Raw genomic sequence first — 72089 nt, forward strand, 5'->3', positions numbered from 1 at the left:
CTATTATCTATCTCTCTATCTATTATCTATATCTATCTATCTATTTATCTATCTATTATTTCTATTTATCTATCTATCTGTCTGTTGTGTCATCTAGCTATCTGTCTACAATATGCCATTAATATATGTCTACCTCTGTTTATACTTCTGTTGCTTAATATCTATCTATCTATCTATCTATCTATCTATCTATCTATCTATCTATCTATCTATCTATCTATCTCTCATATCTGTCTATCTATTTCTCTATGTCTATCTCATATCTATCTATCTATCTATCTATCTATCTATCTATCTATCTATCTATCTATCTATCTATCTATCATCTATCTATCTATTTATCTATTATCTCTATCTTTTACGTCTATCTATCTATCTATCGATCTATCTATCTATCTGTCTATCTATCGTGTCATCTGTCTACAGTATGCCATTAATATATGTCTACCTCTGTTTATACTTCTGTTGCTCAATATCTATCTATCTATCTATCTATCTATCTATCTATCTATCTCTCATAGGTGAGTATTGTATTTCTTTTAGTCAGTGACTTCGTTGTAGTGGCCTGTATATTGTTTGGAGGGCTAAGGGGAGTGCAGTATACTTTATGGAGGACTTTGAGTAGTGTATTATACTGTATGGAGGACTTTGCGGAGTGCATTAAGCTATATGGAGATCTATGGGGTGAATTATACTTTATGGAGGACTATGGGGAGCACTATACTATATGGAGAACTATGACGAGTGCATTATACTATATGAAGGACTATGGGGTGCATTATACAATATGGAAGGCTATGTGGAGACTACTATATTATTTTGGGGCTAAAGGGGAGCCTTTATACTGTATGCAAGAAATCAAGGTTTGTGTGAAGGCTTGTGTGTCTGGTTCATCATACTGTGTGGAGGGCTAGTGGTAATGGGGACACATCAGCTCAGCATTGGGGCATCAGCTGGATAAGGAGTTTGTGCAGGTTTGAGATAGATGGGGATGGTGCAGGAAATGTGAGAAGTGAAATTTGTGTTTGTTGTAATCTCTGCAGATGAGTCGCGGCTGGAAAAAGTTGTCATGTTGATCTTGGCCAGATGGAAAAGACGGTAAAAGTGAACAACTCCATCAGAAAGAACATCAGCTCTAAGTAACCATCTATAACTGTACTGTAATCTTTTACATGTTCTGCAGGATTGGTAGCTACTATTGTATAGTCACCATATGGGGGTAATATCAGTGTTGGTCTTTGTATAGAAATATATTTTAGTAACAGTTCGGTCATCTGTTCAGTTTGCTCTATACCCACTATTAGGGTGGGACACCGTCATAGTAATTAGGGTTACCTCTGACTCTTACCAAAAAGATTGAATGCTGTCATAAATTCAAAGGGTACCTCAACTAAGTATTAGTTTAATGGTGTTTATGCAACCACATTATTTTAGTTCTTAATTTTTTTTTTCATTCAAAATTATTTCAGTCACTTTGTGTGTGTTAGATAGATAGATAGATATGAGACAGTGCGAAACTATCTATCTATCTATCTATCTATCTATCTATCTATCTATATATTATCTATTATCTATCAATCTAGCTATCTATCTATTATCTATCTATAAAATCTATTATCAGTCTGGCAGCTGTAGCGGCTAACATTTTAGTTGAATAACGTAATTCTTCATTCCATTCACTCCACTTTGTTTTAAATCCTGTGAAGCAGTTAACATGTTTTGAGGGGTGCTGTTTTTAAATTGGTGTCACTTTGAGGACTTTCCAAAACATAGACCCCTTAACCCCCGAAGCTTTTTTCAGCTTTGCGTTTTTGTTTTTCACTCCCCTTTTTCCCAGAGCTATGTTTTTATTTTTCCATTAATATAGCCAGGTAAGGGCTTGTTTTTTGCAGGACGAGTTGTACTTTTGAACAACACCATTGTTTTTACCATGTCGAGTACAAGAAAATGATAAACAAATTCCAAGTGCGATCAACTTGCAATAAAAGTGCAATCCCACAGTTGTTTTTTGTTTGGCTTTTTTACTAGGTTCACTAAATGCTAAAACTGACCTGCCATTATGATTCTCCAGGTCATTACAAGTTCATAGACACCAAACATGTCTAGGTTATTTTTTATCTAAGTGGTGAAAAAAAATTCCAAACTTTTGTTTAAAAAAAATTGTGCTATTTTCCGATACCCGTAGCGTCTTCATTTTCGTGATCTCGGGTTGGGTGAGGGCTTATTTTTTGCGTGCCGTGCTGACGTTTTTAATGATACTATTTTGGTCCAGATACGATCTTTTGATCGCCCATTATTGCACTTTAATGCAATGTCGCGGCGACCAAAAAAACATAATTCCGGCGTTTTGACTTTTTTTCTCGCTACGCCATTTAGCGATCGGGTTACTCCTTTTTTTAATTGATAGATCGGGCGATTCTGAATGCAGCGATATCAAATATGTGTATGTTTGATTTTATTATTGTTTTATTTTGAATGGGGCAAAAGGGGGGTGATTTGAACTTTTATATATATTTTTTTTAATATTTAAAAAAAAAATTTTTTTTAACTTTTGGCATGCTTCAATAGTCTTCATAGGAGACTAGATGCTGTCACAACCCGATCAGCTCTGCTACATAGAGGTGATGATCAGATCGCCTCTATATAACAGATTTACTCACTTGCTATGAGCTGTCATGTTCTCAATGGCAAGAGAACATAGCATCAGCATATATAGGAACTAGCTCTTGGAAGATGGGAACTGAGCTGACCATGAACTAATCCTATCACACAACTAGCAGTGGCCGGGTAGCATGCCTACGTTGATTCTAGATGCCCAGCACCAGCCGGAGGACTAAATAATGCTAGCAGAGGAAAATATTAGTCCTAGCTCACCTCTAGAGAAATACCCCGAAAGGAGACAGAGGCCCCCCACATGTATTGGCGGTGAATTAAGATGAAATAACAAACGTAGTATGAAAATAGGTTTAGCAAATTTGAGGTCCACTTACTACATAGCAGAAGACAGAAAGGACACTTTCATGGTCAGCTGAAAACCCTATCAAAACACCATCCAGAAATTACTTTAAAACTCTGGCATTAACTCATAACACCAGAGTGGCAATTCCTGTTCACAAGAGCTTTCCAGACACAGTAACGAAACTTCAGCTGTGAACTGGAACAAAAATGCAAAAACAAACATGGACAAGAGTCCAACTTATCTAGTAGTTGTCTAGGAGCAGGAACAAGCACAGAGAGGCTTTTGATAACATTGTTGACCGGCAAGCAACTAACAGAGCAGCAAGGTTATATAGCGACTCCCACATCTTGATGGGAACAGGTGAACAGAGAAGATGAAGACACCAGTTCAATTCCACCAGTAGCCACCGGGGGAGCCCAGAATCCAAATTCACAACAGTACCCCCCCCTCAAGGAGGGGGCACCGAACCCTCACCAGAACCACCAGGGCGATCAGGATGGGCCCTATGAAAGGCACGAACCAAATCAGAGGCATGAACATCAGATGCATTCACCCAAGAATTATCCTCCTGGCCGTATCCCTTCCACTTGACCAGATACTGGAGTCTCCGTCTGGAAACACGAGAGTCTAAGATCTTCTCCACAACGTACTCCAACTCACCCTCAACCAACACCGGAGCAGGAGGCTCAACGGAAGGCACAACCGGTACCTCATACCTGCGCAATAATGACCGATGAAAAACGTTATGAATAGAAAAGGATGCAGGGAGGTCCAAACGGAAGGAAACAGGGTTAAGAATCTCCAATATCTTATACGGGCCGATGAACCGAGGCTTAAACTTAGGAGAAGAGACCCTCATAGGGACAAAACGAGAAGACAACCACACCAAATCCCCAACACAAAGCCGGGGACCAACACGACGGTGGCGGTTGGCAAAAAGCTGAGTCTTCTCCTGGGACAACCTCAAATTGTCCACCACCTGCCCCCAGATCAGATGCAATCTCTCCACCACAGCATCCACTCCAGGACAATCCGAAGATTCCACCTGACCAGAGGAAAATCGAGGATGAAACCCCGAATTACAGAAAAACGGGGACACCAAAGTGGCAGAGCTGGCCCGATTATTGAGAGCGAACTCTGCCAATGGCAAAAAAGCAACCCAATCATCCTGGTCAGCAGACACAAAACACCTCAGATATGTCTCCAGGGTCTGATTAGTCCGCTCGGTCTGGCCATTCGTCTGAGGATGGAAAGCGGACGAAAAAGATAAATCTATGCCCATCCTAGCACAGAATGCCCGCCAAAATCTAGACACGAATTGGGTCCCTCTGTCAGAAATGATATTCTCAGGAATACCATGCAAACGAACAACATTTTGAAAAAACAGAGGAACCAACTCGGAAGAAGAAGGCAACTTGGGCAGAGGAACCAAATGGACCATCTTAGAGAAACGGTCACACACCACCCAGATGACAGACATCTTCTGAGAAACAGGCAGATCTGAAATAAAATCCATCGAGATGTGCGTCCAAGGCCTCTTAGGAATAGGCAAGGGCAACAACAATCCACTAGCCCGAGAACAACAAGGCTTGGCCCGAGCACAAACGTCACAAGACTGCACAAAACCTCGCACATCTCGTGACAGGGAAGGCCACCAGAAGGACCTTGCCACCAAATCCCTGGTACCAAAAATGCCAGGATGACCTGCCAATGCAGAAGAATGAACCTCAGAGATGACTCTACTGGTCCAATCATCAGGAACAAACAGTTTATCAGGTGGGCAACGATCCGGTCTATCCGCCTGAAACTCCTGCAAGGCCCGCCGCAGGTCTGGAGAAACGGCTGACAATACCACTCCATCCTTAAGGATACCTGTGGGCCCAGAGATACCAGGCGAGTCAGGCTCAAAACTCCTAGAAAGGGCATCCGCCTTAACATTCTTAGAACCCGGTAGGTATGACACCACAAAATTAAACCGAGAGAAAAATAATGACCAGCGCGCCTGTCTAGGATTCAGGCGCCTGGCGGTCTCAAGATAAATCAAGTTTTTGTGGTCAGTCAATACCACCACCTGATGTCTGGCCCCCTCAAGCCAATGGCGCCACTCCTCAAAAGCCCACTTCATGGCCAAAAGCTCCCGATTCCCAACATCATAATTCCGCTCAGCGGGCGAAAATTTACGGGAAAAGAAGGCACAAGGCCTCATCACGGAGCAGTCAGAACTTTTCTGCGACAACACTGCCCCAGCTCCGATCTCAGAAGCGTCGACCTCAACCTGAAAAGGTAGAGCAACATCAGGCTGACGCAACACAGGGGCAGAGGAAAAACGGCGCTTAAGCTCCCGAAAGGCCTCCACAGCGTCAGGGGACCAATCAGCAACATCAGCACCCTTCTTAGTCAAATCGGTCAATGGCTTAGCAATATCCGAAAAACCAGCAATAAATCGACGATAAAAGTTAGCAAAGCCCAAAAATTTCTGAAGACTCTTAAGAGAAGAGGGCTGCGTCCAATCACAAATAGCTTGAACCTTGACAGGATCCATTTCAATGGAAGAGGGAGAAAAAATATATCCCAAAAAGGAAATCCTCTGTACCCCAAAAACACACTTAGAACCCTTCACACACAAAGAATTAGACCGCAAAACCTGGAAAACCCTCCTGACTTGCTGGACATGAGAGTCCCAGTCATCCGAAAAAATCAGAATATCATCCAGATACACAATCATAAATTTATCCAAATAATCGCGAAAAATATCATGCATAAAGGACTGGAAAACTGACGGAGCATTTGAAAGACCAAAAGGCATCACTAAATACTCAAAGTGGCCCTCGGGCGTATTAAATGCGGTCTTCCACTCATCCCCCTGCCTGATTCGCACCAAATTATACGCCCCACGAAGGTCAATCTTAGAAAACCACTTGGCCCCCTTTATGCGAGCAAACAAATCAGTCAGCAACGGCAATGGGTATTGATATTTAACAGTGATTTTGTTCAAAAGCCGATAATCGATACATGGTCTCAAAGAGCCGTCTTTTTTTGACACAAAGAAAAAACCGGCTCCTAAGGGAGATGACGATGGACGAATATGTCCCTTTTCCAAGGACTCCTTTATATATTCTCGCATAGCAGCATGTTCAGGCACAGACAGATTAAACAAACGACCCTTTGGGTATTTACTACCCGGGATTAAATCTATGGCACAATCGCACTCTCGGTGCGGAGGTAACGAACCAAGCTTGGATTCTTCAAAGACGTCACGATAGTCAGACAGGAACTCAGGAATTTCAGAGGGAATAGATGATGAAATGGAAACCACAGGTACATCCCCATGAGCCCCCTTACATCCCCAGCTCAACACAGACATAGCTCTCCAGTCGAGGACTGGGTTGTGAGATTGCAGCCAAGGCAATCCTAGCACCAAATCATCATGTAGATTATACAGCACCAGAAAGCGAATAATCTCCTGGTGATCCGGATTAATACGCATAGTTACTTGTGTCCAGTATTGTGGTTTATTATTAGCCAATGGGGTGGAGTCAATCCCCTTCAGAGGAATAGGAGTCTCCAAAGGCTCTAAATCATACCCACAGCGTTTGGCAAAGGACCAATCCATAAGACTCAAAGCGGCGCCAGAGTCGACATAGGCGTCCGTGGTAATAGATGACAAAGAGCAAATCAGGGTCACAGATAGAATAAACTTAGACGGTAAGGTGCAAATGGAAACAGATTTATCAAGCTTTTTAGTGCGCTTAGAGCATGCTGATATAACATGAGTAGAATCACCACAATAGAAACACAACCCATTTTTCCGTCTAAAATTCTGCCGCTCGCTTCGGGACAGAATTCTATCACACTGCATACTCTCTGGCGACTTCTCAGTGGACACCGCCAGATGGTGCACTGGTTTGCGCTCCCGCAAACGCCTATCGATCTGAATAGCCATTGTCATTGACTCATTCAGACCCGCAGGCACAGGGAACCCCACCATAACATCCTTAATGGCATCAGAGAGACCCTCTCTGAAAGTCGCCGCCAGGGCGCACTCATTCCACTGAGTAAGCACAGACCATTTACGGAATCTTTGGCAGTAAATTTCCGCTTCATCTTGCCCCTGAGATAGGGACATCAAAGTTTTTTCTGCCTGAAGCTCCAAATGAGGTTCGTCATAAAGCAACCCCAAGGCCAGAAAAAACGCATCCACATTGAGCAACGCAGGATCCCCTGGTGTCAATGAGAAAGCCCAGTCTTGAGGGTCGCCCCGGAGCAAGGAAATCACAATCCTGACCTGCTGTGCAGGATCTCCGGCAGAGCGAAATTTCAGGGACAAAAATAATTTGCAATTATTTCGAAAATTCTGAAACCCAGATCTATTCCCCGAGAAAAATTCCGGCAAAGGAATTCTCGGCTCAGATACAGGTGCATGACAAACAAAGTCTTGCAAATTTTGTACCTTCGTGGCGAGATTATTCAAACCTGCAGTTACACTCTGAAGATCCATTACAAACAGGTGGACACAGAGCCATTCAAAGATTAGAAGGAGAAAAAAAAAAAAAAAAAAATCTCAGCAGACTTCTTATTTCTCTCCTTTCTCAGCCAAGGATTTTAACCCTTTAGTGGGCCGGTCAAACTGTCATGTTCTCAATGGCAAGAGAACATAGCATCAGCATATATAGGAACTAGCTCTTGGAAGATGGGAACTGAGCTGACCATGAACTAATCCTATCACACAACTAGCAGTGGCCGGGTAGCATGCCTACGTTGATTCTAGATGCCCAGCACCAGCCGGAGGACTAAATAATGCTAGCAGAGGAAAATATTAGTCCTAGCTCACCTCTAGAGAAATACCCCGAAAGGAGACAGAGGCCCCCCACATGTATTGGCGGTGAATTAAGATGAAATAACAAACGTAGTATGAAAATAGGTTTAGCAAATTTGAGGTCCACTTACTACATAGCAGAAGACAGAAAGGACACTTTCATGGTCAGCTGAAAACCCTATCAAAACACCATCCAGAAATTACTTTAAAACTCTGGCATTAACTCATAACACCAGAGTGGCAATTCCTGTTCACAAGAGCTTTCCAGACACAGTAACGAAACTTCAGCTGTGAACTGGAACAAAAATGCAAAAACAAACATGGACAAGAGTCCAACTTATCTAGTAGTTGTCTAGGAGCAGGAACAAGCACAGAGAGGCTTCTGATAACATTGTTGACCGGCAAGCAACTAACAGAGCAGCAAGGTTATATAGCGACTCCCACATCTTGATGGGAACAGGTGAACAGAGAAGATGAAGACACCAGTTCAATTCCACCAGTAGCCACCGGGGGAGCCCAGAATCCAAATTCACAACAATGAGCGCCGACCACTGGGCGGCGCTCACAGCAAGCAAGCCGGCACTGGCAACCATTGAGGTCTCCAGGAGACCTCAGGTTGTCATGCCAACACACCGGTGACCCGCAATCAAGTTATGGAGGTCACCGGTGTGTGTATTTCTGGCGCGATTGCAGGAAGCGCTTGTTAAATGCCACTGTCAGAGTTTGACAGAGGCATTTAACTGGTTAATAGGTGCGGGTGGATCGCGATTCCACCCGCAGCTATTGTGGGCACATGTCAGCAGTTCAAAACAGCTGACATATCCCCAGAAAGATGTGGGCTCACCGCCGGAGCCCACATCAAAGGGAGGGACCCCGACATCAGCGTAAATGTACACCCGATGTTAGAAAGGGGTTAAAGTCAATTCACAACTATATGTAAGTTTTTTTAAGCAAAAAAATATGAAAACTTGTTAAAGTTTTAACCCTTGTAATAATCTTACAAAATAAAGGGACATTTGAAAAATAATGGTGAGGTTAAGTTGACATAGGGTAAATGTTACTTAATGACTTTTTTGTAATATGACTATTGACTATCTATTTTAAAGGTTTAAATGCTCAAACTTTAAAAATTGCAAATTTTTGGAAAATATAACATTTCTTATATTTTCACAAATAAAAGCAAACCATAATGACCTAAATTTTTAACTAAAATAATGAACAATGTGCCTCAAAAAATAAAATTTCAGAATCACTGGGATATGTTGAAACAGTTCAGAGTTATTACCACATAAATCAACAAGTCAGGTTTGAAAAACTGGGCTGGCCTTGTACACTTTTCTCCTGTTTATTAGGCCGTGCTGGGTTGCCCCTGTTACAAAGACAACATTTTTGTATGGCATAACCAGTCTAGTGCATGGGTAACATCTGTATAGTAATAAAAATATTACTTAATAATTCATAATTACACTAAATTATTATAGTGAGCTCTAATGCAGATCCGGCTGTCAGTCAGTGCCAGGGGTTACAGTCACCGCTCACCATGCACTGAGCGGTGACTGAAGCTGCGCTGCCTCACCAAAGGCCCACCAGCAGTCCAACTATGACTGAAAGTCTGAAGGAATACAGATCATTTTCACCCAGCAGCCGGGCTCTCATTGCGGGCGCCGGGCAGAACGGTATTCCCGTACAGTTTAAATCCCATATATGAAGGTTAAAAGCATTTTTTTTAACATGACTGGTTTCTTTTAGTTTTAAACAACTTTATACTCTTGAAACAAAATCTATTACTGCTTTTTGATTTGGCAGTATTACATGTCTGAAGCTTTTTCCACGCAGCTTTAAACAGTGACTAGGCCATTTTTATTATTTGTATAATTATTACTTCACTGTTAATACTATGTTAGAACTACACAATGCATGTGGATCTGATAACTCCCACGTACATTTTTCTGGGATTTTTCATTCAAATAAATATTTTCCCATAGCAAAGTGTAGACACCCGAGTAAGCAGACGAAACAGTAATGCCATCATCACAAAAACTTCTTACATTGTAGCAATGCTGCCGTACATTTTTTCCTTAAGTGTATAGATTGTAAAACATAGCTGGTCAACCTTAAACTAGAGCAACATTGCATTATGCAGAAACCCTTGTAGGAGAATCTCTTCACATAGTTGTGGTAAGTGAGTCATTGTACTGGGAGACTGAGGGCCTCATTCAGACAAAATTTTCACACAGGAAAAATAAGGGATAAGCAAATGGACAAAAACATTTTTTTTAATTATACCATTTCTCCAAGTGATTTGTTAAACAATTACCTTCAGATGTACAAATGGAAACATGTTCCTGAAAGTTTCTACCGTGGTCTCATCAGCCAAGATAGACTTTTTCATTAGGCTTTTATTACGACAAATATTTGTCCAGAGTTAGTAAGAATTTAAAAAGTATTTTGTCTAAGAGATTATATGGTTTTATACAATTTATATCTAAATACTGTGGCCTGGAATTCTTTCTGGCATAGGCCATGGCAGGTTCACTACAACCAAATGCTACTAGTTCAATATGTGCAAGATTTTTTCCTATGGCTTTTATTAAATCCTATATCGGTAGTTTAAGGTCCACTCTAAAAGGGCTGGTAAAGATCGTGGTGTTGTGGTCTGAGGAGAGCCTAGAGAGCCTAGAGGGGAGTATCTAGGTGAGCACCTGAATCTTCACTATAGACCCTGATGGTGGTTTTAGGCTTTGCTCCCAAAGAACACCAGGTGCTACTCCAGGACAGACCACAGATGTGAAACAAGGTGGCACAGGGTGGTAGTCGCGTGCGAGTCTACTACGGCAGAGTCAGTCTACACCCCGGCCCCTTGCACATTAAATGTCAGTTCTGATCCCAGCTCTGAGTCACAGTAGGTTACCTCGGTCCTGCAGCTGTTCTCCACAATGGAATGACATCCTCCGGATGAACCACGCTTCACACTGTATAGGGCCCAACAGTGGCAACTTGTATGTTAATAATAAAGGTGTGGATATGAACAACAGATGAATGATTCCTATTCTGTCCCTAGACACAGCAACGGCTGCAGCAGCAAAGTCCATGACTCTCAGTAAGCTCTCCGGAGCTAAAAGTCTCTGGTGTGGCACATGTTCAGTCCCGATTGGCAGCCAATATTCTGCCCAGCTGGGGGTCGGTTCCATCCCAGAAGAGGCTACACACATCCCCCAGATAAAGAAATTGGGGAGTGAACAGAAGCAACCAAATCATCTGGGTGGATGTGATGTATCCTATGCCTTTACTCACAATAATAAATATTAAATATCCAGAAGTAATAAATGTGGTGGACTGTGAATAGACCGGTTGTCAATAGTGCATAACTAAACGGGGGGAAGGATGAATCCAAAACAGCAACTTGAGGTCTATAATAAGTAAAATTGCTTTATTGTGGAAGGCAAAAGGCAATAACAACTGCAAACAAGTCATCCAAATAAACAAAAAGGGACACCGTGAGCCCCGGGTGCCGAAATTAATATCAGGTGCTTAAAACATTAATCACCGGTTCTAACAAAGATAGATGCATTCAGACAAATGTATCAGAGAATGAAAGTACAGAAATAAAGTTAAATTACATAATAGACAATGCTATAGCTGATACCAAATATCAAAAATAAATATGTTAAACCATACAAAATAAGTAACATGAATACATCACCTGAGGTATAAGCAAGTGCAGGCAAACCGGGGGTCAGTGTGTCTGCCCCAATGCGCGTTTCGAAACACCTTCATCAGGGGACACGAGAAATAACAAACAACACGAGTTTAAAAGGCGAGGGACCGGAAGAATATCTTGTGATGGCTCCGGAAGTGATCGTGCGCTGCCAAGGTAACTCACAAACACTCCAATAGAGGCGGTGGGATCCGGGCTGCAAGGACGGAAACATGTGGGGCCCCATGTGATCCGACACTCTCCGCCCAGTGATCACCAACGCCAATGGAGGGTGGAGGCATAGCGCTTGCGCAGATCCAAGCAGGGGCAAGGGACATGCGCAGATCCAAACGGTAACTGCGGCGGCATAATACCTATGGGCAATACTTATCAAAGCGATTTTACGCAGAAAATGACTTAGATACCACCAAGAATGGTCATAATTAGTACAAAAGAGATTGCAGCTGCAACCCTTAATAAAATTAGAATGATATTAGGTACATCAATATAGCGAGTTGCATCGTAGGAATTATCATATTGCCGCCGAAAAGATAACAAAAATATAAAAAATGATGGAAGAGGCACATACGGTATTATTGAAGGGAAGAAGAGATGAAAAGTAGCTAAACGTATACATAGCACCCATAGATTATCCAGTAAAGAACATTACTATGTAACAGAGAACACAATGTAAAGTTTTACATGCTATAGATAACATCACAGAAGATATAATATCTACAAGTATAACGGACTATGTATGTCCCATATCAATAAGATAGATCACTCGGATATATCCATTATTTCATACTATATAAATGTCCAGACACAAAGACAACCATGGGTAAGGTACATTAAGATGATACAGGACTAGTGTTGAGCGATACCGTCCGATACTTGAAAGTATCGGTATCGGAAAGTATCGGCCGATACCGGCAAAGTATCGGATCTAATCCGATACCGATACCCGATACCCATACAAGTCAATGGGACACCAAGTATCGGACGGTATCCTGTATGGTTCCCAGGGTCTGAAGGAGAGGAAACTCTCCTTCAGGCCCTGGGATCCATATCAATGTGTAAAAGAAAGAATTAAAATAAAAAATAGGGATATACTCACCCTCCGACGCAGCCTGGACTTTACCGCCATAACCGGGAGCCCTTGTACCTAAGAATGCGCGCTTGAAGGGCCTTAGATGAGGTCACTGCTCTCTGATTGGTCCGTAGCGGTCGCGTGACCGCTACGCGACCAATCACAAAGCAGTGACGTCACCTAAGGTCTTTCAAGCGCTTGAAATACCTTAGAAGACGTCCGCAGCTTCTGATTGGTCGCGTAGCGGTCGCGTGACCGCTACGCGACCAATCACAAAGCAGTGACGTCTTCTAAGGTATTTCAAGCGCTTGAAAGACCTTAGGTGACGTCACTGCTTTGTGATTGGTCGCGTAGCGGTCACGCGACTGCTACGGACCAATCAGAGCGCAGTGACCTCATCTAAGGCCCTTCAAGCGCGCATTCTTAGGTACAACGGCTCCCGGTTACGGCGGTAAAGTCCAGGAGCCGCCGGAGAGGTGAGTATATCCCTATTTTTTATTTTAATTCTTTATTTTACACATTGATATTAATCCCGATACCGATTCCCGATACCACAAAAGTATCGGATCTCGGTATCGGAATTCCGATATCCGCAAGTATCGTCCGATACCCGATACTTGCGGTATCGGAATGCTCAACACTATACAGGACTTGACATTCTTCATCTTCCTCTGCCAATAAGTAGAAAGTCCGATTATCCAGCCATGGCCAGGATAAAGTACAACATATTTATCTAGAAAGAATTAAAAAAGTATTAAAACAAATTGGATGGTAAATCAACAGTCGCAAAGAACCCGGCAGTCTGACAATCACAAAAGCGGGCAATCACAAAAACGGGGCAAAGCTGAGATTTTCATTTAGTCCGTGGGGATGAACAGTTCCAAGGGTCCAAATCCAGACACGCCAATTTAGTAGAGAGTTAACCACCCTGTATACCAACATCTAATGAATCAATTCCTCGGAATCTTATCAATTTACTATTACACTCATGGAATAATTTAAAATGGCGTGGGAGTGTCTTCAGTGTGGATGCATCCATGCTGGATGCCGCCGCCTCAATGCCCAGGACATGTTCACGTATGCGAACTTTTAATTGGCGCAGTGTCAAGCCCACATAAATTAGGCCACATGGACATGTGGCATAATAGATGGGGACACACGTCCTGGCTCAGGCAGCCATGCCTGGGCTCTGACTGGAAGCAGGAGCTTCCTGCTCCCAAGAGGCTGCTGGCTCTGCCCACAAAGTTAACCCCTGATATCCCTAACTCTATAACAGTACATAGGGGAAATACAGGAACATTAGACAGGACAATAGCGGAACATTAATACAATAGCATACAGGTACACCATCTGGATACCGCATGAAGTGCATGGGACCAGCACACGGGGAGAGGAGAAGCAATGAGGTCCTCTGACACCTCCTTACAGACGCACGGCAGCTGACCTCCTAGGGACAGGTAGCAGGAACAGCCTGAAGGGAGGGACAGCAGATGCAGACAGGCAATGAAGGAACACAGGGACCACAGATACAGATGGGATGGCAGATATACAGATGAGCACTGGCAGATGCAGACTGGACCGGCTGATGTACAGATGAGCTCTGGCAGGTGCGAACTGGACTGGCTGATGTACAGATGAGCACTGGCAGGTGCAGACTGGACTGCCTGAAACTGAGACAGACAAGCAAGTACAAGCAGACAGTACAGGACAGGTAGAGTAACTGACAGGTACTGGGGACCTGACAACTGGCAAGCATGCTAAGGGCTAACTAAACACATTGCTCAGACACCTCCTTGCTGGAGGAGGTGCCTTATTTAGAAGGTGTCACCTAGCTATTTTCTGAGAACTTTTTAGGATGGCGCACAAAGTCCTTTAAGAAAGAGGCAGGGTGCGACATAAGCACAGTACCTGGGGATATGCGTGCTGTGCTTGCACCCCGGGTGACAGCAGACATGGAGGAAGAAGGAAGTGCAGGACGGCAGTTGAGGTGGTGAGTAAGCTGGCATCTCTGCTGGGTAAGAGAGACAGCATGCAGGGACGCCAATGCTACAGTGGAAAGGTGCCCCTTTAAATATATAGGATACAATGGTTCATGTTGTGTGTGAGGGAGAAGGAATTGAAGCCTACTCTAAGAAGAGACAGCTTTACCCGCAAAAAAAGCTTATTGGTCACAAAAGGCAACTATCTTGATGGTTCAACAATCTCAGAAAAGGAAGCCACTTGATAACTCCATAAAAAGACATTTAGTATTTACTGTACATCTGGACTATTGTAACTCTCTACTAATTGGTCTCCCTCTTACCAAACTCTCCCCTCTCCAATCTGTCTTGAATGCTGCAGCCAGGATCATATTCCTCACCAACCGTTACATCGATGCCTCTACCTTGTGCCAGTCATTACATTTGTTACCCATCCACTCCAGAATTCAGTACAAACTTATTACCATCACCCACAAAGCACTCCATGGCTCAGCACCAGCCTACATCTCCTCCCTCGTCTCAGCCTACCACCCTACCCGTGCCCACCATTCTGCTAATGACCTGAAGTTAACATCCTCAATAAGCAGAACCTCCCACTCCCGTCTCCAATACTTTTCACGTTCTGCACCAATTTTTTGGAATGCACTACCCAGGCTAATTTGATTAATCCCCAATCCCACAGTTTTAAGCGTGCCCTAAAAAAGCATTTCTTCAGACTGGCCTACCCCCTCAACACATTAATCTAACTATCCCTGTGTTGCCCATTCAAAATTTTTGCTATAACCAGGTTCCTCATATCATTTCTCATACGATTTATGCATTTAATAGCCCTCTGTATCTGTACTTTTGCATATTCTGGCTGATAACCGGTTCAAGCAGCGTTACATGAACAGTCGATTTCTTACATTATGGCTGGTCCGAACAATGAAAGCAATTGTTACCATCCACCTTTCGTGTCTCCCCTATTTCCTCATAGATTGTAAGCTTGCGAGCAGGGCCCTCATTCCTCTGGGTATCTGTTGATCTATGTGTTTATTGTTATACTGTAATGTCTATTGTCTGTACAAGTCCCCTGTAAAATGTAAAGTGCTGAGGAATATGTTGGCGCTATAGAAATAAAATTTATTAATATTACTACTGTACAACTCTTGCACTTTCAATGTTTTATTTAGTCTGCTGGCAGTCTCTTCAGCAGTTTCTTCAGCAGCTTCTTATTCTGGAAACAATACCCAGCTCTAGCTTGTTGTCCAATTTTCCTTACTACTTAAGGCCTATACTCTAGTTTCTGCATATCAGTGCTTTGAACCAATCTCCTTATAGTCTATGTAGTGGCAACCTTTTTCACACTCAAGCATTCACATACAGCATTCTATTAGTTTGGCTTTCTCCTCACCTATTGATGGCAGCTTAACAGTGCATTATTGGCAAATGCTCTATTACTTGCATATAGTATCAGCATATAGTTCCCCGCTCAATGGCTTTCTACTCGCCTCTTGTGGATGAATAAGCAGTAGCACACTTCTTCCCAAAGACGTCAACATACAAACTCCCCTTAGTTTGTGTATCCCTTCAAGCCTTTTGGACAGACAGACTTTCCCATGCTTGTGGCTGTGCTCCATACCTACAAGAATATGCCTCTTTAGTATGGCAAGCTTATGCAAGTGGGCTGCTCTTCTTAACCTGGAAAAACGACACCTCTAACCGTACAGGATTTGATCTTTACACTTGCTTTTCTGTAGTCCATATAAGTCCTACGGGTTGGGCTCCATATTTATGTCATGTTACATACTCCCACTTTCTAGCTAAATATGAAGTACACTCCTTTTGCTGGGATGTGCATAGGAAGATAGGGGGAGAAAGGTAGAAAAGCGGAGACTTGAATTTCCTACGCAGTAGGGTTCATGATAAATTAGGGGGGTCAAAAGTTGACTGTGGGCCCAGAAGAGATTTCAGTAGGCCTACTCCATCTGGACCCAAACCTGGCATGATTTCCATTCTTGCAACTTTCCTCTATTCTAAACGTGAAGTCCAAATTTATTATATATGAGAAGAGAGACTTTGTATCACCAGTTAAAATGGATCAGAAGTTTAGCAGCTTTTAGTAGATGGGTAGATATGATGTAATGATCCAAGTCTAGATTGGAGTCCTTTTATCACAACTGTGGCAGCACAGGCAGGCAATGTAGTAAAAAACAAAAAAGAAATGAGCTGGAGCAAATGTTGGTATAAGCGCAATGTGTTTTTATCCTAGGTTTTGTGTTAATGGCCACAGTGTCAATGTGCACCTACACATTGCACTTATACCAGCATTTTTTCCAGATAATTTATTTGGTTTTGCTTTAGTCTTTTGTAATTTTTACATATAAGGCTGTGGCTCCCCCTTTTGGGGCTGTGTATTTAGTCTATATAGATTTCCATGGCAGGTGTTTAAAAAAATCAGGTCTGGGTCCTGCTTTGTTCCGGTCTATGAGGCCCGCTGACACATAGAGAGGTTTAATACTAGAGATAGGACCATCCTGATTGGGTATACCTTGTTGTGGTGGGATGGCTTTTACGCATTTTTGATCACAATAGTGTTAACTAAGTATCCTAAGTTATTTACATGTACAATTACTATTTACTTATTTACTCACTGCAGGTTATTAGTTAATTTTGTTTTTATCCTGGGTTAGGTAGTGTAGATAGTTGGAAGACAAATGTCAATACACATGAACAGCAAACAATATGTGGGAGGAGTTGCCAGTAAGAGAGGTAGACTAAAGGCAGGGGGTTTAGAAATCTCCCATGGAATAAAGTGCATGATCAGGCTTAAATAGGGTATGCAATCTGGAAGACACAGGGTGAAGCCAATCAGTAACAACAAGTACTGGTAGCTGAAAGACCGAGAAACTGTCAAGAGAGCTGAATACTAACTCAAAGAGAAGAGTTGCTGCTTGGTGCCCATGAATTGCTAGTTTTGAGTCCTAACATAGGACTACTATAGCTAAAAAGGAAATGATGCCTGAATCACGTTTAGAGGCACAGATTGAGTCAGTGTATTTACAATTACATGATATATAGCATGATATAGGCATGTCCAAAGGGTTTACTAAAGGGGTATGCCCCGCAAATGTGAAACAGTGAGCAATACTTAGCACAGTCTCTTGTAGGTCTGATCTCCATGTGAAATAACTATAGTACAATGTAGTCATAATGTCACGACCAACACGGTTAGGTCCAGTGGACGACACAACAAATACCAACAATGGGATGGAAGAGGGTGAGGAAGGCCCTAACTGTAGGGAACAAGGGATGGAGCACCTCCTGAACTCCAACCTGTGCCTGTCCCTAAACTCCCCTAACAAGCGAAGCGGGTCCTTCCCCTGCCGCCATCACATGCCTAGTCCCTGATTGTCACCTCACTATTCCTTGGATATTGCACTGGCTGGCAAGGATGCTAGATTCACCACTGCAGATGGCAAACAACACAGGGAGAGGGTCAACAACAAGTCAGACAGAAAAAGGGGAAATAGTACGTAACACTGTCCCTGCTATAAAGAGCCACACAGCAGAGGATAAGGCACTAGGACCACAAACTCCATGAAAACAGCAGATTCACCACGGAAACCAGAGTTCTTTACTCCTGGCTGGTTATCATAGATTATTCTATCACCGACAGTCAGCTCAGCACGAACTCCATGAAAATAGCAGATTCACCACGGAAAACAAAGAGTTCTTTACTCCTGGCTGGTTATCATAGATTACTCTATCACCGACAGTCAGCTCATGGGTCATGTGACTATCTAAAGGACGGTGGGACTGGCCACCACCCACATCAGCTGACTAACAACAAAGTAGCTGCCAGCAAGAAAACTGGCATTAAACCTTGCTGGCCCAAAAAGAATAAAGGCTACATTTAAATTATAGTGAAACCAGAGCAACCACAAAACCAAAAATGAAAAGTGACACATTATTTATCATAACCAAAACAAATGAACATCCCCATTGTCAATAGAAACTTTACCGATAATTTAAATGTTATCAAATACCCAAATTACATTCTAACATTCAAACTTTACACCTCAGATCTGTCTGCTGAAAATCCCTTTCAGTCAGGTGATGTGGTCAAGATTACAGTAGAATAGCATTAAACTGTTTCCAGTAGAAAAGGAGACACTCTTTCCAGTTGGTCTCCGCATTAGCCAACAGGATCAGTGGGAATGGGTTATGCGCTGGGTTTGTCTAGTTGAAGTGAGCTTTAAAGTGGCCAATTTAGCAATAGTCTTAAGGGCCTCATGCATCAATACATATGCTTTATCTTTCAGCCTGCTTATATACTGCTTAATTGTAAAATTACAGTAAATATCACTTGCTCCAGTAATTGACAAAGGATAACATGCATCTCTACCCATTTCCTGACTCTGTAGTGCCCAAAGTTTTACTGCTCGTCTGCATTATACAAATAGTTTTTATCTACAGTGGCATCTAAAAGTTTGGGCATCCCTAGTCAAAATTACTGTTATTGTGAACAAATAGGCAAGTTGAAGATTAAACCATCTCTAAAGGGCCTAAAGTTAAAAATGACACATTTCCTTTGCATTTTAGATTAAAAAATATATACAGTTGTTTGAAAAATTGCTTGACCCCTTCCTGATTTCCTATTCTTTTGCATGGTTGTCACATTTAAATGTTTCAAATCACCAAACAAATGTAATTTATTAGACAACGATAACACAAGTAAACACAGCCTCCCCATGGACAGCACATGAGGCTCACACAGCATCCCAATGGCCAGAACATGAGCCCCACACAGCCTCTCCATGGCAAGCTCATGAGCCCTGCACAGCCTCCCCATGGCCAGAACATGAGCCCCACACAGCCTCTCCATGGCCAGAACATGAGCCCCACAACACCTCCCAATGGCAAACATGAGAGCCCGATAGCCTCTCCATGGCATGCTCATGAGCCCCGCACAGCCTCCCCATGGCCAGAACATGAGGCCCACACAGCCTCCCCATGGCCAGAACATAAGCCCCACACACACTCTCCATGGCAAGCTCTTGAGCCCCACACAGCTTCCCTATGGCAAGCACATAAGCCCCACACAGCCTCCCCATGGCAAGCACATAAGCCCCACACAGCATCCCAATGGCCAGAACATGAGCCCCACACACACTCTCCATGGCAAGCTCTTGAGCCCCGCACAGCCTCCCCATGGCCAGAACATGAGCCCCACACAGCTTCCCTATGGCAAGCACATGAGCCCCACAACGCCTCCCAATGGCAAGCATGAGAGCCCGATAGCCTCTCCATGTCCATGATAAGCCCCATAGCCCCTCATGTCCTCGATAAGACCCCCATAGCCTCTCTATGTCCACAGTAAGACTCCATAACCTCCCCATGTCCACAGAAAGACCAGCATAGCCTCCTCATGTCCACAGTAAGACCCCCATAGCCTCTCAATGTCCATAGTAAGATCCCCATAGCCTCCTCATGTCCATGATATGACCCCCATAGCCTCCCAATGTGCAGTCAAACATCCCATATACATAAATAACTTGAAAAAAGAACACCACATACTTACCTCGGTCTCATTCCCCGGCTCGCTGCTTCTGTTCTTGTCTCTGAGTCTCTGATGCGCTGACTCACCACAGTTCACAGCTGACACAATGAAATAACATCATCACGTCAGTTGATTCACATGCTGGTTGGTTGTGGAAGAGGCTGGAGGCCCCTCCTCCATCAATACAGTCAGAATGGTTATAGACAGCGGAGACAGCAAGCGGGCGGGCACAGTGCGGTCCGTGGGCCATTGTTTTCAGCTCCTCGACTGTCTCGGTCTGTGGGCTGGACTGAGACAGCCAGAGGCCAGGATGTGGCTTGCGGGCCGCCATTGCCCAGGTCTGCCTTAGATCATTGTGGCCAAAGAGTCCTATTTTAAGATCATTGGTCCACAGGACTTGTTTCCAAAATGCATCAGGCTTGTTTAGATGTTCTTTTACATACTTCTGACTCTGAACTTTATGGTGAGGACTCAGGAAAGGTTTTCTTCTAATGACTCTTCCATGAAAGCCATATTTGTGCAGGTGTTTCTGAACAGTAGAACAATGTAACACAACTCAAAAGTCAGCTAAATCTTTCTGAAGGTCTTTTGCAGTCAAGCGGGGGTTCTGATTTGCCTCTCTATAGCAACCGTATGAGCAGCTCTCCTGAAATTTTGCTTGGTCATCTAGAACTTATCTTGGCCTTCACTGTTCCCGTTGACTGTCATTTCTTAAATCCATTTTGAACTGAGGAAAAGGCAACTTGAAAATGCTTTGCTTTCTACTTATAGCCTTCTCTTGCTTTGCAGGCCTCCATCATTTTCATTTTTAGTGCTAGGCAGCTGCTTAGGAGAACCCTGTTTTTTGCCACAAGGTTAAAATAGTCTGGGTTTTTAAAAGGCTGGGAAATTTTGTTTTGGCCTAAAATACAAAGGAAATGTGTCATCTTTAACTTCAGCCTTTGTAGTGATCATTTCATCCTCAACTTGCTTAACTGTTCACAGTAACAGTAAATTTGACTAAGGTTGCCCAAACTTTACATGCCACTGTATAAGAAGGAAAACAGTCTTGGTAAACAAGGTGTTCTAGATAAATGTTTTCAATACTTTCTTACAATTGGTCATTGTTACCAAATTATTGGAAGCCAATGTTCTCTTGTGCAAATTGTTTTTGAAGGTTCACTGATTTTAAACAACTAGAAAAAAAAATTATAAATTTATAAAATCACAGGATATAAAGTTTAGGTTCTTTCATGTGGAAATGACTTAACATCATAAGTGTTCTAATCTTTATATACATTTATTTTAGTCATTGTAATTAATTGCTTCCTAGGCTGATTTAATGCATGTGTAAGGCGCTGTACTAAAATTATCAGAACATGTAATTTCTTTATGGCCTACATCAAAAGGAAGCAAAAGGAGAAGTTTTCAGCGTGTTCCCATTTATCTTCCTGCATGAAAGTTTTGATGATTAATGTTGACTGAGGTACATGTCCTATATCCTACTTGTATGAAATGTTTTGCTTTACTGCTCATCCTCATATCCTTTCAGAAGAACTAGCACTCTAAAAAGCATCCATCAGTGGTGAAGGTACATGGGTGACTTACACCATTTGTTTAACCAAAAGAACACATAATAAAAAGAATCCCAGACAAATGTATGCAAGACTATTGAAAGATTGAATACAGTCTTCAGCCTCGTCCAAGCATGCATGCCTTCAATTTAGCCTAGGACTGCTAGCCATGTTCCATCTGCTTATGGCTTTTATAGAAAAGATGTCCTGACCCTTTGTTTTCAATGCCACTACATGAATTATGGTAAAGAAGAAGCTAGGAGCAAAAAAAGCGCAAATAGAGTCTTATATGAGAATATGAATTATTTCAATTAATTATTAATTATGCTAACCTGATAAAGTTGTGTGACACACAACCATGAATACACATGAAGACAGCGGCTGCAGATCCACCAGGTCTTCCAACCAGGAAAGAGGGAAAAAAATGAGACAAATGTGGTTTATCCACACTGCTGGTAGGCAATGAAGATCCAAATGGAAGTATAATAATAAAGGATTTTTTATTTCAGGTTTCTCAGTCAACGCGTTTCAAAGTCATTCCAGACTTCTTACTCAGGACACAAACTGTGTAACCGTCTTATACGGTTTGAGTCCTTTAAAAAAAAAGAATGAATTTGCTTTGAATCACGTTGACTAAAAAACCTGAAATAAAAAAAACCTTTATTATTATACTTCCATTTGGATCTTCATTGCCTACCAGCAAGGACAGAAAAAAAAGAGCACCACAAAACCGACCATAAGTCCAATCCAATATAGTTTTATTAGTATAAAATTCTGATACCAAGAAAAAGTAACAAAAGGGAAAAAACAATACAGATAAAAGTTATAGGCCACAGTGACTCAATCTATATGGTATAGGAAAATTGTATAAAAAGAAGAACAGGGACACATATCCAGGAGAAAATATGCTGTGAATGTAGCTAGGTGAAATACAAAAGTGTATGAAGCAGTAAGGACTAAATAGGGATCACATGTCCATAAATATCAAATTATATAGATAGAAAATGTAAGTGAGTCTAGCAATTGTTGCCCTGGTGCCCTGGTGCAACCAGTGAGTATAGAACATAAAAAGTGATGACAAAACCGTCAGTAAAAACGTGTAATGTGTGCAACAAGCATTGTGCCAAAGTAAAAAAGTCAACCATTATCATTAAAAATATCAAGTGAAATACACAATCACAAGGTAACGCCAAAGGTAGGTATGATAGTGAAGGAGAAACAGCTGGTCGAAGTGCAATAGTGAAGGTTTGATGTCAGACGAAGGCAAAAGCCAAAACGCGCGTTGGGGAGGACGCCATCCAGGAGCCAGGGATCTACAAACCTATTGTGAGTGATTATATATACTGACATCAAGCCTTCCCTATTCCACTGCGATTGATGTTTGCGACTATTCCTCTACTACCACTGTGAGCACTCCTTTGTTTTTATCATTGCCTACCAGCAGCACAGATAAACTACATTTGGTGGTTCCAAAAGTAAATGATGCTGCACTCATAGACACTTGTAGTAGAGATGATAAAGTAAATTAGAGTGGAATTGAATGAACCTCAAGTTTTACAAAAATCCACATTAGCCAAAATGCTGATTTTTTTTGTAATTTGCTTTCTTCACAGATCCAGAAAATGCTGGATACTGGCATCTATTTTACTTAACTGTAATGGGCTATCAAAAGCTTTAAAAAAAAACATATACTCACCTTATCGCTCACCTCTCTGGCTCTTCCTCATCATCTGTCTGGTCCTCATCGCATCTTCTGATCACCTGGGACTTCCGGCTCTGATGAGGCCTGGGATAGTTCTGGAATGCACTCGCAAGATCATGGTGCACTCGGAGACCCCAGAGCATAATAATGGACATTAAATTTGCAAAAAATAATTTCTGAGCGAATCGAATATCCTGGAAAAATATGAATGATCATGCGAATTTGCATTTTGCCTTATATGCTCATCTCTAACTAGAAGGAATATGATTTGATAGATACCAAGAAGACTAATTGGAGTGGAAACAGGAAAATCAAGTGTTCAATTAACCCTTAATGACCAAACCAAATTTTACAATTCTGACCAGTGTCCCTTTATGTGAAATGCTTCAACGAATCCAACTAATTCTAAGATTGCTTATTCATGACATATTGAACCTCATGATAGTGGTAAAATGTATTCAATATGAATATCAAAGAAAATTAAATTTGCCATTTTCAAACTTTTAATTTTTGTGCCATTAAATCAGAGTTATGTCACACAAAATAGTTAATAAATAACATTTACCACATGTCTACTTTACATCAACAGAATTTTGGAAACATAATTTTTTTGTTAGGAAGTTAGAAGGGTTAAAAGTTGACTAGTTATTTCTCATTTTTCCAACAACATTTTCAAAACCATTATTTTAGGGACCACATCACATTTGAAGAGACTTTGAGGAGCCTATATTACAGAAAATACCAAAATGTGTAACCATTCTAAAAACTGCACCCCTCAAGGTGCTCAACACCACATTCAAGAAGTTTATTAACCCTTCAGGTGCTTCACGAGAACTGTAGCAATTTGTAAGGAAGAAAACTAACATTTAACTTTTTTCACAAAACATTAACTTTAGACCCAAAATTTTTTATTTCTACATAAGTAACAGGAGAAAATGGACTCTTCCTTCCAATCTGCAACATCATTGCATGGGTCCGATCATTGCCAAGGCAACCCAAGGATGTCATGACAACCTCCAAGTCTACAAGCTATGTCAGGCCTCTTAGAGGCTTCTGTCAGAGCAGCACTGACAAGTATAATGTATTGCAGTGCTGTTGCATTAATATTCATTATAACAACGATCAAGTATTGAAAGTTAAAGTCCCGTGAAAGGACTAGGTAAAAAAATTAAAAAGTTAATTTTTTTTTTCAAAAATATAAAAAAACACAAAATAAAATATAAAAAAAGAATTCAACATTACACCAATAAATACATTTATTTATGTAAAAACAAAAATAAACAAACAAAGTATCGTATTTTTCGGACTGTAAGACGCACCCCAAATTTTCAGAAGGAAAATAGGGGAAAAAATAATGTGTCAAATGGGGGTCCATCTTACAGTCCAAATTCGGCTTACCAGGGAACGGATTGGCACAGGTGGAGGAGTGGTCACAGGGGTCGTTCGGTGGTCCAGGCTGGTGCGGTGGCATCCAGAAAATCCCACCCCAGGCTGGTGCAGTGGCGGTGCTCTTTGTTGCGGCGGTGCTCTGTGTGGTGGTGGTGCTCTGTGCGATAGAGGTGCTCTGAGGGGTGGCTGGGCTCTGTGGGGTGGCTGGGCTCTGGAGGGTTGGCGGGGCTCTTTGGTGTGGCAGGGCGGCAGCGCTCTGTGGGGCAGCAGCACTCTGTGGTGGTGTGGCGGTGGCGAGGCTCTGTGGTGGTGGCGAGGCTCTGCTTTGCCAACATTTTGTCAAAGCCCGGAAGCCCCCGCAGCTCCGTTGTTGCGATGCGGTGGTCTCCAGCAAAATGGCTGCCGGGGGCTGGGCATGCTCAGATTCTGATCTTGGCAATGAGATTTTGTCCCAAGATCTCGTTGCCGAGATCAGAATCTGAGCATGCACCGCCCCCAGCAGCCATTTTGCCAGAGACCACTGCACCGCATTGCAGCAACGGAGGTGCAGGGGCTTCCGGGCTTTGACGAACTGCTGGCGGATCGGAGCCCACCACCGCGGCACCACAGTCGCACCAGCCTGGGATGGGAGGCTGCATCGGGACCGCCACCACCACAGGATTTGTAAGTATATTCCTACCATAAGACGTACCCCCATTTGCTCCCAAAAAAAATTTTTTGGAAAAAGTGCGTCATATAATCCGGAAAATACGGTACACATATTTGATTAAGTCCTTCAGTGAACACCGTAAAAAAAAAAAAAAAAAAGATGAGGCTAAAAAACAAACCTTTTTCATCACACATATGAACAAAAAGTGGAATAAACTGCAATCAAAAACTCGAATGTAAATAAAAATGGTATTGCTGAAAATGTCATCTTGTCTCGCTAAAGACAAGCTGACTTACAGCTTCCTCACTGGTGAAATTAAAAAGGTATAACTATCAGAATATAGTGATGCAAAAACATTATAGAATGTTAGCGTTTGAAGGGACCTCCAGGGTCATCTGGTCCAGCCCCCTGCTCAATGCACGATTCACTAAACCATCTCACACAGATGTCTGTCCAGCCTTCATTTGAAGACTTACATTAAAGGAGACCTCATCACCTCTCGTGGCAGCCTGATCCACTCATTGATCACCCTCACTGTCAAATTTTTTTTTCTAATACCTAATCTGTATCTTCTCTCTTTCAGCTTCATTCCATTGCTTCTCGTGTTCCCATGTGCAAATGAGAATAAGGATGATCCCTCCACACTGTATCATGCCTTCAGATATTTTTTACACAACTCCTCTGAGTCTCCTCTTTGCCTTCTTTTTTGCCAGCAAAACATTTCCAGATCCTTTAACCATTCCTCATAGGACATACTTAGCAGTTCGGGTAGATCTTCTCTGAACTTGCTCCAGTTTTTCAATGTCTTTTTTAAAATAAACAACAGGTGGCGCTATAGAGTTAAGTCCTCTTTTTCTCAGAAGAGGCAATTTGCATATTTTTTAAAATATGGTGCCCAGAACTGGACACAGTATTCTAGATGAGGCCTGACCAAGGAGGAGTATAGGGGGATAATTACTTCATGTGATCTAGACTCTATGCTTCTCTTAATACATCCCAGAACTGTGTTTGCCTTTTTTACTGCTGCATCACGATGTTGACTCATGTGCAGTCTGTGATCTATTAGTATACCCAAGTCTTTTTCACACATGCTGTTGTTTAGTTCTATTCCTCCCATTCTGAAAATGTAATTTTTGTTTTTCTTGCCTAGATGTAAAATTTTGCATTTCTCCCTGTTAAATACCATTGTATTAGTCACTGCCCATTGTTCAAGCTTATCTAGATTCTTCTGAATCCTTTCTTTGTATTCTCTAGCGATGGCTGTCCCTCCTAGCTTTGCAATGAGTGCAAACTTGATTAGTTTGCCCTCAGTTCCCCTATCTAGATCATTTGTAAAAAATGTTAAACAACACTGAGACCAGGACAGAACATTGTGGTACTCCACTTGAAACACTCTTCCAATTGGATGTGCAGCCAGTTATCACCGCTCTTTGAGTGCGATCACTGAGCCAGTTATGGATCCACCTAACCATAGCCTTGGCAATCCCATACTTGGTCAAGATATACTGTAAATGTGATATCGCTGTAATCGTACTGACCCGAAGAATAAAGCTTCCTTATCACTATTACCACACTGTGAATGTCATAAGAAAAAAACACAAAAAAACAATTCCTGAATTGCTGGTTTTTGTTCATCCTGTCTTCCAAAAAATATGTGCCTGAAAACTAAACCAATAAAAATGTCAACTTGTTCCGCAAAAAAACAAGCCTTCACATGACTCTGTAGGCAGAAATATAGATAAACATAACTCGCAGAATATGGCGATGCAAAAAATTTTTGTAAAAAAATGCTGCATCAATTCATCTTATCTCCTGATGATCCGAATAGGTGAAATGCGTAGAGGTTAAAGCTTTATCTATCTGATAAGTGCCATTTGTTTCTTTTTGAACCTTGTGCCTATTTATCTAATACCATGTATGTTATGAGTACCTAGATATTATCAAAAGGGTATATGTTTGCAAAAGTGGCAGGATCTGGGTAATCATTGGCTACCCTCTAGCACTACAGGAATATATTAGGGTTTCCTAGGAAGTGCCACCGTGGAGCGGGGCACCATATTTACAACAATATAGGGTGACAACCTCCACTGTCTAGGTAGGGATTCAAATATTAGAATACAGATTAGGTACAGTTGATGGGTACTGTTGTCAGTTTATCTGAATATTGTTTTTTTATCATTGGATTTTTATCATTGGAGTTGTACCTGGACTTAAGGTACCTTCACACTGAACAACTTAACAATGATAATGATAGCAATCCGTGACGTTGCAGCGTCCTGGATAGCGATATCGTTGTGTTTGACACGCAGCAGCGATCAGGATCCTGCTGTGCCATCGTTGGTCGGAGCTAGAAGGCCAGCACCTTATTTTGTCACTGGCTCACCCGCTGACATCGCTGAGTCGGCGTGTGTGACGCCGATTCAGCGATGTCTTCACTGGTAACCAGGGTAAACATTGGGTTACTAAGCGCAGGGCCGCGCTTAGTAACCCGATATTTACCCTGGTTACCATTGTAAATGTAAAAAAAACCAAAAACAATACATACTTACATTCCTGTGTCTGTCACGTCCCCCAGTGTCCGCTTCCCTGCACTGTGTCAGCGCCGGCCGGCCGTAAAGCAGAGCACAGCGGTGACGTCACTGCTCTGCTTTACGGCCGGCGCTTACACAGTGCAGGGAAGCGGACGCCGGGGGACTCGACAGACACCGGAATGTAAGTATGTAGTGTTTGGTTTTTTTTACATTTACACTGGTAACCAGGGTAAACATCGGGTTACTAAGCGCGGCCCTGCGCTTAGTAACCCGATGTTTACTCTGGTTACCCGGGGACTTCGGCATCGTAGGTCGCTGGAGAGCTGTCTGTGTGACAGCTCTCCAGCGACCACACAACGATGAAACAGCAATGCTGCAGCGATCGTCATCGTTGTCTATATCGCTGCAGCGTCGCTTAATGTGATGGTACCTTAATCACGTCCTTTCGGCCTTTCCTGTTTGCTCCAATGTGTGGGCAATGTTTATGAAGTTAATCTTCAGTGATTGATCTTGTGCAAAACCTTGTCAATAGGGTCTTTAATGTATTTATTTGAAAATTTGACCTTTGATTGACAGGTCATTCCGTTGTTAGTGTTTCCCGCATTCAATAATAGTGCACATTAGGACAATGAGGGACAACCGTCGAGAAGCAGGGGTGCCAATATTGCATCAAGGATGCCTACCTCTGCTGGTAGACAGGAATGCAGGTGAGAATGTTATAGGGATAGTCCAGGATCATCCCTATTTGTAGTGTGTTTTGTGTTTTACATGTTACCAGTTCTCACCCACAAAGCTAAACATAGTGCGGCACCCCTCTACATCTCTTCCATAATTTCTGTTTATTGGCCCACATGCACTCTACCCTCAGCAACCGACTTTCGACTAACATACGTACTTATCCGTACCTCCCACTCCCGGCTCCAAGACTTCTTCCAAGTTGCACCAATTCTCTGGAATGCTCAACCTCAAGAAATCAGGACTAGCACAACTTACACAATTTTAGGCGCTCCCTAAAAACACATCGGTTTAGAGCGCCTATCACATTCCCTTATTGAAGCGCTTTTATAAATAGCCCATTTATTATTTTCTGAACATAATTCTCCATCTAACTCCCTGCACCAAAAAGCACTACAAATATTAGCTAGTGACTAGCTCATGTAGCCTTTATCTATCCCCCATTCCCTCAAGATGGCTGGACCATCATTGTAAATAAGTACCTGTACTTTTTGACAACCACACCTCAATGTAGATTGCAAGCTCTTACGAGCAGGGTCGTCATTATCTTTGCTTTAAATATTGTATTATGTTTACCTTTGTTACTTATGACTGTTGTATATGAACCTTTGAATTGTAAAGTGCTGCAGAATGTGTTGGCGCTAAATAAATAAAGATTATTATTATTATTATGGTGCTCTCCTATGAGGTAACAAAAACATGATGTCAGATTCCCTTTAAGATGCGGACAACAAATAACTTGTAAATAAAATGCATCATAACAGTTCATTTGTTCTTTACATTTTAGTTTAAAATTGAAACTTTCAAGTATTTGCAATAGATGTCATCAAAATTAAATTAAGGGCCATTTATGCTACTAAAATAATATTTTCATAGAATTTTTTTTCAGAACATATGTAATATAGAGGCAAATAACTAATGAAAAGTAATTGATTTGGTACGTTCATTATCTAAATAGTGGATTACAAAGTTATATCTTAGTCATCCAACTTCCTTCCTTTTTCTTGGTTTATTTAATAACTTGGGTAAAGCACCTGGAAACCATATGTTCAAAGAAGAAAGTGTGCTGAAATAATAATCTCTCCACTAGTGAGTATATCTGATGAAGTAAAATAATGTAATATTACTGTAAAGGCAAAAACCTGAGGAGGGCATACAAAACAGGAAGGGTTAAAACTGGAGGTGCTACAGTATGTGCTATTTCTGATTTAACCCTGTAGTTACCAGAGCACTTTTTGCTTTTCCACATTCAGAGGCGCTAACATTTTTAGATTTTCTGTGGCATAGCTAAATGAGGCCTTGTTTTATATGGGAGAATTGCTATTGTTTTTTTCTGTGCTGTTTGGGGGATAATATACAGTGCCTTGCAAAAGTATTCAGCCCCTTGGAACGTTTCAACCTTTTCCCACATATCATGCTTCAAGCATAAAGATACCAAATGTAAATTTTTGGAGAAGAATCAACAATAAGTGGAACACAATTGTGAAGTTGAACAAAATGTATTGCTTATTTTAAATTTTTGTGGAAATTCAAAAACTGATAAGTGGGGCGTGCAATATTATTTGGCCCCTCTACTTTCAGTGCAGCAAACTCACTCCAGAAGTTCATTGTGGATCTCTGAATGATCCAATGTGGTCCTAAATGCCTAATGATGATAAATATAATCCACCTGTGTGTAATCGAGTCTCCGTATAAATTCACCTGCTCTGTGATAGTCTCAGGGTTCTGTTTCAAGCACAAAGAGCATCATGAAGACCGAGGAACACAACAGGCAGGTCCGTGATACTGTCGTAGAGAAGTTTAAAACCGGATTTGGATACAAAATGATTCCAAAACTTTAAACATCCCAAGGAGCACTGTGCAAGTGATCATATTGAAATGGAAGGAGTATCATACCACTGCAAATCTCCCAAGACCCGGCCGTCCCTCTAAAATTTAATCTCAAACAAGGACAAGACTGATCAGAGATGCATCCAAGAGGCCCATGATCACTCTGGATGAACTGCAGAGATCTACAGCTGAGGTGGGACAGTCTGTCCATAGGATAAAAATCAGTCGTACACTGCACAAATCTGGCCTTTAAGGAAGAGTGGCAAGAAGAAAGCCATTTCTCAAAGATATCCATAAAAAGTGTCATTTAAAATTTGCAACAAGCCACCTGGGAGACACACCAAACATGGGGAAGAAGGTGCTCTGGTCAGATGAAACCAAAATCGAACATCTTGGCAACAATGCCAAACGATATGTTTGGTGTAAAGGCAACACAGCTCATCACCCTGAATACACCATCCCCACTGTCAAACATGGTGGTGGCAGCATCATGGTTTGGGCCTGCTTTTCTTCAGCAGGGACAGGGAAGATGGTTAAAATTGATGGGAAGATGGATGGAGCCAAATACAGGACCATTCTTGAAGAAAACCTGTTGGAGTCTGCAAAAGACCTGAGACTGGGATGGAGATTTGTCTTCCAACAAGGCAATGATCCCAAACATAAAGCAAAATCTACAATAGAATGTTTCACAAATAAATGTATACACAGCTATAGTAGGAATTAAAACTTAACCTTTAATCTATACAAGGTAAAATTATAATAAACAGTAATGAACAATGTCACCCCAAGAAAAATAAACTATAATGGTATTAAATGATATAACTTGTAAAGTAAAACATCACTTATGGGTGATACCAAGATAGAGTCTAGGTGAGACCAGTAACAGTAAGTATACTGTCCCACAATGTGAAGGTACCTCTGGTTAATAACACAAGCCCATAGGTGCTAGGGAGTATTAAATAAGGTAACCCTGTGTGTATGGGTATTGGCAGGTACCAAGAAATAAAAATATACCCGGGTGGGAGGGGAATGAGGCAATTGAGGTGAAAATCATGTATGTATCATAGATATAAAAAAGAACGATCTCACCAAATGCCATTGTTCAGGTAGGTATAGTCCATAATTCGCGAAGTGGAAGTATCCATAGATCAGCGATGTCAGGAAAAAATGCCCTATAATTCCCTGAGGGGACTAACCATATACCTGCAATCCCAGACTCCCGCCCTTACAAGGGCAGTCCACAGCTACCCCTGAACAGTATCATGCCCTGCACTCTCCCTGTTTTGAATGTCCCGACGCGTTTCTTTGCAGGCCGATTCATCAGGGGACTTGCCTGCCTGGGAGCTAAAGTGCAAAAGTGCTAAAATGAAGGACAAGAGAACCTGCCACTCTCCATGTTGGACAGAGGAGAGTGGCAGGTTCTCTTGTCCTTCATTTTAGCACTTTTGCACTTTAGCTCCCAGGCAGGCAAGTCCCCTGATGAATCGGCCTGCAAAGAAACGCGTCGGGACATTCAAAACAGGGAGAGTGCAGGGCATGATACTGTTCAGGGGTAGCTGTGGACTGCCCTTGTAAGGGCGGGAGTCTGGGATTGCAGGTATATGGTTAGTCCCCTCAGGGAATTATAGGGCATTTTTTCCTGACATCGCTGATCTATGGATACTTCCACTTCACGAATTATGGACTATACCTACCTGAACAATGGCATTTGGTGAGATCGTTCTTTTTTATATCTATGATACATACATGATTTTCACCTCAATTGCCTCATTCCCCTCCCACCCGGGTATATTTTTATTTCTTGGTACCTGCCAATACCCATACACACAGGGTTACCTTATTTAATACTCCCTAGCACCTATGGGCTTGTGTTATTAACCAGAGGTACCTTCACATTGTGGGACAGTATACTTACTGTTACTGGTCTCACCTAGACTCTATCTTGGTATCACCCATAAGTGATGTTTTACTTTACAAGTTATATCATTTAATACCATTATAGTTTATTTTTCTTGGGGTGACATTGTTCATTACTGTTTATTATAATTTTACCTTGTATAGATTAAAGGTTAAGTTTTAATTCCTACTATAGCTGTGTTCCCATTATATTTGTAGGATCTTGTTGGTTTTTCCAATTGGTATTTAGACATTATTGCTTTTTTCACACAAATAAATGTATCCAAGTGTTAGAATGGCCAAGTCCAGACCTCAATCCAATCGAGAATCTGTGGAAAGAGCTGAAAACTGCTGTTCACAAGCGATCTCCATCAAACCTTACTGAGCTCAAGCTGTTTGCCAAGGAAGAATGGGCAAGAATTTCAGTCTCTCAATGTACAAAACTGATAGAGACATACCCCAAGCGACTTCCAGCTGTAATCACAGCAAAAGATGGCACAACAAAGTATTAAGTTAATGGGGCCAAATAATATTGCACGCCCCACTTTTCAGCTTTTGAATTTCCACAAAAATGTAAAATAACCAATACATTTTGTTCAACTTCACAATTGTGGTCCACTTGTTGTTGATTCTTCACCAGAAATGTACATTTTTTTATCTTTATGTTTGAAGCATGAAATGTGGGAAAAGGTTGAAAAGTCCCAGGGGGCCAAATACTTTCACAAGGCACTGTACATTAATTCACTGTGTGATTGATGTAATTATGTTATTTTATTTTTCATTGAGAACATAAAAGTAAATTTTTTAATTATTTTCTTTATTTTTGTATTATACTGCTCAGATTTCACACAAAATAGCTTGTTGAATTATTACAGATTTGTAGTGACATGGGGACAGTATCACCGGGGTTTAGACCAGGGGTGCTAGCCGGGAACGCGAGTCGATACACACGTAGCGAGAAGAACGAGGTGTGTAGAGCGCACAGGACCTGAGCTAGGCCGATCACATGGTCACAGGGGCGGAGCTAAGTCGGTCACATGATCACAGGGGCGGAGCTACCACAAGCGGATGGAGAACGGTGGAGAAAGGTGCCCAAACTGAATAACGAAGTCAAAGCAAAGCCAAAGGTCAGAAACCAGACAAGAACGGGGTAACCAAAGGCAAAACAGATGAGTAAACAGAGCCGAGCCAAGGGGTCAAAATACCAGGAGGGACAAAGCAGTACCGAGTAGAAAAACAGAGACAGTAGTAAAGGGACAAACCGGGTCATACACAACGAAACTCACACACTTAGAGGAACAGTGATTACAGATGAGTAACCTCGGTCAGGGACCTCTAGCCTAGTAAACAGAAGCATCATCCACACTGGACCCAGGAACTACCAGCATTAAATAGCTGCCCCAGAACCAAAGAGAGATGGAGAAACTTCACCCTGACCTGACCAGGATGGAGCAGAACTGCCCCGTCCTGAGTCATGACAAGATGTATGTGTAGTTGTTTTTTTCTATGAAATGTATACAATAGCAAATGTTTTTTTTCTAGATATTCACCTTTAAAAAAAATGTTAATATCTATCTATGACAATAAAAAGGCATTACAGTTTTACTTCTATTGTTCAGTCTTTTACTATAACTAGGGCAAAAAACACCAAATAATATCCCTTACAGGGTCATGAAGGAAACCATATGAAAAATACCAAAAGAACACCTTCACGCTAAGACCAAAAATTTATAAGAATATGTAAATTTTATTAAGACAAACATACAAAAACATAAAATCAGGGCAGTAACCACCAATGCAGCAGAAACAGTGGGACATACACAGGAACAACCTCAATATAAAGATATATACAGCAGTAACAAGAAAGTGGTATCCAGCTTAGTATAACATCAGTGTAAATATAGTGCAAAAGAATGCATGTGGAGCATATAGCTGAATAAAATTAAATACTAGTGTAAATAATAACATATAAATGTCTATATAAATATCCACAATGCACTCAAAAGAAGAGTGAAATGAGCTAAGCCAGATAGCAAAAGATATATAGGTACTGCACAGATTTAGAGTATAAATATCTAAATATAGTTACCAAGAGGATGAGCCTGGGGTCCCACCACACCCGACGCGCGTTTCGCACTGAAATGCTTCGTCCATGCATTCTTTTGCACTATATTTACACTGATGTTATACTAAGCTGGATACCACTATCTTGTTACTGCTGTACATATCTTTATATTGAGGTTGTTCCTGTGTATATAACTAGGGCAGCCAAAGGTGCCCCTAGTTATAGGAATATTAGCCACCTACAGTAACAGAAGTCACTATCAGAGGTGATTTGGTCAAGGAATATCTGGATTAAATAGAAGCATCAGAATTACTGATGCTTCTAATCCCTACATAAAGCACTTTCAGTGCTATATAGATGGCAAAAGAGAAGACAGAAATGGGGATCAACTTTCTGTCTTCTCCTTAGGATTCCCCACTGACACTAACATTTAATCTGACCCTAACTATGGGAGGGTCAGCAAAAATGTAAAATTTAAAACTTATATTTGTTTAATCACAATTTGAATCCCTTAACGACCATTGATATCCATAAGAGCTGTGGCCGCTAAGAGGCATTATTCTATCATCACTATTTTAAATCAGAGATTGGGAATAAGGGAATAGCGTCCCCAAAATCAGAAAATCTCTGGGGTTCAGCTACTGGGGATAGCTGAGACCAAGGAAAACACGATCAGGGCCTTTTTTCTGGTCCCTAATCACGTGGTCACCGTTATTCAATAAATAAGAGCAATCACATAAAAAAAGTGAGATCCAGTAAAAAATTCATTTTTCACTTCTTTGACATGATCTAACATGTCAAAAGAGAGAGAGAGAAATGGTGTCCCTATGTCCCTTACAGAATCATAGTACTGGAACTGCCATCCCATGGCCATCCTCCTTTTGTTTCCAAAGCAAAATGGCAGGAGCATGTACAGTGCGCCGGCCAGCACCTAGCAATCGCAGGAATTATTCCTTTTGGTTCCTGAGTTTTGATCACTGTGATAGACTTTTTATTTTTTATCTAATTCTTTGCCATTAAGGTTAGTCTTAGGGTTAGGCTTATGGTTAGGCTTAGGCCTTGCTGTCTGTCCAAACAGAACTTTTTGACTACATGTGGGGTATCGACGCGCTCATAAGAAAGTGGGTAACAAATTGTGGGTCCATTCTTTGGTGTTGCTAAAGTGAAAAATTTGGAGCTAAAGCTAGATTTTAAAGGTAAAATTAGAATTTTTTTTCATTCCACTTTGCATTAATTGCTGTGCAGCTCCTGAAGACTAGTGTTGAGCGATACCTTCCGATATTCAAAAGTATCGGTATCGGATTGGATCGGCCGATATCCAGAAAATATCGGATATCGCCGATACCGATACCCGATACCAATACTATTCAATGGGACACAAATATCGGAAGGTATCCTGGATGGTTCCCAGGGTCTGAAGGAGAGGAAACTCTCCTTCAGGCCCTGGGATCCATATTCATGTAAAAAATAAAGAATAAAAATAAAAAATATGGATATACTCACCCCTTCGACGGACCCTGGACCTTAGCGGTGCAACCGGCAGCCTCCGTTCCTAAGAATGCAGTGAGTGAAGGACCTTCGATGACGTCACGGTCACGTGAGCGGTCACATGAGTGGTCACGCGACTAATCACAAGACCGCGACGTCATCACAGGTCCTGTACACTCACTGCATTCTTAGGAACGGAGGCTGCCAGTTGCACCGCTAAGGTCCAGGGTCCGTGGGGGGTGAGTATATCCATATTTTTTATTTTTATTCTTTATTTTTTACATGAATATGGATCCCAGGGCCTGAAAGAGAGTCTCCTCTCCTCCAGACCCTGGGAACCATACACTGGGAACTTCCGATTCCCATTTCCGAAATCACAAAAATATCGGAACTCGGTATCGGAATTCCGATACAGTGAATATCGGCCGATACCCGATATTTGCAGTATCGGAATGCTCAACACTACTGAAGACTTAAAAAAATTTCCTGACAAAAGTTTTGAGGGGTGCAGTTTTTAAAATGGTACCACTTTTGGGAAGTTTCCAATTTGTAGGCCCCTCAAAGTCAATAGAAATCTGAATTGGTCCCTAAAGAAACAGATTTTGTAAATTTGTTGGAGAAATTGCTGCTAAACTTTTAACACCTTTAACATCCTAACAAAATAAAATGAAGTTTCAAAAATGATGCAGATGTAAAGTATACATATGGGAAAAGTGATTTATTAATTTTATTAATTATTTTGTACAGCATGACCAACTGGTTTAAGGATAAAAAGATTGAAAGTTTGAAAATTGTGATTTTATTTCCAAAATTTTCACCAAAATTACGTTATTTTCACAAATAAACGCAAGTCATAGTGAGCAAATTTTACTTATCATGAAGTAGAATTTATTATGAAAAAATCTCAGAATCACTGTGATCCATTGAAGCATTCCAGAGTTATTACCTTATAAAGTGACACTGAACAGATTTCTAAAATTTGGCCTGGTCATTAAGGTCAAAATTTGCTCTGTCACTAAGGGGTTAAACTTTACCTATAGAGAGAAGCAAGAAGCTACAACAAAGAGTTTTAATTTTTAGTCGAAATTAGAAAAACGTACTTTTTTCGTAAAGCTGAGATCATTCTAAGCTAATCTACTATATAATTGTCTAAGGGGGACTTCCGTCTTTCTGTCTGTCCTTCTGTCTGTCACGGATATTCATTGGTCGCGGCCTCTGTCTGTCATGGAATCCAAGTCGCTAATTGGTCTCGCCAGCTGCCTGTCATGGCTACCGCGACCAATCAGCGACAGCCACAGTCTGATTAGTCCCTCCCTACTCCCCTGCAGTCAGTGCCCGTCGCCCGCTCCATACTCCTCGCAGTCAGTGCCCTCTCCATACTCCCCTCCAGTCACCGCTCATACAGGGTTAATGCCAGCTGTAACGGACCGCGTTATGCCACGAGTAACTCACTCCGTTACTGCCGCTATTAACCCTGTGTGACCAAGTTTTTACTATTGATGCTGCCTATGCAGCATCAATGGTAAAAAGATCTAATGTTAAAAATAATAAAAAAATAAAAAATCATTATATACTCACCTTCCGCCGCCTTTCCCGCTCCTCGTGACGCTCCGGTGACCGCTCCATGCAAGCAGCAGGTTCCGGTGCCAAGGATGGTATGTGAGAAGGACCTGCCATGACATCACGGTCATGTGACCGCGACGTCATCACAGGTCCTGCGAGAAGGACCTTCCATGACATCATGGTCATGTGACCGTGACGTCATCACAGGTCCTGCGCTCTTACTAACCCTGGGACCGGAAGCTGCCGCGTGCACCGCACACAGGGCCAGGACTTTAACGGGCCTTCGGAAGGTGAGTATATGTATATTTTTTATTTTAAGTCTGTATACTACATGGCTCTGTGCTGTATACTCCATCGCTGGGCAATATACTATGTACGTGGCTGGTCAATATACTACGTCGCTGGGCAATATACTATGTGACTGGGCAATATACTACGTGACTGGGCAATATACTACGTGGCTGGCCAATATACTACGTGGCTGGGCAATATACTACGTGGACATGCATATTCTAGAATACCCGATGCGTTAGAATCGGGCCACCATCTAGTATTCTATAAATATCCTTTGTATTCCCATACCATAATTTTTAATCTACCTATGCAAAATAGAATCCAAAATATAAGCAGAAATTAAAAGTGCTTGACATTAGACTGTCGTTGATATGATTTTTCAGGGTTGCCCCTATATATTATCCAACAGTAATCTGCCATCATTGAGTCATTCCAAAAAACAATGGTAGCGGTGTTCCGTTACTTTAATGTCTTGGTGAAACCACTCTCGCCTTGTTCATCGCTTACATCTCCAAGATTTTGAGGGAAGAAATCTAATTGTGAATGCAAAAAGTGTATTTTCAGATACATGCGACCTCCAAGACACTGATATGCATTTAGCAGTTCCTCAACACCTTCAACATATTCTGGAGATTTTTTTCCTAAGAAGTTTTCACAGATCCACTTGAAGCTTTTCCAAGATCCGAATTCCTTATCATTTAGAGTTTCTTTAAACACATCATCTCTCATAATCTCTCTGATCTGAGGACCAACAAATACCCCTTCCTTCAGTTTTGCTGGTGAAATGCTGGAGAATTTCTGTGAAATGTACTGGAACCCTTGTGAATTTGTCTTTGCCATGGCTTTCACAAAGGGTTTAATCAATCCTAACTTTATATGTAGTGGAGGAAGAAAGATTTTTGTTGGAGCAACTTAAGGATTATGCTGAACATTGTCTCTACCTGGAGCATAGATGTTTCTCTGTCTCCAATCATGAAAAACATAATGTTCTACTGTATTTCTAATGTCCCATAAACACAAGAAGCAACAATATTTTGTGAAAACTCCTTGCATTCCCATTAGCAGACCAATCACTTTCAAATCTCCACAGATATTCCATTGATGATGCTTGTATTGTATAGCAGCCAAAACAACTGACAGATTTTCATAACTTTCCTTTAGATGACATGAGTGAGCAATAAGGATTGATGGTTTCACATTTCCATTGTGAAGCAACACTGCTTTCAAACTTCTCTAGGATGAGTCAATAAACAATCACCAATCTGCAACAAAATACTCTTGATTCAGTTCTTCAAAGAGGCCATTCACATTGTCACAGTGCACCATTGGTCCATCAACTGTGAAAAATTGTGTTAAAGTGTTACTTCTTTTTCAGTAATAACACACTTTGACATCATTATGAAGAAGATTCTTCTGTTTCAACCTAAATGCAAGAAGTTCAGCTTCATTTTTTGATTATGAAAGGTCTCTGATGAGATCATTTAATTCATGTTGAGTAAAGCATTATGGCTGCTCGGCTGCTCCATCAGGTACATACTCATCTTGACTTGAAGTCTCCATGTCTTCAGCTCCATAGTCTTCATATTCTACTTCATTTTCATCCAATCCAGACAGCGGTGGTGCAGGAACTGGCAAGGTATCATCATGTGGTACTGGCCTAATCGCATATTCAAGTTTAGGGTAATTAATCTTATGCTTGTTCTTTGTAGAAAAGCCCTTCAGTTTGACAAAACAAAAGTAGCAGTCATCGCTATGATTTTGGGGTTCTCTCCAAATCATGGTAACAGCAAATGACATAGCCACTTTCCTCATATTCAAAAAGTCACGAAGACCATTTGAACAACTTGAGCATATCACATGAGGGGCCCAGCTTTTGTCTTGATCAACAAGTTGACACTTAAAGTACATCTGGTACATCTTTTTAATATCATGAGTGATTGAACGTACTTGGCATTTTGGTGTAAAAGAACTGCACACATAGCAGAATCTGTTCGGATGATTGATACACTGTTGAGACATTTTTCTCCTTTAAACAAGAACTACTGGTATAGTCAGTTTTACTACTTTCACTTTTTATTTCTCTTTTGTGACTACATTTTTCGGAATTCCGGCTTGAGACTCGGTGACTTTACCTCAAATAGGATGTGAAAAAAGATTTTGTGACAATAAATAATCTTGGTGAAAAAATTGTGCGTTTTTTTCACAATTTACCCTTAACTACTAAAGGTAGTCATTTTGACTACCTACTATATTTTGCTGTCCTTTTGTCACTAAATGTTGCTGTAAAGTTTTGTGCATAATTTTTTCACTGTATCTTATTTACCCTGATGTTCACATAGATATAGTTCAATTCAGATGGCAACTTTTCACATTTTCCTTGTGTTAGGGTACCTTCATACTAGCGTTGGTACGGACCCGTCGCAGTGCGTCGGGCCGATGTACCGACGCATCCTGTGAAATAAATTCACAACGGGGGCAGCGGATGCAGTTTTTCAACGCATCCGCTGCCCCATTGTGAGTTGCGGGGAGGAGAGAGCGGAGTTTCGGCCGCGCATGCGCGGTCGAAAATGGTGGACACAATGCACAAAAAAAGTTACATGGAACGTTTTTGGTGCCGACGGTCCGCCAAAACACGACGCATCCGTCGCACGACGGATGCGACGTGTGGCAAACCATCGCAATGCGCCGCTAATGAAAGTCTATGGAGAAAAAACGCATCCTGCGGGCAACTTTGCAGGATGCGTTTTTTTCTCCAAAACGACGCATTGCGATGTGCATCGAACGACGCAAGAGTGAAAGTAGCCTTATCCAACGTCACCTACCATAGCACTGACCTCAGAGAGAAGAGGTCAGAGAGAGAGAGAGAAGAGGTGTAGTGTAAAGCATGGTTTACATAATCCAATTTGATTCCAATCCCTGTCTCATGCATACTGTGTAATGCTGAACTGAAAAGAGTTTGTTTGAAATACTGTAGGCTCTTATCTTATGCTAAAGAAGGGTGTTGTTTTTCTCTGGTCCTAGCAGTAGACAGTAGTCTGGATAGTAAGTTTACTTTCAGTTCAGCTGAAGAGACAAAGCGAACACATGCAGACATAAGAGCTCAAAAAACCCATACAAGTATATAGCAGATACAACATTTTATTGTCATATTATTCAATTATTTTGTAATGTATAGTGTGAAGCAGCAATTTTTTTGGGGGAAAAACTATTTTCATACAGCTTGATGTTATTAGTTATAGTTTACAGCTAGAAAGAATATTTTTTTATCTGCAAATGGGCAATATGCATGAATATACCAATAATGCAATGTAATGGTTTATGACGCGAAAACGATAAAAATTACATGGGTTTTTTTCATTTTTCTTTTGTTTATGATCAACCATGTTCACATACAGTATAATTCTGCGAAAAAAAATGTATAAATTAGCTAAAACATCAAGACTTTTATAGGTCCAGTCAAAAATGAACGAACATTATACGTCTATTATTATTGTTTTACTTAGTTTACTTTTGTTATTTCCTGTAGAAAAATATGAAAAATCTGAAAAAAACATTCCAAAGCATTACTGTTGGATCTCACAATAATAATACATTAAAAATATTAGTAAATAACCACAAATGAAACTCTAAAAATAAATGAAAGCAAGTCAGTAGTCAAAATGACTACATTCAGTAGTTCTAGTCGGGTCACGAGTTCAGTAGTTCTAGTGTTAAATCAGATCAAACAGTAGAGTAAAGGTACCTTCACTCTAAACGACGCTGCAGCGATATCGACAACGATGCCGATCGCTGCAGCGTCGCTGTTTCGTCGCTGTTTGGTCGCTGGAGAGCTGTCACACAGACAGCTCTCCAGCGACCAACGATGCCGAAGTCCCCGGGTAACCAGGGTAAACATCGGGTTGCTAAGCGCAGGGCCGCACTTAGTAACCCGATGTTTACCCTGGTTACCAGTGTTAAATGTAAAAAAACAAACACTACATACTTATACGTCCCCTGGCGTCCGCTTCCCTGCACTGTGTGAGCGACGGCCCTAAAGCAGAGCGGTGACGTCATCGCTGTGCTTTGCTTTCCGGCCGGCACTGACACACTCAGTGCAGGAAGCTCTGAACAGCAGCGCGGACGCCGGGGGACGTGACAGACATCAGAGGGTGAGTATGTACTGTTTTTTTTTTACTTTTACAATGGTAACCAGGGTAAACATCGAGTTACTAAGCGCGGCCCTGCGCTTAGTAACTCGATATTTACCCAGGTTACCATTGTAAAACATCGCTGGCATCGTTGCTTTTGCTGTCAAACACGACGATACATGCCGATCTGACGACCAAATAAAGTTCTGAACTTTCAGCAACGACCAGCGATATCACAGCAGGATCCAGATCGCTGCTGCGTGTCAAACACAACGATATCGCTATCCAGGACGCTGCAACGTCACGGATCGCTATCGTTATCGTTGTAAAGTCGCTTAGTGTGAAGGTACCTTAAGTTCAGTTCAATGGTGGTGACAAACAAAAAAAATGCAATGAGCCGATGTTTTGCCAAGTATTCAAAGGGGTCGGATACGGCTTTAAAGAAGGCGATTAATTTTATTATAATAATTAACTGATTAAAGAAAATAGGAAATAGTGTGATATTGCATACACTTTTGCATAATATAAATCACAAAGTGTTGAGTACTTACATTGCATGCTACACAGGGAAAACTTCACCAGGAGTAGCACATCATCTGTCTGGGAACATCGCCTGTGAGAAGCAGAACAGCAAAAACTGAAATTCCTGGGATCCAAACTGTGGTGTCACGGGCATCCCCTTTTTAGTCCACAGTTTAACAGGGCTTCTGTCTTAACTGAAGTCTTCCCGAACTTATATTTTGTTTAGAAACAAATACTTGTGTAACCAAGTAATACACAAGTCCTAACAAGTTCTATTTGTCCGATATAGTATCCCTCTGGCAGAGTGGCCTACTCTTCAGACCTCAATCAGCATCGGACAAATACATCACCGGATAAAATGTGCCAAAAGTTCTCCTGGTACCAACTGTTTTACCATACTATAAGCACGACATTTCTCACTAAACATGGATAGCGAAACTATGCAGTAATTGGATGATACTATAAAAATTACAGAAAATACAGGGCTAATATAAGCTGAACTGTTACTGTCAAATATTTTAAAGGTTCTTTAAAGACAGGCTACCAATATGGAATCCTGATGGCCATTAACAGCTTAGCACTACAGCCGACCGACTATATATAGATATTTCCCCAGAGATGACTGAGGCAGCTTGTATTTAGAACTGATTTTACTGGAGGTAATCTGGTAGAGAACTATATACAGTTGTGAGGTAGATGGGTCAGCCTATTCCTTACAGATGAACATTTGCAGACAGGCAGTTAATCAGGGTGATATTGGCTGCTTTCAGGTTCTCTCTCTGTGGAGACCCTCACTCAGTTACACCTCAGTGGATGAGCTGTTTTCTTCCCTCTGAGATGACTTGCCCTCCCAGAAATGAAGTGAAAATCCTCTCCCAATGGCGGCTGTCCGCTGCCTTCCCTTCTATCTCCCTGTGGCAGGGCACAGATCCCTGTAGAGGCCTGTCTCCTGTCAGAGTCTCACATACCAGTCCTTGCTGCCATCACCATCCTTTTCTGACTGACTCAATTCTTACAGCCTCATAACAGTTAGCTCCTCCCCATAGCATGTGACTTTCTGAGAAGCAGTCATTGGTTGACTGCACTTTCAATACTCCTTTCCATAAAACTCACTAAAATCTTTACTGAGGTTGTCCCTGTAAGAAAATTCACAATTAAGTAAGACAACCAAATAAATGGGAATAGCATATGAAAAACCACATACATTGAAAATGCAGAAATAATGTAGTAACAAAAATACGTCTATCTCAAAAACTGTGTGATAGAGCAAAACGAAGCATATTTTTTTAAATCAGCACATCAAACTCCATAAAAGAGACATATTACCTTTGCTGATGATTTTTTGTGTTGACCAGTGTTATTATAGACTATTGAATTACATATATTTTACAAGCATAATGAGTCATGCATTCAACATATAAAGCATTACGAATCTGTAGTCTACCATATTCCTATATAGTATCTTCAGGTGCCTCTTATTTTATATGGAAGTACAGATCTTGCTCATAGATTCAATATGAAACTCAAGGTAGACTTTATTTTATGCCATGATATGCAGGTACAGTCCTCATGAAGCAATACTTTTACAAAAAATATAGTGCTTTTGGTTTGAAATATAGACCTGAAGAATTCGGTATGCAGTCATGATGTACAAGAACAAATTATATTATGGTACTGCGTTAGCCAGAAAACTCGATGTAAACACTTTTATGCCCAATGATGACAAAAGTATTCTTGGAGTGATATCTTTATTGGCTAACCAGAAAAAGATATATATTTGCAAGCTTTCAGAGCACAGAGGCTCGTTCTTCAGGCAGGATTACAAATTAATTATTTATTTTGTCATAAAAGTGTTTACATTGATGTGTGCAGTCATATATGTTTCAAAATTGCTGTGTAAATAGATTCATTAATGGCATTTGGAAAAAAAATACATGTCACGGAAGTATTGCACTTGATTGTCACACTCTCCACTAACTTCCATGCTGTTCAGCCCACGTTTTTTCCTTCTGACACCACCTTGATTCCTAGATAGCAAGCAGCATTTAATTCCTTTACTTTCTGCATTAAATCTCTTTATGGATCAGTAAATCACCACATGGGCAGCAAAACCCAGTAGCATCTCTGATTACAAAGGTGTCAGAGTGATTATCCATTTTTATATCACCCTAAATAAGCTAATAGAGTATAAATATACTGTAAAAATACAATCAAAGAAACTAAATGGCAATATCTCCATTATAACAGTGTGACATTAGCTGTGTAATCATCATCAGTAACTGTGATAGGAGTTTCTGTCTCTATGTTGATAACATCAGTGGTATTCAGTTCCATTCATTCATTCAGTGCTGCTGACTGAGATGGTGACTCCTTTCTAGAACAAAAAGCCATGCAGTTCCCTGGGTGTTACCATGAGCTCACAAGACCTAAGTGAGGAGAAGAAATAAATTAATTTTCAGATAGAAAGGACAAAACTATATAAAGCAATACTGGCTAAAATATATATATTGACAGACTAGGTACAGAATGAATGAAAAAAACGCAAGTGTTCTAGGAGCATATCCACCCAAGCCTTCAATGAGCTTGTTCAACACTCCAGCCATTGCAACTTCTCACTGATCAGAAGTCGGAGGTAACATTCACAAGCTCTCAATACAAGTCGATAAGAGTCAGAACTAGACTATCATAGACTTGCAATGAAAAATGACCTCTGGCTCACTCCAACAAACACTGTCGCTATCCGCCAGGTCATTAATTGCTGGAGACTGACCGAAGCAGCACGGATAACAGCAGAAGATGGAGGATGGTAAATATATGACTAGGGGCAGGGACCTTAGCTTAGAAGCATCATTCCAGCGCTGCAAGAAAAAAATATGATGGAGTGGTGCTTTAAACAGTAACTAAAGTCTTGACTGCAAAATGTGATATTTTTCTACACATACCTGATTTCCTGTCTTAATGACACACATTGCATAAAGACTATACCCTATATAACATAGAACCAAAAGTATTCCTCTAAATCATGTATAAAGATCCCCTCATATCAAAGAACTCAAACTTCAGCAACCAAGAAGGAACAATATAATACAAAATATAAAATTATAACACTTTTTTATTACTAGATGTAAAGATTATAATAAGAACACAATAGAAAACCTATTAATATAATAAAATCAGTACATGCTAAGGGACATACAGATGCTTCTCATAAAAATAGGAAATCATCAAAAAGTTAAGTTATTTCAGTTCTTAAATACAAAAATGTGAAACTCATGTATTACATAGAGTCATTACAGAGTGATCTATTTCAAGTGTTTATTTCTGTTAATGTTGATGATTATGGCTTACAGAAAATGAAAACCCAAAAGTCATTATCTCAGTAAATTAGAATACTTTATAACACCAGCTTGAAAAATGATTTTAAAAAACAAAATGTTGGCCTACTGAAATGTATGTTCAGTAAATGCACTCAATACTTGGTTGGGGCTCCTTTTGCATCAATTACTGCATCAATGCGGCGTGGCATGGAGGCGATCAGCCTGTGGCACTGCTGAGGTGTTATGGAAGCCCAGGTTGCTTGATAGCAGCCTTCAGCTCGTCTGCATTGTTGGGTCTGGTGTCTCTCATCTTCCTCTTGACTATACCGTATGGGGTTAAGGTCAGGCAAGTTTGCTGGCCAATCAAGCACAGTGATACTGTTGTTTTTAAACCAGGTATTGGTACTTTTGGCAGTGTGGACAGGTGCCAATTCCTGCTGGAGAATGAAAGTTACATCTCCGAAAAGCTTGTCAGCAGAGGGAAGCATGAAGTGCTCTAAAATTTGATGGTAGACGGCTGTGCTGACTTTGGTCTTGATAAAACACAGTGGACATACACCATTAGATGATATGGCTCCCCAAACCATCACTGACTGTGGAAACGTCACACTAGACCTCAAGCAGCTTGGATTGTGTGTCTCTCCAGTCTTCCTCAGACTCTGGGACCTTGATTTTTCAAATGAAATGCAAAATTTACTTTCATCTGAAAACAACACCTTGGACCACTGAGCAACAATCCAGTTCTTTTTCTCCTTGGCCCGGGTAAGATGCTTATGCCATTGTCTATTGATCATGAATGGCTTGATACAAGGAATGCAGCACTTGTAGCCCATGTCCTGGATACGTCTGTGTGTGGTGGCTCCTGAAGCAATGATTCGAGCAGCAGTCCACTCCTTGTTAGTCTTCCCCAAATTTTTTAATGGCCTTTTCATAACAATCCTTTCAAGGCTGTGGTTATCCCGGTTGCTTGTGCGCCTTTTTCTACCACACTTTTTCCTTTCAATCAACTTGCCATTAATATGCTTGGATGCAGCACTATGTGAACAGCCAGCTTCTTTAGCAATGACCTTTTGAGGCTTACTCTCCTTGTGGAGTGTGTAAATGACTGCCTTCTTGACATCTGTCAAGTCAGCAGTCTTCCCCATGATTGTGGAGCCTACTAAAACAGATTAAGGGACCTTTTTAAATACTTAGGAAGCCTTTGCGGTTTTTTTTTGTTAATTATTATAATTTACTGAGACAATGACTTTTGAGTTTTCATTGGCTGCAAGCCATAATCATTAACATTAACAGAAATAAACACTTGAAATAGATCACTCTGTTTGTAATTAATCTATATAATATATGAGTTTCACTTTTTGTATTTAAGAACTGAAATAACTTAACTTTTTGATTATATTCTAATTTTGTGAGAAGCTCCTGTAGAAAGAAAGAGAAGAAATATGATAATTTTATGGTCAACCATATCTGTATTGCACATTGTTAGGCATCGAGTTCCCGCCGCTGCACAGGGGGAATCTCGAGCCACCTCCACTGCGGTCTCCCATTCTTTTCCAGCTGCAGTGGAACCTGCTCAGCGGATACGTGGGTCCCAGTGTCTGTCTCAGGCAGATACTGTGCGCTTGGTTACTGCTGGTCTTCCAGGCTCAGCCTTTGTAACCAGCACTTTTCTGCGGCGAGCAGATGATCCTGGGACTAAGTCCTGCTTTTCCTCTACTGAGCATGCCCAAGGGATGTCCTCTCATTGGAGGTCGGGGGTCACATGCTCAGGTCCTGCAGCAGTTCCTATTGGACCACAAGGAAGGTACTGGAGAGCTTCCTCTACAAAAGGGTCGCATGACCGCACGGCCATGCGCTAGTATCAATTTATGTTCATGAGTTCATGAGCTTTGCTACTGTGTGGTCTGTGTCAGCATGTGCTCAAGGTCGGCTGTATAGCCACTAGAATTCCGGCACCTCCGAAAGGAGTTGGTCTGTGTGAATTTAGGGCTGGCGTATAGCCACTACAATTCCGGCACCTCCGGAGAGGAGTTGTTTGAGTCCTGTTGCTTACTGTATGACCACTGTACGCTACCAGCTCTGTTAGTGAGCTTCGCTCCCCTGTGAGGTTAACAGGGCACAGCATTATCTTTAATCCCGGCAACTCTGTGAAGCAACAGAGTTCACTTCTATACTGACCGGGTGATGGAACCCATGTCAATTCAGGTGTACCGCCATATAGTGCTGCCATTTACTAGCAGCACGTTCCATTCCTGCACGGTGGACCCTGGGCTGCGAACGCATCTATACTATCTCTATATTTACTCATATATAACCATGTAAACAGATATATACAGTAGTATATATCTACAATAGATAGTTATATATTCTCATATAGTGTGTAACACCAGCATATGACCACATAAGTAAAAGGTAGCTGCAATATGCTCAAAACCCTATTAGTATAAATTACCTGTGGCCATGGTGGAAACAAAAAAATGGGCTGCTGTACACCTCGACACGCATTTCACCGTCGCCTGCAGTTTCTTCACAAATCCACTTGTGTTATCAATTGTTTAGTTATAATTTTTAAAGCCTAAATCCTGTAATGATTTCATTGTAATAATTGGAGAGAGAAAAATAATAATTGTGCATTTGTAACATGGCATAGGGCGGCAGCAGTAGGCGATGTACTCATCTTTCAAGTCCTGGCATTCTATATGAAAATTGGGGTCCTGGCTGGGTGTGTTGCCTTGTATTATTTGGTGATATGCCTCCACAGACCACATGGTGTTGTTGTAATCGGCTGGCCAGGACCAGATGCTACGGAAATTAGTGATGGAGACCGCAGTCCAAAATAAACTTCTTTTCACTAAACATTAAAGTAGCATGAACTATGTACATCAGTAGGTAGAAAGCTTCATGGACATTTCTTTATTAATAAGCCAGATTGTATACTGTTCCTTCACATGTGATATTATGCTGCCTCTCTCAGCTCTGCTCTCTGTTCCCACTACCTTTAGCAAGCTATGTTGGGAGCTTCCATCTTCCCTGTGGGGACCGCATGAGTCGAGGTGTATTGCTACTCTCAGTTCCCAGCTGGCTAATGAGGACCCCACAGAATGGGGTTCACCAGTATGACTCCTCAAAAGCACTTCCAAAGCCAAGTCCATGGTTCCTATAATTTCTCCATTGGAGACGATGTGTACCAGTATGATTACTTGGCTTTGTTTACTATAGATACTTAGTGGCTACAATGCCACATGTATTCTCTTCCTCTTGCTTCCCTTTATTTTTGCCTTCTGTTAACTCTCAGTTAAAACTCAACACTGTCCTGATGAGCTTACTGGTCCAGACCTCAGTCATTTTTCTTTCCTTTCACTTCTTTTAGGCCTCCTGTCTGCAATTCGGCTTCCCTCTGCTTCTTTCCTCTCCTCAGAATCTTACTGAGTCGTTAGTCTCCCTCTTGTCACACAAACACCCATTAACATGCAGATCTGCCAGCTATCAGACCTTAGGTCTGGTACTGCTGGAAAGTGGACTCACTACCTGAAGTCTTTTCTGGTATCACCATGGGGCTCCTCCCATTATGGGCTAGTCCCAACTGTTAACTCTGTCTATCTCTACTAACTACCTGTTGCTGAGTAGAATATAACTTCATCACAGAACAATGCAGATTACTAATAATGTCATACAGTAAATGGGCAAAACAACAAAATGCATTATTTAAGCACAGATTCTTTAAGGGGTGTACACAGCATCTCTACCTCCTTACATATTAATATTGTGCATTATATAAAACAATACCTATTAACACATTGTAATATTTTTGCAGTGTTTTGCAGTGTTTCATCACATTGGCACAGTGTTTTTTTTTCTGTTAATTTTTTAATTGCGAAAAATAAATGTAAAACCAAAAGACTTGAATAGAAATATATTGTGCAACTGAGTCCAAGCTTTATAGAGGCAGGCACCATGCCGGGGAACTACACTGGACTTATAGTGTTAGTAAATCAATCATTTACAAAATGTAGGTTGTGATAGTGAAGCTTGTATTTTCATGTTATTTCTGTTTCTAGACTGGGAATAAATATCTCCCTTTTTAGTATGTTGAACAGAGTTAAGGCAGATTCTGGACTGACTTGTCATCCAAGTAACGTACGGTAAATGTTTTGAGTAGTCTAATAGGCTCATATGTTGGTTTTTCTTAGCTCACCATATGACCATCTGCTTAGTCAGTGTCTGCAGACAATTGGATTTTTAGACTTGGTGATTTATAAGAGAGGAATGTAATTCTCAAATATTTTAGAAATCTTGCTTTGGTATGAAGTTCCACAAGCCTAAAAAGCGACATATATTCAAATACCTGACAGATGTTTCCAGCAAATTCACAAGAATGGATTTCATAGGTCATAGACAGTTTACCCTAAGAAAGGTTAAGGTCAACAACATGCTGTTCCTTGGTTCTTAGCTGATTTACAGTCCCCCATTACTGAGACTCTTTTGCCTCAGTACATGCATGCCAATCAACTGAGAATGTTCCTTTTCTCATCTGTGGATTAATTGCCTGTACTTTTATAATCATTTTGCTTTTGCTGCAACAAAAATAAGCTTTGCAAAATTGAGTAAATTAATTGTAAAGTAACTTTTTTTAAACTTGACTTTTCAGGACTTTGTTGTTGCTCTTTTTTGTTCTCTATTCCACAACCTTAAATATCAATTTTTCACTTTGAACTATCGATTAAGATTATTTGTGCCCCCTCTCTGTCCCTCATCTCAGCTGCCTCATAAGCCAAACACAATATTGATCAAATAAGGAAATAGTATAACCTATAGTGCCCAAGCGTAGTATGGGGGGGACATTCAAGTGCCAAAGTCTATGGATGCGCAAAATTTCATCAAATTACTTTATAGTATCAAATGTATTTGCAAAGGTTAAATATATTACATCAGCAGTGTATAGATGTCAGCATGGGGCCCAGGATAAGGGACATATACCAGGATGGTGGCTATATAAACCAGCATGGAGCCTAAAATAAGGGACATGCATACAAGGATGGTGCCCAGAAAAAGAGATATATATATACCAGGATGGGAGATATATATAACAGGATGAGGCCCCATATAAGGGGCATATATACAAGGATGGGGATATATATAAAAGGATGGAATGGAGGATATATATACAGTTATATGAAAAAGTTTGGGCACCCCTATTAATCTTAAGCTTAATGTTTTATAAAAATTGTTTTGTTTTTTGCAACAGCTATTTCAATGGCAACCCGAACTTCAGTGCTTTAAAATGACTGTAAAATGGTCATAGTAAGTGCTATAAAGGAAAATTACTTAAAATAATATAGAAAAAAAACCAGAAAAACACTCCTACTGCAGAAACAGGTCTAAGCATGACAGAGGCCCATAGGCTCCCACCGCCTTGCACCTCTCCCAAGCGACTATGTGCATTGCCTTAGGTACATTGGTTGATGAGGCAGGCGGCCATGGCAGGCGGCCATGGTGTTCTCTGGAGGTCATTCACCTCATCGTTGCCATGCAAGGGGTGTTTTCTCTACACCTGCCACTTCTGGACCTGCCTGCACAGTGAGATTCTCTACCTTCTGACCTGTGCCATACAGGCTCTGTTACTTGCTGGTGTCCTTGGAGTACAGTGAATCAGGGTTTAAATTTGGAGATGGAGTACCTGTGCCTCTGTTGTTTCTGATTGTCTCCACCCTGAGTTCCTGATTAGCACCACCCTGTAATCTCCTGATTGAACACCCAACTAAAACCTGGCATTGCACTTCCTTGTGAGATTATTGAGCTCCCAGCCTTTAGTCAAGCTTTCCTTTCAACTGCTGCTTCATCCAAGATTATGTTGCTGCTACCGTGTACCGACCCCTGGCTAGTCCTGACTATGCAATCTGCTGATCCTTTAACTATATTGATACTTCTGTGTGCCGACCCCTGGCTATTCCTGACTATGCACCCTGCTGATCCTTTAACTATATTGCGGCTCCTGTGTGCCGACCTCTTGCTTTTCCTGACTATGCTACCTGCTGGTGCTGCCCCTAGTGGTTGCAATTCCTCTACTCCAGCCCAGATTAATCCATAATACTATCAGACATAGGTGCATAAGAGTAGAAAAACACACTACCATCACAGACATGGGTGCATAACAGTATAAAATATGTTTTATGCATAGTAATACCACAGACATTGGTGCATAAGAGTAGAAAAATAAGTTTTTATGCACAGTACTATCAAATATAGGTGCATTAAGTAGAAAAATGTTGTGGGACAGTATAATTTCTTTTAGGTCCACAACTGGAACAGACACAGCGATGGAGTATTTTTATTTTTAGGCATACTATTCATATACACACGACTTCAGAGCATAATTATTTTTACCATCAAATAATATTTTGTTATTGATATTATTTAGGCCTGAATACAACTTATAGAGATACAGTGGTAGAGTAAAATTGTTTTTAGGCCCACAAATGGCACAGACATAGCGGCAGAGTAGAATTATTTTTAGGCACACTACTAGCAAAGAGACAGATGCAGAGTAGAATTATTTTTAGGCACGCTACTCATACAGACACAGCGGTAGAGTAAAATTATTTTTTAGGCCCACAAATGGCACAGACACAGCTGCTGAGTAGAATTATTTTTTAGGCACACTACTAGCAAAGAGTCGGATGCAGAGTAAAATTGTTTTTAAGCACACTACTCATACAGACACGGTTGCAGAGTACACAAAGGATTTTTGGAACAGTACTCCTACATGCAAGGGTGCAGAGTACATGAAGAGGATTAAAGGCAAAGTACTCTCACAGGCATGGGTGCAGATTACACACAGTGGCTTAAAGGCACAGTACTCCCACAGGCGAGGTTGCAGAGTACATTCCCATTTTGTTTTTACGGTAATGATCTAAAATCATGGCTATTCAATAATCATCCCTTTGCTTGATGCTAATGATAGGCCTGTCAGCACACAAGCAATGAAGCATGCAGCGTGCCATGCTTGCCAACATAAACGAGGATCCCATTTGTTCAATTTACACTTACTCAATGTTAGGGCTGGCGGAACGCACAGAGTATGGTTAGATATTATTGGTGCGTTCGCAGCCCAGGGTCCACCGTGCAGGAGACCAACCTGCTGCTAGCAAATGGTGGCACAATATGGCAGTAGAAGCGAACTCTGTTACTTCACAGAGTCGAACAGAATAGAAAACGCTGTGCCCTGTTAGCGTCACAGGGGAACACGCCCTGAATTCACCATACAAACTCCTCACCAGAGGTGCCGGTATTCTAGTGGCTTATTTCAGCTGGACCCTGACCACAATCAGACAAGACCACTGAGTAGCTAAAGCTCCTAACATAAGCTGATACTAGTGCATGGCCGTGCTGCCATGCGAACCTTTTATAGCTGCAGCAACTTCAGGACCTTCCTAGAGGACCAATGGTAGCTGCTACAGTACCTGAGCAACTTCAGGACCTTCCTAGAGGACCAATGAAAGCTGCCACAGTACCTGAGCATGTGACCCCCAACCTCAAATGAGAGGTCTTAACCTGAGCATGCTCAGAAGGGGAAAAGCAGGACTTTGTCCCAGAGACGTCTGCTCACCGCTGACCAGTACTGGCTACAATGGCTGAGCCTGGAAAGGCAGCAGTAACCATCCGCACAGTATCAGGCTGAGCCAGACACTGGGACCTACATCTCCACTGCAGCTGGAAAAGAATGGGAGACCGCAGCGGAGATGGTTCGAGAATCCCCCTGGGCAGAGGTGGGAACTCGACCTCTAACACCCACCTTGCTGCAAAGAATAGTCGTCATAGCCAGAATTGTCACCGTCCTCAACAATTTCACACTGTTTGTCAGCGTCATACCAGGATAACTGAATATTCCTGCTCACGTCCACCTGCTGCTTCTTCCTTCCTCTTTTAAATCCTGCTGCATGTAACATTGTCCTTTAGGCTCTCCAACAGATATAAGGCGACAATGATCAGAAAGAAGTTGCCGTTTTTCCTCCATTTTTTGTTAAATTGTTTTGTTTTTTTCCAATATAAACATGTGGATAACATAATAGATGACACAGATCACCCTAATTAATTTACAAGACACGTCTCTCATCAGCTGCCAAAGGCAGAATGTAACCCAAGCTCCAGTTTGTCTTCTGAATGATATAATCTGTCACCACTTTACACTGCTCATACTGATGCTCCAACATATGCAGCATCAAATTCCATCACATTTCAATGTCACAAATCAGTCAGTACACAAGCATACCTTTTCGCATTTGCAAAGCCTGAACTTTTTAATGCCAAAACAAAAATGCACAATCATATTTAGGACGCGCACCATGCAGGAACCATATGATTTTTTTTGACCAACTCTAGTGCAGCCACAATGCTTTGGACAATTTTTTTATTACAGAGTTTAGTTGTAGTTGACAGGGAGCCATTCAGCACCAAATTTGTTGCTTGATGCAGAGAAGCAACTTTCTCACTGTATGGCTTTTGCTATCCATGCTCAAATGCTGTAAAACAACTTCGCAGTGCTTAATCTTACAAGAACAAAAAGGATGAGAAGTGGATGCAAAATTATGCCCTCATGTTGCTGGAGATGGGGAGATGTCCATTAAGATGAATGCGAATGAGATGTAGGAGGTGGATAAATGCCATATGGTGTTGAAACGAGAACTAGAGTTAAGCTATGGAGGGTTCCTCCCCTATTTTGGATGTTGGGCTGCATCTGTGCCACTCAAAACATTGACCAGTGGGTCATGAAAGACTAAAGACATGTATCGTCTCTATCCATAATTTTTATTTTATGTGTTGATGGTGCAGTGCACTTGAGCTCAAAGACATGTCCAGGAAGTAGTGCACATTCTCCTGCATGAAAGAAAGAACAAACAGCCCTTTCTGTGAAGAAAAAAAATGGTAGCTGGGAATCTAGAAGGGTTGAGCATGTGCCATCATTTCCCAAAAGTGGTACAGCAACGACTGCACCATAAGCATCCTGACTAGTGTTGAGCGATACCGTCCGATACTTGAAAGTATCGGTATCGGAAAGTATCGGCCGATACCGGCAAAATATCGGATCCAATCCGATACCGATACCCGATACCAATACAAGTCAATGGGACTCAGGTATCGGACGGTATTCCTGATGGTTCCCAGGGTCTGAAGGAGAGGAAACTCTCCTTCAGGCCCTGGGAACCATATAAATGTGTAAAATAAAGAATTAAAATAAAAAATATCGCTATACTCACCTGTCCGACGCAGCCGGGACCTCGGCGATTGTAAGCGGCAGCGTTGTTTCTTTAAAATTCGCGCTTTTACTTGCTTACGTGAATTCCCGGCTTCTGATTGGTCAGGGCGGCCATGTTGCCGGGACTCGGACCAATCACAGCAAGCCGTGACGAAATTACGTCACGGCTTGCTGTGATTGGTCCGCGTCCCGGCAATATGGCGCCGTGACCAATCACAAGCCGTGACGTCACGGGAGGCTGGACACGCGCGCTTTTCAAAATAAGCGCGTGTCCAGCCTCCCGTGACGTCACGGCTTGTGATTGGTTAATGGCGGCCATGTTCCTGGGACGCGGACCAATCACAGCAAGCCGTGACGTAATTTCGTCACGGCTTGCTGTGATTGGTCCGCATCCCGGCAATATGGCGCCGTGACCAATCACAAGCCGTGACGTCACGGGAGGCTGGACACGCGCGCTTTTCAAAATAAGCGCGTGTCCAGCCTCCCGTGACGTCACGGCTTGTGATTGGTTAATGGCGGCCATGTTGCCGTGACGCGAACCAATCACAGCAAGCCGTGACGTAATTTCGTCACGGCTTGCTGTGATTGGTCCGCGTCCCGGCAACATGGCCGCCCTGACCAATCAGAAGCCGGGAATTCACGTAAGCAAGTAAAAGCGCGAATTTTAAACAAACAACGCTGCCGGTTCCTTCGCTGAGGTCCCGGCTGCGTCGGAGAGGTGAGTATAGCGATTTTTTTTATTTTAATTCTTTCTTTTACACCTTTTTACATTAATGTTGTTTCGATACCGATATCCGATATTACAAAAATATCGGATCTCGGTATCGGAAATTCCGATACAGCAAGTATCGGCCGATACCCGATACTTGCAGCATCGGAATGCTCAACACTAATCCTGACCAATGGGAACTTGAGTTGGCATACAAATGGATGACTGGGCATGTATTGTTATTTCTAGGCTATACAATCAGATATCGAGTTGTGTGACAGAGAAGGAAGAGTATAGCAAGCTGTACTATGATGATAATTATGACACTGAACAGGTTCTACTTGAGAACATGACTGGATTACCAGAGAGATTATCATGAGGAGAAAGAGGAGGGACGCTTGAGCCTTGCTCTTAGCTTGTGATGCCACTTCATTTGGTGAAGGAGAGCCATAGCGCCTAGTGCATTTTTGACACACTGTTCATGGAATAATTTCATCCTGCAGAGCCTTCACGTTGCAAAGGATTAGCTGGCTATCAATGTTTAATAAACTTCTTACACCTAAGATGACTGTACATTGGACTTGCCACCACCATAGTTGTCTAATTGCGGGAAACATGCTGAGCTCCTTGTCTCTTGCACTGACTCTAACCTTCAGTAATGCCTTGACTCTGAGTGCCAGACTCAGTTTTGCTGCCCGTGTCAGTGCCCTTACCACCAAACCTGCAGTGCCACTACTACTACTAGCAGCAACATAACTACGCATTTGTATCTTCTTTAACACCTCCTTCTTTTAAACACACAATTCTCATACCATCCTTGTGAAGTAACTTCCTGAAGAAGTGACATGCAAAAAGGAGATTTTTGTGTACTCACCGTAAAATCTTTTTCTCCGAGTCATCATTGGGGGACACAGGACGAATGGGTGTTATGCTGCTGCCACCAGGAGGACACTAAGTTAAACACACACAAAAGATTAACTCCTCCCCTGCAGTATACACCCACAGGCTGGACAATCCAGAGCCAGTTCGGTAACAAAGCAGTAGGAGTAAGCCAGTTAACAAACAGAAAACATGTCATAGTCAAAACACAGACTGAAAAGAACAATTGAGCCAACTAGGCTAACAGGGAGGGTGCTGTGTCCCCCAATGATGACTCGGAGAAAAAGATTTTACGGTGAGTACACAAAAATCTCCTTTTCTCCTACGTATCATTGGGGGACACAGGACGAATGGGACGTCCCAAAGCAGTCCCTGGGTGGGCCAACAAGAAGTTATAAATGCTGTGCGTGCCTACGAGCTACAGATGAGACACTGCCGCTTGTAGGATTCGCCTACCGACGGACGCGTCTGCCGAGGCCTGAGAGTGCACATGGTAGTGCTTCGTGAATGTATGCAGGCTGGACCATGTAGCAGCCTTGCAGACCTGCGCTGCCGATGCCTGGTGCCGGATGGCCCAGGACGCGCCGACTGACCGGGTAGAATGAGCCTTGATCCCCGGAGGTGCGGCGTGACCCTTGACACGGTAGGACTCTTGGATGGCGGAACGAATCCACTTGGCAATGGAGGCCTTGGAAGCAGGTAGTCCCTTCCGTGGCCCCTGCGGAAGAACGAACAAGGCGTCTGACCTCCGGAGAGACGCAGTTCTGGAGACGTAACGTCTAAGACCCCTCACTAAGTCCAGAGTGTGGAGCGCCCTTTCCGTGCGGTGGGAAGGAGCAGGGCACAGTGAGGGAAGGACAATCTCCTCATTAAGATGGAAGGAGGAAACGACCTTCGGAAGAAAAGTCGGACATGTCCGCAGAACCACCTTGTCCTGGTGGAACACGAGGAAAGGAGGTCGGCACGACAGAGCTGCCAGCTCAGAGACACGTCTAATAGACGTGACAGCCACGAGGAAGGCAATCTTCCAAGACAAGAACAGCAAAGAGACTTCATGCAAGGGCTCAAAGGGGGGCTCTTGAAGAGCACGGAGAACTAGGTTCAGGTCCCATGGTTCCAAGGGCATCTTGTAAGGCGGAGCCATATGAGAAACACCCTGGATGAAGGTCCTGACCTGCAATCTGTTTGCAATCTTTCTCTGAAAAAGAACCGAGAGAGCAGAAATTTGGCCCTTAAGAGAGCTGAGAGCAAGACCCAAGTCTACGCCTGATTGGAGGAATTCCAAAATGTGAGGGATAGAAAAACGGAGGGGGAAACGTCCCCGCTTCCTGCACCAGGCGAAGTATACCTTCCAGGCGCGGTGGTAAATGCGCATAGAAGAAGGCTTGCGTGCGCGGAGCATGGTAGATATCACCGTCTGGGGCAACCCCTTCTGCCTCAGTACCCAGGACTCAACGGCCACACCGTTAAACACAGGGCCTCTGAGTTCGGGTGGTAAATGGGCCCTTGAGACAGGAGGTCTGCGCGACCCGGCAGCCTCCAAGGTACGTCTGAGACCAGTTGAACCATCTCGGCATACCATGTCCTGCGCGGCCAGTCCGGAGCGATGAGAAGTACTGGGATCCGTTCTGCCTTGATCTTCCTGATCACCTTTGTCAGAAGAGGAATTGGGGGAAAGATGTATGGGAGTCTGAAACCCTGCCATGAGAGGACGAGAGCGTCGGCTCCGAAGGCTGAGGGGTCGTGAGACCTGGCCATGAAGACGGGAACCTGGCAATTGAGGTGAGATGCCATTAGGTCCACGTCCGGGGTCCCCCATCGAGAGCATATCTGGTGAAAGATTGCGGGATGGAGAGACCACTCTCCGGGATCGAGGCTGTGGCGACTGAGAAAGTCCGCTTCCCAGTTTTCCACGCCTGGGATAAAAACTGCTGAGAGTATGGAATGATGTGTCTCGGCCCAGCGGAGAATTAGCGTCACCTCGACCATGGCCGCCTTGCTGCGAGTGCCCCCTTGGCGGTTGATGTAGGCTACCGCAGTGGCGTTGTCGGACTGGACTCTGACCGCACGGCCGGAGAGGAACGGCTGAAAGTGATGGAGAGCCAGTCTGATTGCCCGAATCTCTAGGATATTGATGGGCAGCTGGGACTCCTGCGGAGACCAGCGACCCTGAGTCGAGTGACGCTGGAACACTGCACCCCAGCCGAAGAGACTGGCGTCCGTTGTGACAACCAGCCAGTGCACCGGAAGGAAAGACTTCCCCTGAGTCAGGGAGGACCTCTTGGTCCACCACCTGAGGGACTGTCTGATTGGGCGAGAGAGAAGGAGACGGCGGTCGAGCGAGGCGGGATTCCTGTCCCATACTGCCAGAATGGCATGTTGTAAGGGACGGAGGTGAAAAACCGCAAAGGGCACTGCCTCCATTGCCGCCACCATCCTGCCGAGTACCCTCATGGAGAAGCGTAGGGAGTGAGAGCGAGGTTGAGTAAGCTTCCGGACTTCTCTCTGAAGAGTGGATACCTTTTCCGGAGGCAAAAGTACTAGACCCTGAGAGGAGTCTAAGATCATTCCCAGGTAGGATATGGTTTGGGCCGGGACTGGGGAAGATTTTTTGAAATTGATTTTCCAGCCCAGGCGCAAAAAGGTATTTATAGTGACGTCTACCGCTTCTGAACAGGACCGGAAAGAGGGGCCTTTTATGAGGATGTCGTCCAAGTAGGGCAACACCACTATGCCTCGAGCATGTAGAATGGCCACGGCAGCTGCCATGACCTTGGTGAACACCCGAGGAGCAGTGGCCAGCCCGAAAGGTAGGGCGACAAACTGAAAATGGTGCCTGTCAAAATTCTCAATGGCGAGAGAACATAGCCCAGCATATATAAGAACTAGCTCTTGGAAGATGGAATCTAAACTGACCATGAACTAAACCTGCCGCACAATTAACAGTGGCCGGGTAGCGTGCCTACGTTTTATCCCTAGACGCCCAGCGCCAGCCGGAGGACTAACTAATCCTAGCAGAGGAAAATACAGTCCTGGCTCACCTCTAGAGAAATTTCCCCAAAAGGCAGACAGAGGCCCCCACATATATTGGCGGTGATTTTAGATGAAATGACAAACGTAGTATGAAAATAGGTTTAGCAAAATCGAGGTCCGCTTACTAGATAGCAGGAAGACAGAAAGGGCACTTTCATGGTCAGCTGAAAACCCTATCAAAACACCATCCAGAAATTACTTTAAGACTCTAGTATTAACTCATAACACCAGAGTGGCAATTTCAGATCACAAGAGCTTTCCAGACACAGTAACGAAACAGCAGCTGTGAACTGGAACAAAATGCAAAAACAAACAAGGACGAAAGTCCAACTTAGCTGGGAGTTGTCTAGTAGCAGGAACATGCAAAGAAAGGCTTCTGATTACATTGTTGACCGGCATGAAACTGACAGAGGAGCAAGGTTATATAGAGACTCCCACATCCTGATGGGAACAGGTGAACAGAGAGGATGATGCACACAAGTTCAATTCCACCAGTGGCCACCGGGGGAGCCCAGAATCCAATTTCACAACAGTACCCCCCCCTCAAGGAGGGGGCACCGAACCCTCACCAGAACCACCAGGGCGATCAGGATGAGCCCTATGAAAGGCACGGACAAGATCGGAGGCATGAACATCAGAGGCAGTCACCCAAGAATTATCCTCCTGACCGTATCCCTTCCATTTGACCAGATACTGGAGTTTCCGTCTGGAAACACGGGAGTCTAAGATCTTTTCCACAACGTACTCCAACTCACCCTCCACCAACACCGGAGCAGGAGGCTCAACGGAAGGCACAACCGGTACCTCATACCTGCGCAATAATGACCGATGAAAAACATTATGAATAGAAAAAGATGCAGGGAGGTCCAAACGGAAGGACACAGGGTTAAGAATCTCCAATATCTTGTACGGGCCGATGAACCGAGGCTTAAACTTAGGAGAAGAAACCCTCATAGGGACAAAACGAGAAGACAACCACACCAAGTCCCCAACACAAAGCCGAGGACCAACACGACGACGGCGGTTGGCAAAAAGCTGAGTCTTCTCCTGGGACAACTTCAAATTGTCCACTACCTGCCCCCAAATCTGATGCAACCTCTCCACCACAGCATCCACTCCAGGACAATCCGAAGATTCCACCTGACCGGAGGAAAATCGAGGATGAAACCCCGAATTACAGAAAAACGGGGACACCAAGGTGGCAGAGCTGGCCCGATTATTGAGGGCGAACTCCGCCAATGGCAAAAAAGCAACCCAATCATCCTGATCCGCAGACACAAAACACCTCAAATATGTCTCCAAGGTCTGATTAGTCCGCTCGGTCTGGCCATTAGTCTGAGGATGGAAAGCAGACGAAAAAGACAAATCTATGCCCATCCTAGCACAGAATGCCCGCCAAAATCTAGACACGAATTGGGTCCCTCTGTCAGAAACGATATTCTCCGGAATACCATGCAAACGAACAACATTTTGAAAAAACAGAGGAACCAACTCGGAAGAAGAAGGCAACTTAGGCAAGGGAACCAAATGGACCATCTTAGAGAAACGGTCACACACCACCCAGATGACAGACATCTTCTGAGAAACAGGCAGATCCGAAATAAAATCCATCGAGATGTGCGTCCAAGGCCTCTTCGGAATAGGCAAGGGCAACAACAATCCACTAGCCCGAGAACAACAAGGCTTGGCCCGAGCACAAACGTCACAAGACTGCACAAAGCCTCGCACATCTCGTGACAGGGAAGGCCACCAGAAGGACCTTGCCACCAAATCCCTGGTACCAAAGATTCCAGGATGACCTGCCAACGCAGAAGAATGAACCTCAGAGATGACTCTACTGGTCCAATCATCAGGAACAAACAGTCTACCAGGTGGGCAACGATCCGGTCTATCCGCCTGAAACTCCTGCAAGGCCCGCCGCAGGTCTGGAGAAACGGCAGACAATATCACTCCATCCTTAAGGATACCTGTGGGCTCAGAATTACCAGGGGAGTCAGGCTCAAAACTCCTAGAAAGGGCATCCGCCTTAACATTCTTAGAACCCGGTAGGTATGACACCACAAAATTAAACCGAGAGAAAAACAACGACCAGCGCGCCTGTCTAGGATTCAGGCGCCTGGCAGACTCAAGGTAAATTAAATTTTTGTGGTCAGTCAATACCACCACCTGATGTCTGGCGCCCTCAAGCCAGTGACGCCACTCCTCAAAAGCCCACTTCATGGCCAAAAGCTCCCGATTCCCAATATCATAATTCCGCTCGGCGGGCGAAAATTTACGGGAAAAAAAAGCACAAGGTCTCATCACGGGGCAGTCGGAACTTCTCTGCGACAACACCGCCCCAGCTCCGATTTCAGAAGCGTCGACCTCAACCTGAAAAGGAAGAGCAACATCAGGCTGACGCAACACAGGGGTGGAAGAAAAGCGGCGCTTAAGCTCCCGAAAGGCCTCCACAGCATCAGGGGACCAATCAGCAACATCAGCACCCTTCTTAGTCAAATCAATCAATGGTTTAACAACATCAGAAAAACCAGCAATAAATCGACGATAAAAGTTAGCAAAGCCCAAAAACTTCTGAAGACTCTTAAGAGAAGAGGGTTGCGTCCAATCACAAATAGCCTGAACCTTGACAGGATCCATCTCGATGGAAGAGGGGGAAAAAATGTATCCCAAGAAGGAAATCTTTTGAACCCCAAAAACGCACTTAGAACCCTTCACACACAAGGAATTAGACCGCAAAACCTGAAAAACCCTCCTGACCTGCTGGACATGAGAGTCCCAGTCATCCGAAAAAATCAGAATATCATCCAGATACACAATCATAAATTTATCCAAATAATCGCGGAAAATGTCATGCATAAAGGACTGGAAGACTGAAGGGGCATTTGAAAGACCAAAAGGCATCACCAAATACTCAAAGTGGCCCTCGGGCGTATTAAATGCGGTTTTCCACTCATCCCCCTGCTTGATTCGCACCAAATTATACGCCCCACGGAGATCAATCTTAGAGAACCACTTGGCCCCCTTTATACGAGCAAACAAATCAGTCAGCAGTGGTAACGGATATTGATATTTAACCGTGATTTTATTCAAAAGCCGATAATCAATACACGGCCTCAAAGAGCCATCTTTCTTAGACACAAAGAAAAAACCGGCTCCTAAGGGAGATGACGAAGGACGAATATGTCCCTTTTCCAAGGACTCCTTTATATATTCTCGCATAGCAGCGTGTTCAGGCACAGACAGATTAAATAAACGACCCTTAGGGTATTTACTACCCGGGATCAAATCTATGGCACAATCGCACTCCCGGTGCGGAGGTAGTGAACCAAGCTTGGGTTCTTCAAAAACGTCACGATAGTCAGACAAGAATTCAGGAATCTCAGAGGGAATAGATGATGAAATGGAAACCAAAGGTACGTCCCCATGAGTCCCTTTACATCCCCAGCTTGACACAGACATAGCTTTCCAGTCGAGGACTGGGTTATGAGATTGCAGCCATGGCAATCCTAGCACCAAAACATCATGTAGATTATACAGCACCAGAAAGCGAATAATCTCCTGGTGATCCGGATTAATACGCATAGTTACTTGTGTCCAGTATTGTGGTTTATTACTAGCCAATGGGGTGGAGTCAATCCCCTTCAGAGGTATAGGAGCTTCCAAAGGCTCCAAATCATACCCACAGCGTTTGGCAAAGGACCAATCCATAAGACTCAAAGCGGCGCCAGAGTCGACATAGGCGTCCGCGGTAATAGATGATAAAGAACAAATCAGGGTCACAGATAGAATAAACTTAGACTGTAAAGTGCTAATTGAAACAGACTTGTCAAGCTTCTTAGTACGCTTAGAGCATGCTGATATAACATGAGTTGAATCACCACAATAGAAGCACAACCCATTTTTTCGTCTAAAATTCTGCCGCTCGCTTCTGGACAGAATTCTATCACATTGCATATTTTCTGGCGTCTTCTCAGTAGACACCGCCAAATGGTGCACAGGTTTGCGCTCCCGCAGACGCCTATCGATCTGAATAGCCATTGTCATGGACTCATTCAGACCCGCAGGCACAGGGAACCCCACCATAACATCCTTAATGGCATCAGAGAGACCTTCTCTGAAAATCGCCGCCAGGGCGCACTCATTCCACTGAGTAAGCACAGACCATTTACGGAATTTTTGGCAGTATATTTCAGCTTCATCTTGCCCCTGAGATAGGGACATCAAAGCTTTTTCCGCCTGAAGCTCTAAATGAGGTTCCTCATAAAGCAACCCCAAGGCCAGAAAAAACGCATCCACATTGAGCAACGCAGGATCCCCTGGTGTCAATTCAAAAGCCCAATCTTGAGGGTCGCCCCGGAGCAAGGAAATTACAATCCTGACCTGCTGTGCAGGATCTCCGGCAGAGCGAGACTTCAGGGACAAAAACAATTTGCAATTATTTTTAAAATTTTGAAAGCAAGATCTATTCCCTGAAAAAAATTCAGGCAAAGGAATTCTAGGTTCAGACATAGGTGCATGAACAACAAAATCTTGCAAATTTTGTACCTTCGTGGCGAGATTATTCAAACCTGTAGCTACACTCTGAAGATCCATTTCAAACAGGTGAACACAGAGCCATTCAAGGATTAGAAGGAGAGAAAGAGAGGAAGGCTGCAGTATAGGCAGACTAGCAAGTGATTCAATTATGAGCACACTCAGAACTAGAGAAAAAAAAAAAAAAATTTTCAGCAGACTTCTTTTTTCTCTCCTTTCTCAGCCAATAATTTAACCCTTTTTGGCCGGTCAAACTGTCAAAATTCTCAATGGCGAGAGAACATAGCCCAGCATATATAAGAACTAGCTCTTGGAAGATGGAATCTAAACTGACCATGAACTAAACCTGCCGCACAATTAACAGTGGCCGGGTAGCGTGCCTACGTTTTATCCCTAGACGCCCAGCGCCAGCCGGAGGACTAACTAATCCTAGCAGAGGAAAATACAGTCCTGGCTCACCTCTAGAGAAATTTCCCCAAAAGGCAGACAGAGGCCCCCACATATATTGGCGGTGATTTTAGATGAAATGACAAACGTAGTATGAAAATAGGTTTAGCAAAATCGAGGTCCGCTTACTAGATAGCAGGAAGACAGAAAGGGCACTTTCATGGTCAGCTGAAAACCCTATCAAAACACCATCCAGAAATTACTTTAAGACTCTAGTATTAACTCATAACACCAGAGTGGCAATTTCAGATCACAAGAGCTTTCCAGACACAGTAACGAAACAGCAGCTGTGAACTGGAACAAAATGCAAAAACAAACAAGGACGAAAGTCCAACTTAGCTGGGAGTTGTCTAGTAGCAGGAACATGCAAAGAAAGGCTTCTGATTACATTGTTGACCGGCATGAAACTGACAGAGGAGCAAGGTTATATAGAGACTCCCACATCCTGATGGGAACAGGTGAACAGAGAGGATGATGCACACAAGTTCAATTCCACCAGTGGCCACCGGGGGAGCCCAGAATCCAATTTCACAACAGGTGCCCCTGGACCGCGAAGCGGAGGAAGCGCTGATGAGACGGTAGGATGGGAATGTGCAAGTAAGCGTCTTGAACATCTAGAGACGCAAGGAACTCGCCCTCTTCCAGAGAGGCAATTACCGAGCGGAGGGATTCCATACAGAATTGACGTACACGGACGTACTTGTTGAGGAGCTTGAGGTCCAATATTGGACGTACTGAGCCGTCCTTCTTTGGTACAATGAAAAGATTTGAATAGAAACCTTGGTACCTCTCGTTCTGAGGTACCGGGATGATGACCCCGTCTTCCCATAGCGATCTTATGGCCTGAAAATACTGACGGACCCTTGCTCTGGGAGGAGGGGACTGGAAGAAACGAGATGGGGGAAGAGAGACAAACTCTATCTTGTAACCGAAGGATACCAGTTCGCGGACCCATCGGTCGGGAACTACCGAGAGCCACGCGTCCCGAAAGAAGAGTAGGCGGCCGCCAACTCTGTCGGTGTCCTTTGGCATCTGCCAAGAGTCATTGAGGTGGAGACCTGTTGGGTCTGGGCCCCCTGGACCCCTGTTGTCTGGGTCTGCCTCTCCAAGAGGGAGAAGGTTTGTAAGATGGCTGGGAGGTTCTGTCCTTGCGCTGACCTCTCCCGGCGCCGGGTGGCGCGGAGGGAGAATTGGACCAATTGGAGCCGAAACGGAAATATCGGCCTCGGCCCTGTTGGTTGCGAAAGGGACGAAAGGTCCGTTGCTGGGGAAGGAATTTGCTCTTTCCCCCTGTGGAGTCTGCGATAATTTTATCTAGTTTGTCCCCAAAAAGGCGTTCGCCCTGGTATGGAAGGGACGTGAGAGATTTTTTGGATCCTGAGTCCGCTTTCCAGTCCCTGAGCCAAAGGGATCTGCGGATCGTGACAGCATTGGCCGCTGCCTGTGAGGCACAATTGGCCGCGTCTAAGGATGCGGAAACTACAAAGTCCCCCGCTCTGGCAATCTGAGTGGCCAGGTGTGAAACCTCGGGGGGTAAGTCGGCGTGTAGAGCTGTAGAGGCTAAAGACTCGGCCCAATGGGTCATGGTTTTTGCAACCCATGTGGCGGCAAAAGAAGGGAAGAGAGAAGCCGAGGAAGCTTCAAAAGCCGAGCGAGCCATCTGGTCAATTTGTCTATCAGTGGGATGCTTGATGGACGCGCCCTCGGAGAAGGATAGAACCGCCTTGGTGGCTAGCCGCGACACTGGCGGGTCCACGGAGGGTGACTGAGACCACTCCTTAGCAAGGTCCTGAGCAAACGGATACTTCAATTGCATAGCCTTCTGACCTGAGAAGTGTTTATCCGGACGGACCCTGTGGAGATCGACAATGTCCTTAAATTGAGGATGCGTAGGAAAAAATCTATGAGCCTTTGTGGTTCGCCCGAATGACACGGGATGAACCGCCTTGGACGGGGTTTCCTCCTCTAACTGTAGCGTCTGACTTACCGAGTCTATGAGAGAATCTAGGGTCTCTTGGTCGTGACGATACTCTGGGGAACAGGACACGCTGGATGCGTCGTCCAGAAAGGATTCCCTGCTATGAGCTGGGGATGAGTGACGAGAGACTTCGCTCTCTGAGCCGGAGGGCTGATCACGGACCGGAGATATTACCCTGGACTTCTTTCTAGATGAGAGAGGGCTTCTGGAAACGGTACGACCTCTAGGCCGAGAGGGGTTTTTAGGCCGCGTTACATCATCCGTGGAAGCGCCCTGGGTAAGGGACGGGTCACGGAGGGACTGTATCGTCCTTTCCAAGGATGCCACAGATCGAGCAAGGGAGGACGCCCATGCGGGGGTACTAGGCTCACTACATTCCGGGTCAGAGGCCGGAGTATCCTGTGCCGCAGACATTTCGCAGGCGGAGCACAGCGGGGTAGTGTGACCTCGGGGCAGAGATACCTTGCAGGAGGTGCACACAGCAAAAATAACAGAGTGGGTCTTTCCAGTCCGTTTTTGCCTAGACTGTGACATCTTTGCCATAAAGTGAGCGTACTGGCAGGGGAAGAGACAATCCTACTGAGTGCGTCTCACCAAGTTCAGCGGTGCTTGGCAGAGAGAGATCCTGAAGTCCTGTGCGCTGTGGTGCTGCAGAGCCGCCAGCGCACTTCCTGGTCCAAGATGGCCGCCGAGATGTGAGAAGGGCGCTTCTCGGGAACGAGAAGCGCCCAGAGAGGGAGAGAGAGAGGGAGGGGGGCGTGTCGTGGGCGGGCGGTGGATTCCCTGCTATGCGCGTCGGAACGCTGCCATTGCCACAGATTGTCCGTGGTGGAATCCGGACCAGGGACGGTAAACTGTGCCACCGCCCTAACAGAGCGCCGGATTGCCCGTGCCCCGCGGCTGCAGCGCCGCATTAGAAAGTGGATCCCTGAACGGGCGGTCCCCTGTCAGCTGGTCGGCCCCCGCACTTACCTTGTGCGATGGGGCCGATGCTCCATCCACCTTCACCTTAGTAGGGAGAGGGTGGAGAGCTTCTGCCGCCGTGCAACATCCGCTATGTTCAGTGGTGATGCAGTGGGCGGCTGCACGGACGCCATGGCATTCTGTCCGGCTGTGCCCTGACTCCAGGACACTTAGGTGGATGATTAGTCCCCGTGGTCGCCTGACAGGGAGGGAGGGAGATCGGAACGCTAGGGAACCGTCGCCACACTAGAAAGTGAGCCAGGGCTGGCATCCATCGTCGCGGGAAAGGATACAGGAGGAACGCTCCATGTACTTGCCCGTTGTTGGTGCGGGAGAGATCAGAGCTGAAAATTTGCCTGTCGCTCCCTTCCGTTAAAAACAAAAATTGGTGGGGAACTGAGGACCCAAGTGCCTCCTGAGACACTAAGTAAGAACTGGCTCTGGATTGTCCAGCCTGTGGGTGTATACTGCAGGGGAGGAGTTAATCTTTTGTGTGTGTTTAACTTAGTGTCCTCCTGGTGTAGTCCATGAGCCGGGCCAGATATCGGTACCACCCGGAGTGACTAATTTTCTTTGGTATTTTTAGGTAGATGCATGTCTGTAGTTTATTTTTTGATATGATAGCCCTTACATATACGTAGCTTATTAACCCCTTCAGCCCTAGGCCTATTTGTACCCAAGTGCCTAAGCCAATCTGACCTGTGCCACTTCATGGGCTAATAACTTTGGAACGCTTTCACCTATCCAAGCCATTCTGAGATTGTTTTCTCGTGACATATTGTACTTCACGTCAGTGCTAAATGGGAGTCAATATATTTTACCTTTCTATATAAAAAAATGCTAAATATTCGGAAATTTTGGAAAAATCGGCAATTTTTTAACTTTGAAATTCTCTGCTTTTTACAAAAATACTGATACCCCCCATAATAGTTATTAATTTACACTCCCCACATGTTTACTTCATATTGGCATCATTTTGAAAATGAAACCTTATTGTTTTACGACGTAATAGGGCTTATAGTTTTATGCGCAATTTTTCACATTTACAGCAAAACCCACTTTTCAAAGGACCAAGTCACTTCTGAAGTCACTTTAAGGGGCTTACATAACAGAAACCACCCATAAATTACCCCATTTTGCAAACTACACCCCTCAAGCTGTTCAAAACTCATTTTTAAAAACTGTTAACCCTTTAGGTGTTCCACAGGAATTTTAGCATGAGCCAAGAACCAAATATGACGATATCGGTACCACCCGGAGTGACTAGATGTAGTATTTGTAACAAAATTTAATCCAAGTTATGTAAATACACACTGAACATGTCATGTGCATATATATATATATATATATATATATATATATATATATATATATATATATATATATATATATATATATATATATATATATATATATATATATATGTTACTCCATAATATCTTCAACATCGGACTCTGAATCTGACTGTTGTTCTACTGGCTCGTCTTCAGTACCCTTGTTCTGGCATGTCTGTAATCTGCACATGTCTGTGCACTTCAGGCCATTGCTGAGGCAAGTACACTGAGGAAGTTCACATGACCGCACACACTTGCAGGACAGTAGCTGTATAATAGCTTCTGGTGCTGGTGCCCCTTGCATCCACTTGACAACAAGCTTTCCGTCGTTATCTATCATCCAACCGCAGTCTGTTGGGTTTGCAACCCATGGCTGGCTCTGCAGACTTCTCCTCCAGATCGCAGCCTGGTAGTTTGCACGCAGTGCATGCATGAAAAGGCAGTCCTGGCAAGGAGGGAGTTGACTTGACTCTACCACTCCACGTCTGGCACAGAACAGCTGATAACGGAGCCTGTTTACCTCAGTTGTTTGGGTAGTTGGCAGGTACATGTGGCAGGTGATTTCCTGTAACTTCTCAAAAAGTTCGGTAGACACTTCCCATGAACGACCAACTTCCTGAAAGGCATCCTGGTATGTCTTGTTCATCTTCAACTGCTTGAGTGTCGTCATCTTCCCACGGCCAGCGAATGCACTGACGGTGTCACAGCCTGTAAATGCATGCATACCAATCAATGAATCACATACGCTGCCTCCCAATGTTCGGCTCAGAGTGGTGATATCCAGGAATCTTGTCCGGTTCTGTGTACCGCATTTCTGGAACAGGTGGGATGGGATTTTGTGGCACATGCCCAGACACAGGACCATGACATCAGTATCCTCCGAAGTGATGATGACCGACTTGTAACCAGATTCTGCTGCATGAAGAGCATGGAGAAGGAGGCGTGTGTCTGCTTCTTCTTGATTTGACTTAAGGTCAGCAGCCTCTTCCCACTGTTCTTTGGTGATCTTAAAGCAGAGCTGCTCACATGTGACATACAGCTCCTTCTCCTCAAGCTTCTCCCTGTGGTGTTTCGCCTTCCATTCTTCTACCAGAAACTTTATGAGACTTGCCTTGTTGGAGGAACTACTTAGAAGCTTTTTCCACTGCTGGATGTTGTGCCCATGTTGAATGTTCTTGAAATGGATCCCTGTGCCTTCATATCTGTTGACTCTTTCTGTATCTTTGATGGATGTCTCCTTGTAGACGTCAAAGACAATATCAATGCGCTTGCTCTTAGCACCCTCATGGATAGCGCGACTCATTGCTGTGCCTGCTAGCTGGCCAAATGTTGCATTGTTTCCCTTCAGTTTCTGAACCAGGCTCATCCCATCAATGATGGTTGCAGAGGGCTCGGGGATCACTTCTGCAGGACGAGCATTCCTCTCCAACTCCCTTGCGAGGGCAGCCTTGTTGGTCTTGCGGATAGACCCATCACCATTGGCAAGTGCCCATGGCAATGGACCCAGGGGATGAGTCAAGACATCACTCATTTGTAGCTTTCTGTTCTCAGCTACAAGTATCATCTGGCCAAATAGGTTTCTGTCAGCCTTCAAAATTACCTCCTTGCCAAGACCTTGTCTGCGTGTCTTCATTTGGATGTTAGAGAACGTTTTAAGTTTGTTCTTCGTCATCTTGTCATGAAACAATGTAGTTGGCTTATCGGTACCCAAACGCTCATCCTTGAATGTTTGATATGCATCCTCTCCTATACTGTATGCCCCTTGAAGGTCTTTGGCTACATCTGGTGGTGCTACAGTCGCTGTTGACAAACTGATAAGTTCACCATTATGCTCTTTGTTGAAGGGGTTCACCCAACCTGTCTCCAGCAGTTGAACGAAAGATTGGACATCGGCTTCATCTCTTCTAATCCTAGACACCTGTAGGTCTGAATGGCTGAAGTCAGTATATTGTTGGCCTACCAGGGCCCTCAGCTGCCTCAAGTACATACTGCGGTACTCTGATGTCAGGTAGAACCTGGAAACAGCTCCAACTTTGAGGCTGAAGCCTTTTGTGCCCCCTGGTGTCTGGGTGTCTTTGTTGATTGTCTCTTCAATGGTCTGGTCCACAGGAATTCGTCCAAAAGGATTCTTGCTACCGATCTGGACCGAAAAGCCACCTTGCATGAAGTATTCATGGACCTCTGGGTGTTCTATGGGCAGCCGAGACATTGTGGCATAGTAATAGGTTAGGTATCGGGCATAGTTGACCTTGTCATAGGCAAAACACCATGGTATCATCTGTCGGATTGCTCCTAGGTGAAGCATCCAGTTGCCTTCTCTTGAAGCTCGAACCAGGGCCAGCATGGTCTCGACCATGTCCAAGTATGACATCCAGAATGCTGAGAGTTGTTCATTTCTGAGGGTCTCAAGATAAACTTGAGGGGTACCTCAGGCAGCCTTCAAATGTGACATTGCCCCCTATATTTCTTCCAGTGAATCCGCCACCCAAAAACCACATAGCGCTCCTTCCGTGTTGAGCTGTGCTGTGTGCCCATACTTTAGTTTACGAGTACATGTGGGGTGTTTCTATAAACTGCAGAATTAGGGTAACCAAGTTTGGGTTTGCCGTTAACCCTTGCTAGGTTGCAGGTAAAATTGGATTACAATGTAATATCTGGAAAAAAAATGAAATTTTGAAATTTCGCCTTCATTCTGCTAAAATTCCTGTGGAACACCTAAAGGGTTAACAGTTTTTAAAAATGAGTTTTGAACAGCTTGAGGGGTGTAGTTTGCAAAATGGGGTAATTTATGGGTGGTTTCTGTTATGTAAGCCCCTTAAAGTGACTTCAGAAGTGACTTGGTCCTTTGAAAAGTGGGTTTTGCTGTAAATGTGAAAAATTGCGCATAAAACTATAAGCCCTATTACGTCGTAAAACAATAAGGTTTCATTTTCAAAATGATGCCAATATGAAGTAAACATGTGGGGAGTGTAAATTAATAACTATTATGGGGGGTATCAGTATTTTTGTAAAAAGCAGAGAATTTCAAAGTTAAAAAATTGCCGATTTTTCCAAAATTTCCGAATATTTAGCATTTTTTTATATAGAAAGGTAAAATATATTGACTCCCATTTAGCACTGACGTGAAGTACAATATGTCACGAGAAAACAATCTCAGAATGGCTTGGATAGGTGAAAGCGTTCCAAAGTTATTAGCCCATGAAGTGGCACAGGTCA

At 43.1% G+C, this 72089-nt stretch overlaps 1 long non-coding RNA gene across 1 annotated transcript; it reads right to left on the reverse strand.

Moving 5' to 3' along the window:
- Window positions 1–40920: 40920 nt before the first annotated feature.
- LOC143818522 (uncharacterized) lies at window positions 40921–43443 on the reverse strand. Its single transcript, XR_013224583.1, has 3 exons — window positions 43396–43443; window positions 42457–42518; window positions 40921–41180 (listed from the first exon to the last, which is right to left on the reverse strand). It is a non-coding gene; the product is annotated as an uncharacterized LOC143818522 (long non-coding RNA).
- Window positions 43444–72089: the final 28646 nt, after the last annotated feature.

This window comes from Ranitomeya variabilis, chromosome 3 (genome assembly GCF_051348905.1).
Source record: "Ranitomeya variabilis isolate aRanVar5 chromosome 3, aRanVar5.hap1, whole genome shotgun sequence".
NCBI classification, from domain to species: Eukaryota; Metazoa; Chordata; class Amphibia; order Anura; family Dendrobatidae; genus Ranitomeya; species Ranitomeya variabilis.